Genomic DNA, 72,089 nt, shown 5'->3' on the forward strand with positions numbered 1-72,089 from the left:
TTCTTCCCAATTTTCAAAAGTCAACTTTTCGATGTAGGCAATTTGTAACACGTCTTATTGTGCCAATACAAAGGTAAAGTGTCTTGCTTTAAAGGGAAGGTTTGCATTTCGTATAAATGTTTGATACAGATGACGTGTTCCTCTGGTTAAACTTACTTTGCATTTTAAGTGTCAAGTTTAAATGCTTCTGGCGCTGTTAATGTAAAGGTATTACACTGTTGTATGCTGGTAATACAATCCTTTGTGGGTTTTATACATTTCTTTTCTCTTTTTAAAACTCAGGCATTTAGCAGCAGGGAAATTGTTTTGCTTTTTTCACAAAAGCCAGACTTCCATTTATTCAAGTTATGTGACGCAATTGATATAATCCTTTTGGTTTCCATATTTTTCATTCAAAACTCAAATTTCAGAGGCAGGTGCTATAGTAAATTCACATCGACCGTGCATATGATGTCTAGGCCAGTCCCTTACGGCGCTCCTGATTGGCTGTTGATAAGCCAATCACAGGGCTGGAAACTCTCAGTCAGTCTCTCGAGAGAGTTCATATAAGCAGGATGTATGTTCCACCTCTCCTGAGGGATCCTTTTTGAAAAAGTATCCCTCAGGAGAGGTGGAACATACATCCTGCCTATGTGGGCTCTCTCGAGAGACAGAGTTTCCAGCCCTGTGACTGGCTTATCAACAGCCAATCAGGAGCGTCGTAAGGGACGGTCCTAGACATCATATGCACGGTTGATGTGAATCTACAATAGTTGTCAGTCGATGGTAACAATAGGGTATACTATTTGAGGCCTATATTCTAAATTTAGAATTATAGGCCTAGTGCTGTTGTATGTAACATTATACTGCTCTTTAAGGTCTATAAACTAATTTTCAAAAGATGAAAACGCAGTAACCGATACGTTGCTTCTTACCAAAAGAAGAAATCGCATTATAAAGACGCCTCTCTCTCTCTCTCTCTCTCTCTCTCTCTCTCTCTCTCTCTCTCTCTCGATATATATGCAACTTTTCCCACGAGAATTCCGGAGACTAATGGTGAGTCCTTACAGGAGTGAAAGCAATTTGTATGTTGCTCCTTACCCGAGTTCGCAGAGTACAGTTCCCACGGTTGTTTTGTGATACTGCTCTGAAGTTAAGTCATTTCTTTACAGGTAGTTTTCACAATTTCTGCAAGTTATTTTTTGAGTATTTTCCAGTTTGTTAAATGTAGTATTTTGGATCAAAATACCCTAAAAATTTTGCATGTAATTTTCGATAGACATTGATAGAAGCATACTTTCTTCTAGTTAGTTAAACGGAGTAGAGAAAATATAAATTTAATTATTTTCATAAATAAAGTGATTATTATGAATGTTGGTGAAATCATTTCTGTAGGTCCTTTTAAATGAATATTGAAAAAAAGGACGACACCTTTCGGTTTTTCGAATGTGCATAAAATAGAAATTTAGTTATTTTCATAAATAAAGTGATTATGAATGTGGTGAAATCATTTCCGAACGTCCTTTTAGATTAAATATTGAAAGAAAGGACACCACTTTTCTGTTATTCGAATGTAGAGAAAATAGAAATTTAATTATTTTCATAATTACATTTGTATACTTTTAGTTTTTCCTGATAACCCGTTAATAGAAAGCATACTTTCTAGTTAGTTAACCGGAGTAGAGAAAGTGATTATGAATGTTAGTGAAATCATTTCTGAAGGTCCTTTTAGATCAAATATTGAAAGAAAGGACGACACCTTTCAGTTATTCGAATGTAGAGAAAATAGAAATTGAATTATTTTCATAAATAACGTGATTATTATGAATGTTGGTGTAATCATTTATGATGGTCCTTTTAGATGAATATTGAAAGAAGGACGACACCTTTCGGTTATGCGAATGTAGTGAAAATAGAAATTGAATGATTTTCATAGCTAAATTTTGTATCTTTTAGTTTTTCCTGATAATCGTTGTTATATTTCTGAACAATGAAACGAAACTTACTTTTCTGTTGGTACTATTGTTTACATTCCTTGAACCCGGTGCTGTCAGAATTGCCAACTTTGTCAGGTTTCAATCGAAGATGATCCACGAAAATGTACCACTTTATCTATAATTCAACAAGATAAAACTAATAAAAAGAAAATATTACTCTGTTCTACTTTTATTTATAAACAGAATCGTTTCATACATCTCAGTGACAACACATAAATACCTCCTCCGAGGCTGTGCCGATGCGGGAATCGAGGTAGGGGGTGGATGGGGGGGGGGGGGGGGGCGGTGTCGAACGTCCCGCCGACTCCCACCCCCACCCCCATCCCCCGCAAACAAATTTTCTGGAAGTCCATAGTTTCTATGACATCACTCTTCTTGATATGTGCGCCGTTTCTAGGATCACACTCTTTTGCATGAGTCCTGGAGCTACTTCAGCCTCTAGTTTTTCTAGATTCCTTTTCAGGGATCTTGGGATCGGTGACCTAGTGCTCCTATGATTATGGGTACGATTTCCACTGGCATATCCCATATCCTTCTTATCTCTATTTTCAGGGTGCTTGATATTCTTATTCCATTTTTTCCCTCTTTTCTTTTCTTTCAACCTCTGGTGTCCCATGCTATTGCGACATCATGAGTGATACTTTCTTCTTGACTTTGTCAATCAACGTCACGTCTGGTCTATTTGCACGTATCACCCTATTTGTTCTGATACCATAGTCCCAGGAGATTCTTTGCCTGATCGTTTTCTATCACTCCTTCAGGTTGGTGCTCGTACCACTTATTATTGCAAGGTAGCTGATGTTTCTTGCACAGGCTCCAGTGGGGGGCTTTTGTCACTGAATCATGCCTTGGCAGAGTGGGTTAGGTCGTCAATGGACTGGTTAAGCAACACTGGGGCTGGTCAGTCGTTGGATGGGTGACTGCTCTCCTCGGCGTTGATTCCTTGGGGGAAGTATCTTTACTATAATTTCCTCAGTCTACTTAGTTGTAAATGAGTACCTATTCCTGATGGGGTTGGGTCCAGCTATGGGTTAAATAGCAAAACTCAGATATGATGGAAAGAAATGAAGGATTAAACGACAACGACGTAAATGGAACCTCTGGCAACAGAAGAGCTTCGTCCGGCAGCCAGGTATTCAACCCAATTGGAGGGGACGACGGTCAGGTACTTGGAGGTCGTCATCCAGAAACTGACCACCACAACGACAGTAACCAACAGACTGAGATTGGAGCCACAGAACAAACCAGAGGAAGGAAGAAATGGACAAGAGAAGAAAAATATTATTATTATTATTATTATTCTGAGATATTATTTCAGGGGTATCTATTGATATATACCGATATGTTAATGTTCGTATATTATCTATTATTATTGTTATTCAAAAGATGATCCAATCCTACTCGTATGGAACAAGTCCACCAAAAGGATCATTTACTTGAAATTCAAAATTCCAAAGAAAATTATGGGTAGTGGTGTTGGTAAAAATTTCAGTTGGGGTAGTCAAATTTTCGGGTATATCCCGTATAGTCTATTACAAATAGAATTGATGTTACATTCTATTTCTTTTCTATTCTTTCTATTCTCCGGACGTTTCGTCTGAATACCTCAGACATCCTCTTGGGCGGAGGTGGGTGAAGGACTGAAGTGAGAAGGTGAGTCCAGCTGCTTATATTGCGGTGGCGCAGCGGGGGGCGTCGTGCCGCTGCCTTTTCATTGGCTCGTGGGTGGGGAGCTTCTTTTTCATTGGCTGCCTGGCTGCGGGCTCAAGCCAGCTCCCGATCGCATGCCTCAGCAGGCGCGCCGCCGATCTTCTCAGCTGTATATCATCACGCCGGGCTTCGTTTTGTTGTGTAAGGCCGCGTGACGTCACTGCTGGTATTATTCATCGTATTTAATGTCACTGCTGGTATTATTCATCGTATTAATATCGTCTTGGATTGGGGGCGTTTTCGGGCGGCGATATGGTGATGTTTGCCGTTATTGGAGTGTTTCTTCGGATGCAGGCCGGAGCAAAAGGGCCTCCTGTGTCGTGTTCATGGAGGGCTTTTGCTCCTGGATGAGTAACGCCTCCAGGAGGCGCAGACGGCGAGGGTCGGGTGCTCTCCCTATTATCCTGGTGTTACGGTGATACAGTCGCGGGAGATTGTCCTCGGTGGGCGGTGAGGGCGTGGTTCTTGATTAGCCCCTTCTTGTCATGACAGGAGATTCTCTTCGCAAGACGCATATGTATTGGTATACTACGTTCGTCTGCCTGAGGGGGTCTCCTGATGGCGGTGAGGGGTTATTTTTCATGATAAGGTCTTGTGTTTTACGGTTTTTGTAGTATATTATAAGGTCCACTATCTTGCCTTCTTCAATGGGGAGGATGTTTTCCTTAATGATCTTCTTCATTGCCTTCTCCTCCTCGCGGTATTGAGAATGCATGAAGGCCTTATAATATATCGTGATGTTCTCGGTGGGGCGGGGTCGTGGGTCTTGTTCCTCGTTCGAGTACCATCTTTAGAGGGCGGTACACACTTCTCGATTGATGACTTATTGGAATATCCGTTATTCACGAGCATCTGTGAAGCTCTATCAAGCTCGAGGTGTGTGTCCTGCCAGGTAGAACAATGGGAGAGGGCCCTTTTCACAAAGGCCCTGACAGTAGTGTTCTTAAACCTGTCTGGACACTCGCTATCCCCGTTGAGGCACATTCTTAAATTAGTTTTCTTCGTGTAGACAGAAGTGCGGAGACCGTCTTCTAATCTTGTCGTTATGAGGACGTCGAGGAAGGGGAGCCGATCGTTGGTGCTAAACTCGACTGTATAGTTTAGCACGCTGCATTGCTGGAATCGGCGACGTAGGGCTTTTACCTCATCCTCGGTGTCGACTTGCACGAAGATATCGTCTATGTAACGGGCGTATTTGCGGGGGTGCTGGTTCTGGGCGAAGACCCTCTCTTCTACGGTGCCCATATAGAAGTTGGCAAAAAGGACTCCAAGTCCTTCACCCACCTCCGCCCAAGAGGATGTCTGAGGTTTATTCAGACGAAACGTCCGGAAAGAATAGAAAAGAATTAGAATTTAACATCAATTCTTATCTATAATAAACTCTTACGGGATATACCCCGAAGATTTGACACCCCAACTGAAATTTTTACCAATAAAATCCAATCGTTCTACCTAATTGAGATAAGTCAACCTTCGGTGCGTTGCTCACCAGTTTAAGCAACAATGATCAAAGCAATAATTAGAAAAATAGAGAAGAACCTGTATAAAATTAATGCAGCTGAGGCAGCAATTACTTTTAATAAAACATATTATTATTATTATTATCATTATATTATTATTATCATTATTTTTATTATTATTATTATTATTATTATTATTATTATTATTATTATTATTATTATTATTATTATTCAATGTTTATTCAGAAGATGAACCATATTCATACGGAACAAGCCCAATAAACGTTTTCATTATTGAGAAACAGTTTACATAAAATATCATATTTTTTGGAGGGCAAAACCACATAGAAGCCTTCTCCTTCATGTATTAGAAAGACGATAAAATATTTACTCATCAGTGAATTCAAGATGAATTTTAATCAAGTTTTTAGATGAAAAAAAAAAGAATGTTTATTTTTTTCCTTTTTCATTCATTACATCTTTTACCAATTTAGAACGAAACCTCCGATGTAAAAGGTTCAGTTTTTTTAAAAATACTCAATTTTCCGTAAAATACTCAACTTTCAATTAGTACTGGAACTGAGTTTTCATTCTACCAGGCAATTTCAAATTAAATGTAAACAATGGAATTATAAAAAATTTTATTGCTCAACTTTTACAGGAAGATAATTGGCCCGCTCTCTCTCTCTCTCTCTCTCTCTCTCTCTCTCTCAATAAGAATTAGAATATTAGGAACTTCTTTATAGATGAGGCATTAAGTGGTGGCCATGATTCCATCAAAGTTGGAGTTGTGTAACATTTTAGCTCAGAGAAAAAAGTTTTGGCCACTAATGGCCGCTGGTAACTGATACTGCAGTTACTTTATATTATATATATATATAGATATATATATATATATATATATATTATAATATATATATATATATATATAATTATTAATTAAATCCACAGTAGAAAAGTAAGTGACACTGGGGACTTGGAATCTTTTTACTGAAGCTACGTCAACAAGAATTTAAATCTCAATCCTGGATTGTCCCTTGATCCTTTTTTGCTTCAAGAACACGCCCCCCCCCCCCCCCCCACCCCCCTCAGATTACCAAACTGTATCCACTTGCCTCTTTCAGTTTTTGTAGATAAAGGGTCTGTCAAACTTCTATTACATTCATTGTGAATAAACTACGAAAGTTCCTGTTCCAAGTCCCGAGTTTCACTTACCTTTCTACCGTGGATTTATGGATATGCTCAAGTATGTGTTCCTCCGTCCTACATTGGATATATATATATATATATATATATATATATATATATATATATATATATATATATATATATATATATATATATATATATGTATATATATATATATATATAATATATATATATATATAATATATATATATATATATATTATATATCAATGGGGATATTGGTCCATGTACACTGAGGCGTCACTGCTATTATTACGAGCGTGTTGTTAACTTTCCATCAGATTATGCAAATAACCTCTAGAGCTGTGTGTACAGATACCGGATTTAAATAGTTACGTAAGGTGAGGTATGATGGGATCTTTTTTATTTTAGTCGTCATTTTCGAGAGAGAGAGAGAGAGAGAGAGAGAGAGAGAGAGAGAGAGAGAGAGTTTTCATTGACAGCGTTATGTTGCTACCACAAAGCACTGCGTTTATTTGTTTATATATAAATGAGTATATATATATATATATATATATATATATATATATATATATATATATAGTATATATATAGATCTATATAAGCAAACCCATTTAGTTAGCAAATAACATAATCGTGATTCTGAGAAGCAACATACGCTTTTCATAGATAAGCCTTACCATGCCTTTCTCTCACTCTGTCTCAGTCTCTCTCTCTCTCTCTCTCTCTCTCTCTCTCTCTCTCTCTCTGTGTCAACCCCACGTCTTGAGTAAACGAGAGCAATCTTCCAGATTAAACTCGTCTTAACGTCGATAGGGCGCCTCCCAGATGAGTCCACAGATCCAAGGGCGTCGCAACACACACACACAAACACACACACACACAGAGCGTCGGCGACGCGCGCCTCCCGCCAGTGGTGAGGTAAGAATTTATGGCTTTTAAAGACCGCCCTGTATTTTTCAATCATTCCGATGGATTCCGGAGGCTTCCGAGACCCGAGTCTCGATGCCCAAGCGGGCGATTGCGCTCTCTTTGTTCTGATTGAATTTCTGTCTCTCTCTCTCTCTCTCTCTCTCTGACTGGGATGCAAAGTGTTACTTAATACCAATCAGTCGAGAAGGTCATCTTGGGATTTGGAGTCATTGTTTTTCATTATTCTGAATCGGTGTGATTTTTTTTCCCTCGTTTGGGTTTCTTGCTTGTACGTGGATTTTTTTTATATATAATTATTTTGATGATTGTAATCGTAATTCGACGTTTCATTTTGTGCAATGATGATAATTTTGAATATTTCTATGTTAATTTTTTTTTTAAAATAATTATTTTGAATGTTTTTTTTTTAATGGTTCGGGTGTCTGTTCATCTATGTTAATCTTGTTGTCCATCTTACCTTAAACGACTGGGTTTACGATCTTTTCAGCTCTACTGCTGCAGCTAAAAAAAAAAAAAAAAAAAAACTAGACATGACCAAGAGAAAAACATGATCTGAGAAGCCGGTTTGGTATGTTGTCTTTTTGGTGACCGATAAATGGCATCAGCTGGAAGGCCTGTCATACTAAATACACACTCACCTACCCACGCGCGACTAAGGAGGCCTATGAAGTATACCATAAATACCATACATATTCCTTTCTTCAGTCATCCAAAATGCTAAATATTCCCTTCTGAAGTCCCCACAAAAGTCCAGATAGTCCTCACTCTCTCGCGTCCAGATCCCCAAGTCGCCCCGAAAGCAGACGCCAAGCAATCCAGAGAAAACAATCAGTCGTTGAGCCAGCGACCTGAAAATCCGACAATGGATGACAATGTCACCGCGCGGAGATATTTATCGAAATTTGGTGCCACTGCGGAAAATAACGCCAGTGGGGGAGAAAGAAGATTTGGGGGCGGGGGGTGGGGGGGTGGGGGGGCGGGGGAGTGGGCAAGTATAAAAAGATGCTTTATATACGCAGTGGAATATGTCGTTACTCAAAGGAAAGATGGAAAACTTATCGAAGGAGAAAGTCGAAGTGAAATGTTTTGTTTTGTATGTTGGTGGTATATTTGCTCATTTCTGTCGTCTTTTGTTTACTTCATTCCTCAGTTCGAAATGGAGTCGATGCAAGTTCTTTATACATAAAAGAGTTTTCTTAATACTGCTCTCATTATCGTCAATTACGAAAAGCAATAAAAAGACAAATTGAGGCTAAGAGTATAAGAAGTACAAGAATATATTTTCCGTATAACAAACACGGGCAAAATTTTCCTCTCTCTCTCTCTCTCTCTCTCTCTCTCTCTCTCTCTCTCCTCTCTCTCTCTCTCTCTATTTTCATTAAAAGATAATTTTCTATTCAGTTTCGGGGTCATGTAAGTATCCTGTTTGTCTATGATTATGTGCTTGTGCATGTGTAATTCAGAGAGAGAGAGAGAGAGAGAGAGAGAGAGAAGGCTGAAAAGAGTTCATACCTCAACATTTGAGCTCTGTATATATATATATATATATATATATATATATATATATATATATATATATATATATAATATATATATAATAGAGAGAGAGAGAGAGAGAGAGAGAGAGATAGAGAAGAGAAGCAACATATTACATATACGAGTTCATGCCTCAACAGTTTGAGCTCTGTATATATATATAATATATATATATATATATATACTATATATATATATATATATATATATATATATATATAGAGAGAGAGAGAGAGAGAGAGCAGAGAGAGAGAGAGAGAGAGAGAGAGAGAGAGAGAGAGCGGACCAGACCAAAAAAACGTCCTTATAAAGGAGATTTCTTGTTATAATTCCTTTCGTCTTTCCCAGCGTAACGGATTACTGCACGATTCGATGAAACGATAATCTACCCACGAGAAAGGGATTGCTTTTTTTTATTTTTTTGTAAGGATCAAGCGATATCTTTTTGTTGCCATGTAAGGGGAGGGGAGAAGGGGAAAATTAATTGAAACGTAAAAAAGAAGAAGCAAAAAAAACATAATCTCAAGCATTTATTTCCTGCATAAGAACGTGACAAGACATATCTGTTTCACAGACTAATTAAAAGAAATACTTAAAACTACCATACTAAAATACAAGTCAAAAGTAACCTAATATTCGTAATTAAAACAGCTGCTTTAAAGCCCTTTTTCTGAGCAGACATCTGTTGTTGTCTTGGGAGAGGTGTAGGTTACAACCCAGAATAAATTATGGGTGATTTGCATACAGGAAGAAGCTACCGATTATGCAAGCCTAATTGTTGCTTACTTAACATTATAAACGAGTTTGTTTTTCATATTACCAGTTATTCATAATTGGACTTTCCTCTTTCCACAACTTCTTGTCATGTTAATGATGCCTCAATTCATAGCTAATAAGATACCAATAACATAGTCCCCACTAATCATGGAATTCATATGTTTTATTTATCATGATTCATATCAATCTTGTCATCTGCGCTCCTTACGAATTACAAAAACACCTTTCCTTGTGCAAACGACTTATCTATTCTCTCTCTCTCTCTCTCTCTCTCTCTCTCTCTCACGACATTCATTTCCGGGTTTTCTTATTAGAATTCATAAAAGAATATGTAATTTTGCTCGAGACAGAGAGAGAGAGAGAGAGAGAGAGAGAGAGAGAGAGAGAGAGAGAGAGAGAGAGAGAGAGAGAGTTCTTCTTTTTCTTTGATGTCTGAGAACTGCGCGTCTGGAAAACTGGGAAATAATTAAACCTTAAATTGCTGCCGGAAAAGAAGAAGGAAAAACTAAATATCGAATTCCATGTTTCGGAGGAGGGGTTTAGCGGGTGGGCCTGTTGGGGGGGGAAGTAGGACAGGTGGGGTGAGGAAGGGGGCCGGGTGGGGGATTCGAGCCCCCTACTCTATGGACATCTTAAAAGAAAGGATGTATAACTTTCAAGTTTTTTTTATAAATGTTTTTATTCACTTCCATATTTGCTTTTTTTAAAATTCAAATTTAAAGTTGCTTACGTTTAGATGTTTTACTTACATTTTTTTTTATCAGAAGCAGGGAGGATATAAATTTATTTTTGAAGGTACTTAACGTCTTCGGTTATGGTAAATGATGTAGGAAGTTTGCACATATATTCCGTATCAATGGGTCGTAACTTTTTTTCGCAAGACATGTCGGTGTTATCTTATGCTGTGCTGATGTTTTTACCATCTCTCTCTCTCTCTCTTTCTCTCTCTCTCTCTCTCTCTCTCTCATTATATAATTTCAGAATAAGCTTATGTTAAATAATTTCCGAATAAGCTTATATCATATAGCTTTAGAATATGCTTATATTCAATCATTTCAGTATAAGCTTGTGTTAAATAATGTCAGAGTAAGCTTAAATTATATCATTGCTGATTAAGCTTATATTCAATAATTCCAGAATAAGCTTAGCTTATATTCAATAATTTCAGAATAAGCTTAAACTATATCTTTTCTGATTAAGCTTATATTACACAATTTCAGAATTAGCTTATATTATAACGTTTCAGACTAAGCTTGTATTTTATAATTTCAGAATAAGCTTAGATTTCATCATTTCAGAATCGGCTTATATTAGATAATTTCTGAATTAGCTTATATTATATAGTTTCAGATTAAGCTTCTATTGTTTAATTTCAGAATAAGCTTATATTATATAGTTTCAGACTAAGCTTGCCTAGTATAATTTCAGAATAAGCTTATATTAGATAATTTCAGAATAAGCTTATATTACATTATTTCAGAATAAACTTATATTAAATAATGTGAGAATAAGCTTACATTAGATAATTTCAGAATAAGCTTATGTTTTACAGAATTTTAGAATAAACTTATATTAGATAATGTGAGATTAAGCTTACATTAGACAATTTCAGAATCAGCTTATATTACATTATTTCAGAATAAACTTATATTAAATAATGTGAGGCTTATATTAGATATTTCAGAATAAACTTATATTAAATAATGTGAGAAAAAGTTTATATTAGATAATTTCAGAATAAACTTATATTAAATATTGTGAGAAAAATCTTATATTAGATAATTTCAGAATAAGCTCGTATTACATAATTTCAGAAAAGCTTATAAAACCTTTCGAGGAACAGAGGGGAATGATTACTGAAAATGAGAATAACCTGCATAAGTCTCTCTCAACATTCCATATTTTCCAACCCCAACAATCCTTTACAATGAAAGGTTCAAAACTACGATAAGATATAGTAGATTAAGCAAAAAAGTCACAGAGTAAATAAAAATGTAAATGAAATAATTGTTGGTAAATTTCCTGCATGAAATGGGAGACTGTGAACATACTCAAATTTAGAATTATATTTACTAGCAATTTACGAATCCTTACTAAAAGCATACTCCTTTGCCGCTTCATATAAGTGACTCGCTAGTATTTTTAAACTATTATGTCATTGATGTTTACCCTATAGTATTCTATTCCAAATGATAAGTCATATATATACAGAAATTATGTATGAAAGTAAATTCGTACGGTAACTAAAGCATGGTACACACTATGCCATCATGTATCAGCTACGTGATGCAGTAGTGGTGTTGAAAAAAATTAATAGCGGCCAAACTGTACTGCAACACTATTCACTTGTTCTCGCAATTCAGCTTTCAACGGCAGGATGTCTGCCGATGATGTACTTTGCCAGGAGAATCTACTGTGGGGTGTAGTTGCTCTGTGTGCTGCAAAAGAGAAACCTTTGAGGAAAAAACGTAGAACCTTGTGGTGTAAGCAATGGCTTTCTCGGCGACTTCTGAAGGGAAGCTTCTATGAAATATTTTTGGAGCTACAACGCGAAAATCCAACAGACTGAAAATCAAACAAGAATGCCAATCCTTGCATTTTATAAATTGTTGGGAAAAAATTGAACCATATATTTGTAAGCAGGACACAAGCTTTCGAGACAGCATATCACCAGGAGCTCGTTCTTGTAGCTGGAGGATCGTATGCAAGCCTCCAATAATCAACCAGGATTTCAAAACAGAGCCTCGGTCTAATCATCCACGAAACCTGTGAAGCCATCTATAATGTCCTCAGGGAGGATTATTTGAAAGTAAGGTTCAAATATAGGTACAAAGTACACAAATATTTTTTTATTATAGGAAACGCAGCTCATCAAAACACCATAACTTCGGAGCTCCAGACTTCTGTGATGCTTTGATTGCAAACATTTCCCTGTAGAATTGTGTCTTCTGGGTGTGCAGCTTTTTAGCAATGTCTTCATTCCGCAATGTACAGTTTACAAAACTCGATAACTCTGATTTTATGGTTTCCAAGCTTGCACTCCTGATGTTTCTCATCTTGTAATGCTTGCATTTGATGTTCCAAACAGATGGATGTTCCTTAAGCAATTCAATAAAAAGTAGCGTTAGTCCTTGTACTCTCAAGAGGTTTGGCGGGTGGTGGTGAGCGGACATCCTCCCCCTCTGAACGTTGGTGCATCACTGAGCTGCGCGATGAAATGGCTCGGCCCCAACAACACGTTGGTGATGCTGCTTCGTGTTGAAAAAACCGTTTTTCAACGCATCCATCTAACACTGCGAGCATCATGATGCATAGTCTACGGGCATAGCCAGCCCCGTTTCACCGGGCAGAACCAACTCCATTTCAGGGAATCCCTTCTCACCCCCACTCCCTTCGGAGGGGTGGGGGGAAGGTAGGATGAAACCCCATTATAAACCATCTTAGGGGTCCCCACTATAAATCGGCTAATTTTCATGCCCATCGGACCAGCCGTGATTGAATGACAGACGGACGGACAGACATAACGCCCATTATAGTATAGCAAGAATAGAAAACAAATAAACACCATAATATTCAAAACAGAGGAAAGAACAAATTGGCATGTACAATAACAAAATTAGCCCTTATTCTATATACCCACAAGGTCCAAATTTGAAAGCCTTGGGTTTGAACAATTTTAAAACGGGCAGTGAAAGGAAGAAAGGGGGCTTTAGTCTGAATGATGAAAAACAAAGAATAAATATATAGAAAATACAAATTCCTGCTACCTTCCCCATCGCAATATAACTGTATTATCTCTTGTAGACCCTTACCTCTTCCTCCTCACACACACACACACACACACAGGGAGAGAGAGAGAGAGAGAGAGAGACTCTAAAACCGTTTACAAGAGAGATTGCTTCGTCTCTGATCATCCAATTCCTTCAATTGTCTCTCGAGAATAAAAGTTGTTTCAGTGTTCCACTGTTTCGTAACAACGGATCTATGTTCGCTTTTCTCTTTCCTTCTCCCCTCCCCCACACGCCCCCCACCCCACGAGTGAGTCGTTTACCTAATTCTGGATTGGTGTCTTCGATCGACCTCGTGACACTCGATTCGTGATTACTATTTGAAAGAAGAAGAAGAGCCAATCCCTTTGTTTACGTTTTGGTATCTTACCTTTCGTGGACTTTTTTTCCAATTTCTGTATTTTTTCCGTTGGTTTCTGTGAATTAAGCCGTATTCTCTATGATCATCATTAACTTTGTCTTTTCCTTTCTTATTTAAGCGTAGGCAATTTTGGGAACAAAAGAAAAACAATAAAAAAAATGATGAACCGGCACCTCTCTCGATCAGACAATATTACGTTTCTTGCATAAACTTGCCAACATATCACAACCAGCTACGTATTTCTCATAAATCTACCAGATATCACAACCACCTGAAATTTGACCTGGCAACACTTTCGTATATAGCATAAATCTATCGGGTTGTCACAGCCAAACGAATTAAACGAATATAATTGCAAAAGTATTAACAATTATACCGAGAAGTGCAGATTAGTACACTGCCGTAATGATCTCAACTATCCCGTATAATTGAATTGCATGTTGATCAAATATCCAGTTCACGAGGAACTTTCATATTTAGTTCGTCTAAGTAATGACCTGTATCAACGACGAAATCAGTCGATTACGTAACAGCAGGGTGTGTTTAATGATCTAATATACTTGATTAATAACCTCATTTAAGCTTTCGAAAGAAGAAAGCATTCGTGTAAACTGCGTATGTTAATTATTGTAGGGTACTGATCTCAATATACCATTACAGTTATTTCATTTACTAATATGTATATAGGTATACGTTACATGAATCTAAATTAATAAAAAGTGACTTTATACATATTTTTTTCGACATTAAGCAGGTATGTGTACGACGCTATACTGCAAGGAATGCTCAACTAAACTATAGCTTTCTTTATCAGGTAAACTCACAAAATGACCAAGAATAGAAATATACTTCTATTATTCCTCATGTAAACAATTAAAGATTATAATTTCACAAAACGAGCTCTCAGACACAACAGAATCTAATTAAATTTAATGAGCATTCATTAAAGCAACCTGCCGTGAAAAATAAACTTGAATTTTTCATTTAGAGCGAATCTTAGTTAGCCGTTAATGAGAGAAATGTTTATCCAAAAGGATGATATCATACAGGGAATCAGGTGCCCATTATAATGAGTTCTGTATGGTTTCTTAGAATGTCTGTAATATTAAATTGATGTTACCTCTTCTCTGACTAAACTGACATTGTATACAACTGAGCTGCTAATTAAAGAAGTGAAAATGATCATATTTTATGTTTATATAGGAACAAAATTTTTGTATTATTATTAAACGGGTTATTTTTTTCTTGTGTATAATGTTAAATGAATATTATTTGTTCTGACCAATTAAAGAGATGACAACGTAAAGCATATTCATCAGTCATAATTCATGTTTATATAAGAAGAAAATACTTGTTTCATTAAAAAAATTTAAAGAACGAAGATGGGGCATTCGTTTACTTGCGTAATTCAGTAACTCGCCACCAGAGCGCAGCACCGCTCGCGCATGTGCAGATCCTCCCCCAGCCCGGCCGTCCACCCGAGCCCAGACTCCGAGGAACCGCGCAAGTTGAAATGTTTTGTGTTTGTGCTTCGATTTTTCCGTTGTTTATCTCCGTAATGGCGCTCTGTGCTGGTTACAGTCACGTAGAAAGACGAAGGAATTCCTCGTGAAGAGAAAATGCACAGGTAAAAGAAGTGATTTGAGTTTATTTATTTGTGACATTGTGGGGGTCACTGAATGGCTTCATAGCAGTAGTTATGCCTTCCCCGTTAACATGGCTTATATTTTCAGCGTATTATTATGACAATATAACTGAAATGTCTATTATAATTTCACTTTTATGATCAGAATGTCATTCATCTTACATATATTATAGTTATTTTTCTAAAATCTTGCTCGTTACGATAAATGTTTATAAGCGTAGGCCTATAGGAAGCAGTCTTTGCCAAGAAGACTTCGTCTTTTAAACATATGCATGATTTGTATTATGTCAGTCATTTTTGAATTCTTTGCAGTAGGTAGACCTACAGGATAATATTATCTATACCATTATCCTTATTTTTCTCTTTAGTTTTAAACGTAGAAAGGCAGAGTCAGGGTATTCGAAAAGGCTAAGGAGTATGCAGGCTTACGCTCTATAGGTAGCTGGTTGTGTTACCGAGACTCGTATTTTAAACATGTTACTGTATTTTGTCCGTCATTAAAGGTTCTTTACAGTAGGTAGGCTTATAGGATACTGTCTAAACCATCAATTTAAGTTATAGCCATTTGGAGGTACCTACCATTCGAGTCGTTTAACTAAATACAGGTTACCAAAAGTGGTTTCTCAACGAAATTCCAAAACGTCACACTCGGTGAGAGTATTTCAGGACGACGTCAACAAACCTTATAAAACTTCTTTTATTCATTTCAAAGTAAAAATACTTATATTTTTTATATATTGTAAGAAATTCTCCTATAATTTTTTACGCTTTCATCAACCAATGTGTTTCACAAATTGGTAATCGCGTTTGCTTAGACATGAGCATAGGTCTAGCTTAGGCTATCAAAAGGTCGTAGCCTAAGCTAGACTTATGCTCTCAACCTATTCGTTTGGTAAGGTGCTATACGTTATAGCCTACCACTTGAACCTTATTCCAAGTGCAATTTTATTTATTTATTTACAGATATTTTATGGAAATTGTCTTTACGAATTGTAACAAGGAAACGAATTATGGCCTAGCATGAGCTAGAGTGCTAGATCTGCGACCGAGGCTAAGCAAACGCTAGGCCTATGCGTACAGTCTCGTCAGGGTCATTGTTTTTTCCTTCTTTGAAGAACGATTTGATACCAAATAAGTCAACATTATTATATTATTATGAAATTGTATATTTAAAATTCTCTCTAAGCATCGTTCCCAAGCCTCAGAATAAAAAGTAATTAGTTTTGCAAGACGCTTTCTAGTATTTGAGATATGTACTGATTTAGTTGCCAATTTCTTTACTTAAAGTACAATAAACCTCAAAGCAGTAATCTTTCGAAATGTATTTTATAGTAATGATTAATCTACCTGTAATAAAATTAAAAGTTCTTATAATATTTGTATATGATGGGAAAAAGCAATGCGTTACCTTAATGTTTCGTCACCACAGTGTCTGGTTGGTTCGATAAAGCTCATGAATGATGTAGGTTTATTCGTTTCTGGCCCGATGCGTTTATTTATATAAAACTTTTTGGTGTCTACGTTATCGCCATTAGGAAGGGAATTTATGAAAATTGAATCAATATTTCTTTAAACCTCAATGAAAAGATTCAGAGAAGGGATTTGAAGGTGCTATACATCAACCTAGGTATCATTAGGCCTAGTGCACGATTTCTTATTTATGCTGAACGTGAGGGAGGCTTATAATCTTCAACGCAGTCCAAAAAACCAATAAATTTATGCAATAATATAAATGAAAATTGAAATATCACAGACACTTGAAAATTTTGTTAAGAAAATTCGGAACGTGGTTTGAAGGAGCTAACTTTGGGTAGTACCTCTAGGTCTAGTGCACCATTTCTCATTCAGGCAGAACGCAAATGGAACGTATAATCTTCACCTTCGTCCACAAAACCAAGAAAATCATATAATTTTATGAATAATAATTGCAATAAATATATCATAATATGATTAGCAACTTTAATATCAAAGGCAATTATCCATGCAGGCGAACATTATGACCTAACAAAGTAAACAAGATGAAACCAGATGCATCCCAGGTGATCTAATTATTACCACCTGAGCATCATCTCATCTCACCAGCATCCTTGATTAGGGCACCTTACGCCCACAACCCCTGCATATTCATTGATCAATGAATATGAGGTCACGCTACTAAAGATTTTTCGGGAAATTAAGATGTGTGTGTGTGAGAGAGAGAGATAGGAGGGGTATAGAGATAGAGAGAGACTGCAACATTAATGAATATGTGGTCACCGCGTTTCATCACAAAAACCAAAAAAATCTTTTAAATATTTTTCTTCGTCACGGATATCATTTAGGTTCATACTAAGCCTATACCATTACATTATTTAAAAGTAAGATTACTTTATAATATTTCAGAATGAGCTTGCATGATAGGAGTTCAGAAGAAGCTTATAAAATCTGTTTAGAAATAAAATTATAAGTTTTTCTTTGCACTAAAGAGGGCCCTTTCATAAACGATAAAGGAGTAGGCCTTCTACCTGCGGTTAATTAATCCATCCTATCTCAGATACCTCCGGAGGTAAAGTCAACGTGAGTTACGTCCCCCAAATTGAAGGCTGAAACTCTCTCTCTCTCTCTCTCTCTCTCTCTCCCTCTCTCTCTCTCTCCCTTTCAGGTTAAACCAAAGGCCTTTTGTCTATTGTGGCTTCCGACATGGAAGAGCAATTAGAGTTGCGCGGCTTGTTCTCTCATACAATCCAGGCAGTTATATCCAGACATCTTGAATCACGGACTGGTCTGGAAGATGATAACCCTTTTTTTCCTTTACTTATTTGTTTCATGCACTATTTTAGCGCCTTGTAAGCACGTTTACTGTAATTTTAAGTCTAATTTGAATACGTTAACATAAAATAAAATCGCGTCAACAGCCCTTTTCAATTGCATTAAAATGTAAAGGAAAAAGAGTTATTTCCCGTGGTCTGACCCTTTTTATTTGCTTATTTGATGTTGTATGGATTATCTTAGTGCCTAGTAAGCTAATCTGCAGTAATTATGGCTTTAATTTGAACATGTGAATATGAAATAAGTCGTGCAAACCGTCGTTTTCAAGCGCACTTAAAAATAAAAGAATTATTTCCTGTTGGTCTGGAAGATGGTTACACACTTCCATTTATTTGCTAGTTTTATGGACATCTAAGTGTCTAGTAAGCAAATCTGCTGTGATTTTGGTTTTGAATTGAATACGTGAATATTAAAAAAAAAAAATTGCATTTACAACCATTTCATCAACATTTAAAAATAAGATAATTGTGTCTTGTCCAGTTACAGACCAGGGACAAGCTGACAGCATGAAATTTTAAATCCCTTCACTAAAGTATATGAAGTGAACATTTTTTCTTTTAAATCATTATAAAACTGATTTCATACATATCTTATATTTACCGAAAATATATTGTGGCAAGCGTTACACGCATCATAGTATCAATGTTAGACTCTAAACTTTTTAGAAAATTTTATCTTATACGCTTCACAAATCTCTGGTAGTTTTAATTTTATTTCATTATAGCCAAGTTTTAATGGCTTATCATAGAAATACTCTACACGTACTGGAAAAACACTGATATACTATGAAAACGTAGCTGAATCTACCAGTTTACAAAGTATTACTCCATATCCTCTTTTTCCTTACAGAAAAAGGCAAAAAATGCAAATTAACCCAACTCATAATGAATGCATATGTAAATGGATACGGGATTTTAAGTCAAAGGGAACACTTAGTGGATAATTGGCCGTCCTAATTGAGGTAAAAGCCAAATCCCATTATAAGCTTCCTCTCTCTCTCTCTCTCTCTCTCTCTCTCTCTCTCTCTCTCTCTCTCTCTTCTCTCTCTCTCTCTCTTTCCATAACTGTTTTGTCAACGTTAATTTTATAAAGCTTGCATGTTCGTAATGGGTAAGGCTTTTTTTAATGATGTTCATGGAATGTTTTTTTAATATCTTTTTGAGCTTTTTTTTATTCCTTAAAAGGGATTTGCCAAGAATTTTACTGTCTACTTCATAGTAAAAATGGTGTTTCTCTTACTCATCCATTGTTTATTTCTCTGCTTTGCAAGCATTATTCTCATATAGTTAAGCTCAAAGCTTTAGATTATATATATATATTATATATATATATATATAATATATATATATATATATATATAATATATATATATAAGACTATATTTTATATATATAGACTATGTATATATATATATATCTATATATATATATCTATATATATATATATATATATATATATATATATACTATATATTATAGTCTAAAGCTAAGAGCTTAACTATATGAGAATGATGCTTGCAAAGCAGAGAAATAAACAATGGATGAGTAAGAGAAACACCATTTTTGCTATGAAGTAGACTGTAAAATTCTTGGCAAATCCCTTTTAAGGAATTTGCCAAGTATATATATATATATATATATATATATATATATATATATATATATATATATGTGTGTGTGTGTGTGTGTGTGTATATATATATATATGAATAATTATCACATCACCGTGATTCATATAAATCATTCGAGCTACAAATGTCCTTTAATATCTAATTCGCTCTACCTCGGAATTGATATATTTTTATATATATCACATGAGGGACGAAATTATTATCAACTAAAATTCCCTTCCCCTTCGGTACATATATGGAAATATATCAATTCCGAGGTAGAGCGAATTAGAATATTAAAGGACATTTGTAGCTCGAATGATATATATATATATATATATATATATATATATATATATATATATATATATATATATATGTGTGTGTGTGTGTGTGTGTGTGTGTGTGTGTGTGTGTGTCTGTGAATGAATAGATAACTTATAAGATATAATTCATTTTGAGTATCACCTATTCTATTCTATTCAAGAAACCACTTAACTTCAAAACAGCCTCGCCCCCAAAAGATATCTGGACAGTCTATGGCTCCCTGTCTCTTGTCTTCTGTATTCAAGAGAGAAAATTCTTTTTGAAATCTCTCTACGAAAAAGGAGTCTCAGCCACCAAAGATTTATATGAGAGAAACGAAGCTGGAATCTCAAAATTTCTTTTGGGGTGTTTGGTGTTATCTATGTCAGGTCATTCCTTAGGTGACAGAGGACAGTTTCTGACCATCTGGGTTTATTGCCGTTTCTAGTGTGTGTGTGTGTGTGTATGAGTGTGTGGGCTGGTTGGTTATTTTAAAATATTGATCTTTTATTCTTCCATGGATGACAGTTTTCAAAGGCGTGAATTATATTTCTTTAAGTAACAAGTGTGTGTGTTTGTATATATGTGTGTGTGTGGACAAGTTGGTAATCTTCAAATCTTCAAAAATTCATTCCTCCATTGATGACTCAGTGTCCAAGGCAAAAAGTTAATTATGAAGATCCTAAATATACTTTTTAGATTCGTTAAAACTGAACCCCAAGCACTTAGATAAGATGACCTATTCTAGCTGTGTGTGTGTGTGTGTAGATGGATTGGTAATCTTAAAACATTTAAATTTTATTCCTCCATGGATGATACAGTGTTCAAAGCCATGAGGAATGTTTTATTGAGAGACAAACGACAGTTCCTTACCATAATTTTTCATTACTATTGTTAGTGTGTATGCAAGTAGACGGGTTGATCATTTTTCAAAGAAGTTTTAAAGATGATCTCTCCTAGTTGTGTGGAACAGAATCCAATGTAAGTCCAAGGCCTTCATACATTAGCCTTAAGATCAAACAGTGCTGCCATTAAATACCAAACAATATGATACAATGGGACGGTAAAGAGAGAGAGAGAGAGAGAGAGAGAGAGAGAGAGAGAGATAGTCTCAACTCGCCACGATGCAAGAGATCCAATTCTTGAAATCATCGACCCACCCTCATTAGTCATAATTCCCAAGGTGCTACCATTGCCATATTTTATCAGAATGGTGTTCATTATCACTCATCACGTAGCACTCCCCTCTTCTCTCTCTCTCTCTCTCTCCTTGATGAGTTCCCCTACTTTACTTATGAGGGGAATTATTCACTGAGTTTCTATGTATCTTAATTTCTCTCCTTATCTAATTTCTCAGTTGAAGTTAATGACGCCTTTTTGGTGCTAAAGTTTGAATTGTCACGGTTGATGGAGCTTCAGAGAAGCTTCTGTTAGGAAAAGCTGTCTTGAGCAGACGATGATCACTTTAGCTTTATTCAAAATGAGTGTTTGCTAGAAAAATAATTAATAAGTTTGAAATGATTTTCAGTGTGAAACAAATTCAAAAATGTTTAAGAGAAAAAGTTGTGTTTTTATGGTTTTAAATTACCACCATTTAAAGATCAAATCATTGCATCATTCATGTTTATTGTTTTTCAAACTTCTCATATATTCTGGTGGGAATTCATTATACCTTTTACATATAGTTGAGTGAGGTAGCCAGTAGCATTTCCAAAAACTTTGCGCATAGAGGCTAGTTCACTACTGATATATGACGTCCCATGATTAGAGGAAAATTATTATTCATGGAAATTTTACTAAAATCTATTTATAATTAGATGCATAAGCAAGTCTCGATAAAATGTGAAGTCGTTTGCATGGCTAGATATTTTTCTTCCTAAAGCTAAAATTTCATTAAGTGATTCGTTTCGTGACGAAAGGGAAAATCGATATTGCCATCTGGTATTCTCGCTCTATAGCCCCAAAAGCATTTCGGATTTTAAATTTACTCCTATAAACTTACACTCACATTTGTTCAGGCATAATACAGAAATGTTTCTTTTTTGGTTCTCTTGGCTGAAGTGCTCTTAAACAATTATCACTTATATAATTGACAAAGGATCAGTCAGTTTCACTTCGCTTCGCTTTATTTCTGTTTTCATTTGTTTTGAATTTTTTTCTCAAATATATTCTTTAATTAATATTTTTTGGGGGGTTGGGGATATTGACTCGAATTTCAACCAGTCGGATTTTTGTCTTTTCTCTTATGACTTTATAACTGCATAGTTGTCTTTTCATTTTGGAAATAGAGAGACAGACAGAGAGAAAGGTGGGTGAAGGGAGACATATATATATATATATATATATATATTATATATATATATATATATATATATATATGTGTGTGTGTGTATATGTATATATATATATATATATATATATATATATATATATATATATATATATTATATATAGAAGTATGAATGATTAGACAAACCTTCTTGCAATTATTTCTCTTTAAACATATTACCACCCACCTCATCAATAATAATAATAATAATAATAATAATAATAATAATAATAATAATAATAATAACAGCATTAGCAGTATCTATAAACATTATGAATTTCCTTCGAGCCCATGATAATCAGAGAGACAGTCCTTTGGGTTAATGGCGCGTGAAAAAGATGAGGACCATTAATATCGACGACGAAAAAACACCTTCCCTCCCCCATCCCCCGACCCCCTCTCCAGATGGAGGTGATCCCCTGTCGAACGCGGAATTCCAGGAATCCCCTGATTTTATCTCCTGCGGTCTAAGAAAAGGTTGATGCTTAAATTTTGTTTCACTTTCGAGTTCCTTCTCTCATATTTTTTCTTTTTCTCTTTCATTTGACGTCTTATTCATGTACTCTTAGATTGTACACATTACTGTGCCTGGGATAGTACTACTGTCTTGTTCCTTTCTCTTTCAGTTCCTCCTCTCATCATTTTTACTATCATTTTTTTCGCTTTGTTTCTCTAGATGATATTGTGAACCGTGAAACCATGCAAATACTATGCCTGGGATAGTAATTGCTTCTTTCCTGTCTTCTCTCTTTCAACTGAAAACCCTTATGGACTGAATGAATGGACTATATAAGCCCAAGAGGGCTCGAACGGGAACTCAAGCCTGGAGAGAGAGAGAGAGAGAGACAGAGAGAGAGAGAGAGAATTTATAGGAAAGGGTGATGAGTCAATGAACACGAAGGAATAGATCATATGTCTGTGTACAATACCTATATATGTGTAAGTGTTTACATAATAAAAATATGGAATGTTAGTCCATATATATAAAAGACTAAAACTAAAGAGGTCAACCAGATTGCTTGCAGGAATGTGATCAGACTAGAGACGCTAAAGATGACGTATACAATAAAAGTAGGCTAAGTTGACATGCCGTCACCTGTAGTCATTCAATTGTTTATAAACTTTAGTCCAAGCTTCCTGCTTGAGACAAACACCGTGACCTATAGCTCAAGCGGCCTACGTGATTAATAACTATGTCATCTGATTGTATGTTCGTATGTTCGAGCTACTGTCTGCTCCTTTATGACTTGTAACCGAGATGGTAGTAGGGCAGAAGAGAGTTAGCTATCGTCATTAGAAGACCTGTACCTCTTTACCTAAGCTTTATCATGTAGAGAGAATAGAATTAGCCATCATCATTGGCAGAAGCGATCAAGCTATCGTCATTAGAAGACTTGTACAATCATACCTGATCTTCACCATGTAAATTCAGAGAATATAAGTATTTTTGTACTTCGTGGTTTCTACTAGATCCTCACCTAATCACCGACTCATCATGAGTTTAACACATCGTCGTAATAACCAAGAAGATAATACCGACTTCGTAAGTGATCTACAAACCCCAAGACACTCCCATGAATATGGAAGTGCAATACCAACCGACTTAGCGTAAGATTATCGCAAGTCTAACATTACCTCATAGGGCGCCTTATTATACAAGGCAACAGCCCTAAAAGTGGTGGCAGCGGTATTTGGATGTCGTCTGAATTTACTTTGCCCTTGTGACAAATATAATTTCACTTGCAGGCTGATTAATGGAACCTGGTTACAGTATCCTGCAGTACGAGAGTTTCACATCGCAACTTCAAAAAATCGTTCGTTGCTGCGGACGACGGCAGTCGAGTAACAACCGCCTACAATGTGAAAGGAATAAGCACCATCATGGACTTCTTCGACCGACACCGTATCTCATCGTTAATCTCGTTTTAATGCGGAATGCTCCGGCGGCTGTCGGAAATCGACTACAAAAAGGGACATACTTCCGACAATTACGACCCGAAGGATATTCAACTCTACGTTGCTGGCGAAGGACTCGTGCTGGGGATGATTTTATTCATCGCGAACGTATTCGTGTGGCTTAGGATGCAGAGAACAAGTATGAGCGCAAAATAGAACGTTGGACCCCGCCCAGGCAAATTTTCCCCTTGTTTTAACCATTTGAAATTGGCCGTTTCATTTGGCTATAGGTGGTTGTCTGGAACTGTGTAATGGACGAAAAGTTGTTCGAACGCTGGTTAAATGTGAAGTAGTATAACCTCGGTCATGTATCCTATATATAAAGTATCATGTATCCTATATATAAATGATCATAAATAACAGAATCGAAATATATTTTTGCGTGTACGCAATAGGAATCTATTATATAAATGATCATAAATAACAAAATCTAAATATATCTTTGCGTGTATGCAATGGGAATCTATTTAAAGTGCACATATATTAATCATAATTATATGAATCCATATACATATGTATAAATAAATCAGGTAGCCTATAATCAATCGGTTACCTTTTATCTTACCAATATCTGCAGTTATATATGAGTTAGTATATGGATAAATGAATCAGATATATAACAGTTAGCATAAAAATCAACGAATCAATCAGCATAAACATTAATAATTTTATCAATTCATATATGAAATTTTTATCAGTTAAAATATGATTTTTATCATGTTAATCTTTGTTCTATGTAATTATCAGAGTACATTAGTATTTTCTGTAGCATATGTATCTTAATGAGATGAAGTGAAAAACTGTATCAGTATATATCACGTGATCACTATTATTTACGAATATTATATGCATATTATGTCTAATGTCTAATATTTTATTACTTGAATCTGTATTTGTGTACACCATGAATTTTTTTTACTTATAAGTACTTTCTATGTTCACATAGTGTCTGTAACACACTCCTATAAGTCAAATGCAAGTCAAGTTTGGGTAATATTCAGTAGTTGGTTTTGGTAGCTGACCGAGCTAATGTAAGTGTTTACATAATAAAAATATGGAATGTTAGTCCATATATATAAAAGACTAAAACTAAAGAGGTCAACCAGATTGCTTGCAGGAATGTGATCAGACTAGAGACGCTAAAGATGACGTATACAATAAAAGTAGGCTAAGTTGACATGCCTTCACCTGTAGTCATTCAATTGTTTATAAACTTTAGTCCAAGCTTCCTGCTTGAGACAAACACCGTGACCTATAGCTCAAGCGGCCTACGTGATTAATAACTATGTCATCTGATTGTATGTTCGTATGTTCGAGCTACTGTCTGCTCCTTTATGACTTGTAACCGAGATGGTAGTAGGGCAGAAGAGAGTTAGCTATCATCATTAGAAGACCTGTACCTCTTTACCTAAGCTTTATCATGTAGAGAGAATAGAATTAGCCATCATCATTGGCAGAAGCGATCAAGCTATCGTCATTAGAAGACTTGTACAATCATACCTGATCATCACCATGTAAATTCAGAGAATATAAGTATTTTTGTACTTCGTGGTTTCTACTAGATCCTCACCTAATCACCGACTCATCATGAGTTTAACACATCGTCGTAATAACCAAAAAGATAATACCGACTTCGCAAGTGATCTACAAACCCCAAGACACTCCCATGAATATGGAAGTACAATACCAACCGACTTAGCGTAAGATTATCGCAAGTCTAACATTACCTCATAGGGCGCCTTATTATACAAGGCAACAGCCCTAAAATATGTGCATAGAGATATGAAGCACATTATTAAAAAGGTCCTTTTGAAAAGCGTCGAATGAAAGTCGATATTATTCATAAGAACGAATGATTTCTATATGTTTTATTAATCTCTCCTTTGGTTATAAGAGTCTGTACCTTAAGTATATTTCCCCACCAAAACGACTCATTTGCTGCAAATGAATTCAAATGCATTCTTCCCTCATCGTTGCTTCTAATCTCTGCAAAAGAACGCGACTACAAATCGAGATAAGATGTAAAAAAAAAAACTAGATTCATATAAAGAAAACACAACTTGATCTGCAAATGAGCACAGTTAAGAGAAGGAGATAAGTAACGCAAAATAAATGATTTGGAATATAAGTCGAAAGTTATATAACCTTACCCAACAATCTTATCAGTCCATCTACGTACCTATTCTCGTTTCAAGAGAAAATTTGCTAGCCTGGAAATAAATCTAGATTTAGAATATAAGAAAACAAAAAGAGATGGCTTTACCCAATTATCGATCAGTCCATCTCCATCTACAGTAACGTATTCTTCATACTGAATAGGGAAATTTACCAACCTGACGTACCATCATCATTTGTCGTATTAACGGGGCAAATTAGTTCGGGGAAACTGATCGCTGTGAAATAGATTATTGGGAATATGCCAATATACGAGAGAAAAATATGGTTACCATTGTTTCATTAATTGCTTTTTAAACTGAGGGGGCTGCTTTATAATTGATATCGATTGAGAGAGAGCGAGAGATAGAGGCTGGTTATAATCAGGTTATAACCTAATTGCTTGGAATGGCGAGCAGCTAATCAAGTGTTATAGAATATATATATATATATATATATATATAATATATATATATATTATATATATATATATATATATATATAGTCCATAGTTGTTTTACTAGAAGGCAACAGGTTAAAACATGAGCTTGTGTAAAATAATTACTATTTACGATCATTCAAACCCCGTTGCTGAATAATCAATGCTGTTATGCAACGTAAAAACACCAAACAAACAATCATTCAAGCAATATCGTGAATAATCTACACATGGAAATTTTAGCATCATTTATATCTCAATAACGTAAATTAAGTATGGACATTTCATTTATAATGAAGAAGGAATATATAACATAAATGGTGATGTAAATGTGTTAGGTTATATCATATAAAAAGATCTCCCCTTGGGGATATGCCTTAGATCCTATATGGTGATCGCTTGATACACCACATAAACGAAAATCTTTAATTCAATTTCAACTCTTTAAGTATAATTTCCAAGATATACGCGATTTTTTAGTTTTTCGTCGATTCTCGTATGTAAGATTTCATATTATAATAAACATAAATGGAAAGGATAAAATCTTATTAATCCGATCATTTAGTCAGTTTCTGTGACGAATCTCTGAATTTTAAAGTCATAATGGAATAACGAGTTACTAAGAACTTTTTTCGTCAGCGTGGTGCACTGCAGGCATTACCCAAGTTTCTTTGCGGCGTCCCTTCGGCCCCTAGCTGCAACCCTTTTCATTCCTATTACTGTACCTCCTTTCATAGTTTCTTTCTTCCATCTCACTTTCCACCCTCTCCTAACAATTGTTTGATAATGTAGCTCCGAGGTTTTCCTCCTGTTACACCTTTCAAACCTTTTCACTCTCAACTTTCCTTTCAACGCTGAATGATCTCATAGGTCCCAGCGCTTGGCCTTTGTTCTAAATTTTTACATTTAATTCTATTCCATTATATTTTTCGATTCACAGTAATGCTTAGTAATTGATTTTTTTATACTTCATATCAATTTACAGACAAATTTCAGTTAAATCTGAAGGATTTTCCAGCCTGAGTTGAACGTACAGTAATACAAACAGGTTTTTATTTTTATTTATTTATTGATTAATTGATTGATTGATTTATTTATTTATTGCATTTTCTGTCACTTTTCAGCGACATGTCTAATCAAATTAGAAAGGTTTTCAACCTGAGTTGTACCAGAACTCTCATCTCGGACCCAATTTAAACTTATAAATTTCGTAAAAAAAAAAAAAAAAAAAAAAAAAAATTCGGTTCCCATCAATAAAACCCAAAGGTTAGAGACAATAACACCAATCGCTTAAACTTAGAGTAAAAATTGTCAGCTGATATTTCCGAGCAAATTATTTGGATAAACAATTAGCGTTTAATTGGAGTTTCTATGCCACTCACAAGCAGATCGTAAAAACATACCTACCCTTGTTATTTACACATGAAAAGCTTCCTGGTAATGGAGAGAGAGTTTCTCTCTCTCTCTCTCTCTCTCTCTCTCTCTCTCTCTCTCTCTCTCTCTCTCTACGTTGCTTGGTTTCCGGAACAAGGAACCATATCAATTATGTAATTAACGTTGAACGATGGATAATCACGGGAGTGTGATTTTCTTTTCAAAAAGTAGTTATAGGAAATTACGATGATTTTTGGTTATCCTTGCCAAGGGTATGTTTAAGTTACCGAAAGTAGCTGGGTCTCTCTCTCTCTCTCTCTCTCTCTCTCTCTCTCTCTCTCTCTCTGGGCTTTTGCCCCTCTCTCTCTACCTTTTTTGGACTGAAAGACATTTGTGGATTTTGTATTATATATATGTGTGTGTGTATGTGTGCGCGCGCGCGCGTGTGTGCAGAGAGAGAGAGAGAAGAGCGGGGGAGAGAGAGAGATATGTCAAAACATTTTAAACCATGACATAGTGTGGTATTCATACCCTTACAATAAGCTCTGAAGTTCATCATAATTCATGCCACATATGACAAAAAAATCTGCCCAATATTGACAGAATTCGAAAAGACTAAAGAATGTTATTTGCCAACGTCCATTTTATTAAAAAAATTTTTATATATATTCCAACTTACTTTCGCTGCCACACACACATTCAAGCATTAATTTTTTCTTTGCTATTTAGTCTATTCATTCAGTTAACCAAATTACCAGGCTATCAGGGGCTATTATCCTGAGACAAAGGGACTTGATAATATCCTGAATGTCAATGAGAAGGACTCTCGCGACAACAGGGCTTCTGTCCTTTGAATCTCGACTCGAGGTTGATCTTTTTTTTTTTTTTTTTTTAAATAAGGATATGATGCTTTGGACTTTGAGACTCATTTTGAGCCTAGAATAAGAATTCAGTTTGTATATATCGCCGTGGTTCTTGAATTGAAGGGGATTAATGGAGATTTATTAATCATATAATAATAATATTCATCATCATCATCATCAATTTTATTATTATTTTTATTATCAAGCAACAATTATAAATAGTAGCATTAGTAAGGATAATGTTAACCTTGTACAAAAATATATATTTTTAACACTGTTGTGGCTTTTAATTGTCAATGATTATATCAGTAATGATATTGACAGTATAACAATAATAATAAACTAAAATGTAGAAATAAAGGTATCATTATTATTATTATTAGTATTATTATTATCATTATTATTATAAAGCAACTACAACAACAACAACAACAACAACAATAATAATAATAATAATAATAATAATAATAATAATAATAATAATAATAATAATCATATAATCATCATAATGGGCGTAATGTCTGTCTGTCTGTCTGTGTCTGTCATTCAACCACGGCCAAACGGCTGGTCATATGGGCATGAAACTTGGCAGGGTTATGGTGGGGACCCCTAAGATGGTTTGTAATGGGGTTTCATCGAACCTACCCCACTCCTTTGTAGGGGGTGGGGGTGAGAAGGGATTCCCTGAAACGGGGCTATTTCTTGCCGTGAAACGAGGCTGGTTATTCCCGTAGACTTAGTTACTTTACGATTTTTCATACATATTTTCTGTACAACTTCCCCGGAGAAAGTCGCGAATATTTCAGCTCTGACACAATAGAAGATGAAAATTATCATCAATATCCGCAAGATTTTTTGAATAACTTAAATCCATCGGGACTTCCAGTGCACAAAATAACGTTGAAGAAGTACTGCCTGGTAATGTTGCTTCGGAATTTCGATCCTGCCAATGGACATTGCAACGGAAAGAGGTACACCGTTATGGAGCTAAACTCCCACGTCATAGAAGCAGTGATAGCAACGGGCCCTCACACTGGCAAACGTCTGTTCATCCCCTGGATTCCTCTGATGCCTTCGGACAACCAGTTTCCATTCCAGTTACGGCGCAGGCAGTTTCCCATCAAGCTGGCCTTCTCATTCACTGCAAACAAGTCGCAGGGCCAGACTTTGGATCGTGTTGGTGTGTTTCTGCCATCACCCATGTTCACGCATGGCCAACTGTATGTGGTGATGAGCAGAGCAACTGACTCTGCCAACTTGAAATTAAGTTGTGGACAAATTGATAATATTGTGTGCAAAGAGGTTCTGTAGTAGGTATGTATAAAAATCGCACTTATTTTAATATTGCTGAACAAATAGTACATATAAATTTTTCACTTCTGCACCCGTATTTTATCACCCATCGTAGATGGGTCAGTTTGCTAATAATAATAATAATAATAATAATAATAATAAAGAAGGAAACTGAAGGAATGATAACAGCGGCACAAGATCAGGCCCTAAGAACCAGATATGTTCAAAGAACGATAGAAGGAAATAACATCTCTCCCATATGTAGGAAGTGCAATACAAAAAATGAAACCATAAACCACATAGCAAGCAAATGCCCAGCACTTGCACAGAACCAGTACAAAAAGAGGCATGATTCAGTAGTAAAAGCCCTCAACTGGAGCCTGTGCAAGAAACATAGCTACCTTGCAGTAATAAGTGGTACGAGCACCAACCTGAGGGAGTGATAGAAAACGATCAAGCAAAGATCCTCTGGGACTTTGGTATCAGAACAGATAGGGTGATACGTGCAAATAGACCAGACGTGACGTTGATTGACAAAGTCAAGAAGAAAGTATCACTCATTGATGTCGCAATACCATGGGACACCAGAGTTGAAGAGAAAGAGAGGGAAAAAATGGATAAATATCAAGATCTGAAAATAGAAATAAGAAGGATATGGGATATGCCAGTGGAAATTGTACCCATAATCATAGGAGCACTAGTCACGATCCCAAGATCCCTGAAAAGGAATCTAGAAAAACTAGAAGCTGAAGTAGCTCCAGGACTCATGCAGAAGAGTGTGATCCTAGAAACGGCACACATAGAAAGGAATGTGATGGACTCCTAAGGAGGCAGGATGCAACCCGGAACCCCACACTATAAATACCACCCAGTCGAATTGGAGGACTGTGATAGAGCACAAAAAGAAAAAAAAAATTAATAATAATAAAAATTACAATAATAATAATGCATTTATTTCCACATTTTAGTTTACAAGGCACTAGTGGACTGAATCACTTAGCCTATTTAATTTAAATGCAAAATTTTGGAGATTAAGGCCTTTATCGTAATAATTTTACGAAAATGGAAATGTCAACATCTAAAACTAAATAGTGGCACTTGGCTATTGAATGCCCAGCACAAATCTGACCTTAAAACTGATCATGGGAACCATATTTCTAGATTACTGGACACGAATAAAGCCAAGATTGTTTGCCAAATGGAGACATATGGCCTGTGTCGAAGTCATCTTTTTCCCTTGACAATTTAGAGAGAGAGAGAGGAGATGTTGAGAGGTAATGGTGGTTTCTTTTTTGTAACTGTTACTAACTGACAAAGCTGAACGTATGGTTTATAAAAATATACATTCTATTAAAGAGCTAGATAGATAGATAAAGAGAGAGAGAGAGAGAGAGAGAGAGAGAGAGAGAAAGAAAGTATCTCAGAAAGTGATGGTAGTTTTTTTTATCTACCAGTTACTAATTAATAAAGCTGGAGTTTACAAGGTATATAAAAAAAATATTCTACCTGGAAAAAATCAGCACAGGGTGTCAGTACTTTTAGGTCCCTGGTAAAGCTCGCCGCTTCGTTAACTCTCGGCGATATGACAAAAATGCAAAGAGAGAGAGAGAGAGAGAGAGAAAGAGAGTTAAAAATTATTACTAATTAACGGCACAAGGGACTTTCTCCTTTCACCTACTTTTATCTCGTTTGTAATGAAGGCGAATCCTCAGTCTTTTGTAAAAAACAGAAGCTAAGTTAAAAAAAAAAAAAGTTTTTCGGTACTAAAACAAAAAGACGTTTTACATTTGATTATTCTCGCTTACTCGGTGAGTAAGCCTGCAAACTACTTTGCTGTTGTTGTTGTTGTTAGAAGGATAGGAAAGCCTAAAAATGTCTGAAAAAGGTGTTTCGCGTTGAGTTAAAGATACAGGAGTTTTAGGAATGGATATTTATAAATTATTTATTAGATAGAAAATGTGAGAAAATAAATAATTTGTATGTTAAACAGGACAGCAAAATTATTTCTGATAAAATATGGCGTATTTATTTTCATTTTCGTTGGTGAAACAACGCTCTATCTGGTATACAATAATGAACAGACTCCCTAAGGTGTTTGGTTAGATTTGAGATGGGCAGTGACAGTTTGAATATTTGTAATATAAACAAGGAGTAGAATGCACAAAACTTTGTTATATTAAATGGCAATTAATGCCGGACATACGTTTGGTTTTTTAGTCCAATATAAAGTTGTAAGACATAATTTTAAAGTCACTTATATATTTAATAGATGAAGCCTAATGAATAAAAAGTAACTGTGTTATTATCAATAGGAGAGAGACCAAATAATAAGCTTTTGTAAGCAAAAGCACTGGATGTTCAGAAGAATTGTTTTATTTACTATAATTACAAGAACAATTTGGAAAAAGTTATAAGTTTTAATATCGTTAAAGTTATAACTCTTTTAATAGCTTTGATATATGAACGAGTCAGGTGTGTGTAAAGTAATGTAGAGTAATCAGATTATGAAATGAAAATTAGAATGAGCAGGTTATGAAATCAAATCACAACAGATTACGATTACTTGTTGACGTACAGTATCTTACGGTACCTGAAGAAATTTTTCTATCACATAAAATTACATTTTCATCTTGGCAGGATCCAGTGACCATATTACATTTTGGGCTCTCTCTCTCTCTCTCTCTCTCTCTCTCTCTCTCTCTCTCTCATCAGATTAAGCTGATGGAACAAGAATGATCGGTATTCTTATATGATGTAGTCTACTGTAAGGGAGTGAAAATCATTTACACACACAATAGCGCCTCATCTACGGGGAAAAAGGTATAGCCGTTCTTTGATGAGAGAGAGAGAGAGAGAGAGGGATTGTAACACATCAAAGGGGAGTATTATGACGCTCAGTATTTTCCTTCTTTTTTCTATGTTACTCGAGACGAAAATATCATAAGTCGAAAGAAGTATCACGGAGAAGAAGCATTTCATACCACGGCCTCACAAAAGACCAATAAAGTACGAGAATAGTAACAGCCCTGATGAAAGGAGAGAAAGCTTCTTTGGGATCAATTTGACGCACTATAATCTACAATCATTCATTTCTATCGCAGCTGATGGATTTATCATTTACTTGGAACAGGTTATGGGCCAAGGAAGGACTCGTGGATGATGTATGTCATTTGTTTTTGTAATTTCAAGGATTCACGTCAACTGAAGACAGCCAGTCTGTCAGACTATGAATTTTAATGCAACGTAACTGATGCTTTTAATACACTCGAGTTACTGATTGCAATTTATTTTTAGGGCGTAGAGAGAGAGAGATTGTATTGAATATTTAGTTTTATATAAGAAAAACCTTTACCTACAACAGACGTCAGTTATTGGTTATAATCTATTTGAGAAAGAGAGAGAGAGAGATAGAGAGTGCGTGTCTCAAGCAGACATGTGGCATCAAAAATATCACATAAAAAAAATCGATATAACTTTCAGAACCTTCTCTAAAATGTTGAGCTTTCAATTCTAAGTATTTGCTAAGCTTGGCACCGCCCAAATGCTTCATAAAATAATTGAAAAAATATACTACTTCTTATTTTAAATAAAATATAATAATAATCGTTTTTAACATAGGAGTGTCTGCTATTCCCATCACGTTCTCCTAAGCTTCTATTAGAGATTAATATTGAAAGAATTGCCGAGATGTCAACTTTGGCTCTCTTGACTTAGCAGAGGAAAACATTCCTGATTAGACTTCATTATGAAAACGGACTGTTTGGACATCCGGGTAGCTGAGGCACCTCTCAGGGTTAAATTGGGTAAACATCCAACATTCGTTATGGACAGACTAATGAGCATTTAATGAATGCCTGGCTTTCATTAACTGATGACATCGCTAACGAAGACAAATTGGGTTTAGAGTTACATGGTTACATATTACGTCATGTTGATTTTTATTCATTTTTTTTTCTTGCTTGGTAAGAGAGATCTATTCTTTCCTCATTTCCTTTTACCTCCTCTCACTCCTTCCTCATGAACACAATAATATTCTTTGGAAGTTTGTATTCCGAGTCAGTGGTCCCTATGGGCTCGTTCCATGTGAATTGGGTTCATCTTTGGAATAGTAATGATAATAATTATACATATTGGAAGGAGACCCTCTTTCAAACAAGTATTATTGAAAGATATTGCTGCATCAGCTGCATTTAACTTGTAAATATTCCTTCTGCAGAGAGAATGCAGTTATTAGAAAAATAGAGAAGAGTATTTACAAGTTAAAGGCAGCTGAGACAGCAATATCTTTCAATGATAATAATTATCAAAATATTACAAAAATGGAACTCATTTTTCCACAAGATATATCGTTACAAATACAGGCATTTTTTGTGTTTTTATATTCCCTAAAGAAAGGCGATTTCATTTTTCATTGCACCACACTTGGCGCACTGTATGCATTACTTACGGTTTTTGCGGCGTCTCTTCGACACTTAACTGCAACATGTTTCATTCCTTTTACTGTGCCTCCTTTCGTAGTTGTAGTAACTAAAATAAAATAAATACTCGGCTCCTGGGTTTTGTATCTAAATTAAATAGGTTTGTCCAAATACTTTAACAGGAAAGTTCTTGGAAATAAGAATATTCATTGCTGAAGCAACAAGGATATCGTTGTCACACTGTCTTTATCTCTTTCTAAAAAAGGGTGGTTTGTTATAAATAATTCGACAGAAAAGTTTCATGACTGAGAATATAAATTCATAAAGATACAGTGATATTTTTGTCCCACTGTATCTGTTTGTAATCATAGACACCTCCATAAGAGACGCATTATTTTTTGACCCAGGATTTTCAAACGCCCGATAAATCTCTTGAGGACTCGACGTCATTCCATTGACAAAAGATTGGACTCGATTAGCTAGCCTTCGCCCCCCCAAAAAATATTGATTGGATACATCTACAATTTTTAATGCAGGGTTCGTCATTAGGGTTTTTCTTTAAGCCGGAGGGGAACAAAAATTTGGACTAGAGTGAGGACACATTTTAAAAAGCTCGAAACAGAAAAACATGGTTTTGATAAAATCCTAAAGGATTTTTTTTTCTCAAGGCCGCTAGACAGTTGTAAGTTTGTTTTCGCTCTCTCTTTGTGGTATTCTGGAGTGTTTTTTTCTTCATTACTTGCTTTTTTTGTGTGTGTTTTTTTTTTTGTTCAAAATATCCCAGTCTTCAGAGAGAGACAGACAGACAGAGAAATTACGAATAAATATCACAATCTGATACTGTGTGCTACAATTAGGCTAGATAGATCACTGAGCTGATTAACAGCTCTCCTGGAGCTGACCCGAAGGACTAGATATTTTTACATGGTTAGGAACCCATTGGTTACCTAGCAACGGGACCTACAGCTTATTGTGGGATCCGAACCACATTATATAGAGAAATTGATTTCTAATCACCAGAAGCAAATTCCTCTGATTCCATGTTGGCAGAGCGGGGAATCGTAAACCACTCGTCCAACACGGTACTAATCATCTATTCTGGTAACTTTCAGCTGTAGTAATCACAGGATATCACTTTTTAATAGAATATATTTCAAAATCCGATTATTGTGGAAAGCAAGAAGAATAATTATATAACGAGAAATTACTCAGCACTAACTTCCAATCAAACTCAAATGATCCCTTAGAAAAAATAAATTATAATTCCTTTGTACATTTTTCATCGTCCAGACATACGTACTCACTTTGGTCAGCCATTTTTGTAATGCTTTCTCCACTGTACATAATCTGAACTGTAATCACAGTGGTTTCCCTCCTGTCTCTGCTACACGAGTATATAAGTTTGTATGTGTGTATACTTAAGTACTTGGATGTTGTTCTCGTGTGTGGAAGTGTATAGGAGTGCTGTTGTGTTTTGAACTGAGTTCGGCTGTTTATTGATTTATGTCTATATATTTTTATGGACTTGAATATTTATTCAAAGTTAGTCTGTCGTGTGCAAGATTTTGTTATGTAATGTAAATAATAATAATGTATTCCTCTAGCTTTGTAAGTCTATTATAATATTTTGTCAATAAAGTAAAAATAATATGTTGGTATACAAGAGCATGTAATGTTTCTCATGGGTGTTCTAGCTGAATTTTGTCGCGTTAGACACAAAAAGGGTTAAAATATAATTTTAGTAAATAATTCCCTATTAGTATACTAAAGTTGGTGAATTCATTGGGAGACAAAAAAAGAGAAACTGAAGGTTAAAGTGGTAAAACTGAAAAGGAAAACTGAAACAAAGTACCTTCAGTTACAAATTTGTATCAGTATCCGACTGCAAAGGAATATGAAATAGCAGACGAACCTGCAAATCATTACACCATCCAGGCTCTAAAGTTGAGTGGATGGACTGAAACGTTCTTCAAAATAGGGAACGCAAGCGAAAGTAAACAGCAAGTCCAGATGGGGTGCATAAATAGCCTGAAAAGAGTATGAATATTCATATTTAATCATACTTTTCATGTGCCCCGTTTGTCGCCCTGCATTCTGTTCGTCACATTCATCAAAGGTAGACTCGTTTTCCCGCAGTGTTTGTGTATCATCACAATGCAATTCAGTGAGAGAGAGGAACAGGCCGCTGCTGCTGTTGTTGCACAGATGTGTTGCAGAGTGTTTTTCATCTCAATAACATGAGGCCAAAGTGCACCAGTGACCTAAGAGCGATTACAGTCTTGGATAATACCCTTTACTCTGCACAGTTAAATGGAGTTCATTTTTTTCCGCTGATAGGGCAATGAACAAGGGATATTTTCTAGACAGTAAAACCATTCTTTTTTACTTATTTATGAAAACAAAATAAAATTGGACTTTATTTGTGATCATAATACTTAGATCATCACCAAAATATTGACCAAAGGCCAACGTTTGTAAGTGTGCATTAAAATCCTTCCAAAATGTGGCTTATTCGAGACAGTAAAATCCTTTTCGATGTCTTTAAAAAAGAAGAAAAATGTATTCATTTGTGATCATAATACATAAATCAGCAGCAAACTTTTGACTAATTCTTAACAATTGTAGTCATACATTAAAATCCTTCAAAACCTTTCTAGATCATAAAGAAAATCATTATTTATACAGAAAATCACCTACAAAATAAAGAACACTTTGCAATAAACATTAAGTCTATTTAAATCAACATTGTATGTTGCCAAATACCGATTCATTAACTACTCACACGAATATTTATTTATCACGAGATGTTTTACTATTTGAAAATCCCATATTTAGACATGGAAGCAAGCAATGCACTTAGGAGAGAAATTCAGATACGGCCGTTATTTAAATTTCAGAAAATCTGCGTAACAAGGCTTCGATATTAAGTAGCTTAAATATAAAACACTACCTTGTTTATTAATATTTTATTGAAATGGGTGCTTAGTAGGGTATTTAAAAGAGAGTATCGTCATAAAACAAATCAGTGGAAATGTAAATTCACGAACAGTGAGTTATAAAGTCCATACAGTGCATGGGATTGTCAGTTAATCACCCTGAATGAGATCTATTTCAAACAACGACTGAAACCAAAGGCATATTTCTGGCTCCAGATCTACGTCATTAGATGGACTAGCAAACATATGTATACAGAAATTATGTATGATAAATTCGTAAAGTAACTAAGTCTACGGGCATAGCCAGCCTCGTTTCATCGGCAAACCCAGCTCCGTTTCAAGGAATCCCTTCTCACTCACCCCCTTCGGAGGGGCGGGGGGAGGTAGGATGAAACCCCATTATAAACCATCTTAGTGGTCCCCACTATAACCCAGGCAAGTTTCATGCACATCGGACCAGCTGTTTGGCCGTGATTGAATAACAGACGAACGGACAGACATTATACCCATTATACTAAGATAAGCACCACAAAAATAGTGGATTATATTTGGAGACATTTTCATATTATATTTTCCAGAATATTTCCCGGATCGATGCGGACGTCCAGATTTGACGAACGTTACAGAATTGTCTTACCTACAGTAAACTACAGTGAGGTAGTGCCATCAGTACACCTCACTTGGTGCACTGTAGACATTAATTAGGGTCCTTTTGCAGAGTCCCTTCAGCCCCTGGCTGCTATTACCTTCATTCTGTTTACTGTGCCTCCGCTCGTATTATCTTTCTTCCCTCCCACTTTCCTTAACCATCCCCTAACTCTCAATTTCCCTCTCAGCGCTGAATTACCTCATAAGGCCCAGCGCTTGGCCTTTGAATTAATTTTCATATTCCTGTTTCAGTTCCAACCTTTAGTTAATAGTTTCAAAGTCATACAGCGGTCTGTATTCTTACAAATCATAAAAATAAAACTTAAAAGACATTTAAATATGAAGATGATGTGGGATTCGTGAGGTACTAAACATTTCCAGTTGAAAAATTATCAAGTGAAATTCTGGAATGACTGGAGAACTGGAAATTTCCAGAGAAAAATTCCCCACGTCAAGTTCTAGAATTTCTGGAGCATTTACAATTTCCAGGGGGAAATCATTCTCCCGTAAAATAATGGAATTTCTGGGTTGTTTAAAATTTCCGGGAATAAAATTCCTGAGTGAAATTCTGGAATATCCAAAGGATTTAGACCTCCCATGCCAATATACCCTTAACCTACATTCTCAGAATCAAGTAGCCTTACAAATACTTTGATCAGGATTATCATAGATCATATTTAACTCACCAGACAACTTATGCTCTATTAAATTCCCATTCTTTATAAAGGAAATAAAAATAAAAGCCTTGAGAGTTCTTACATCCGAAAAAGAGAGGCTGTGAAATCAAGATCTGCCTACTGGTTTTATTCTGCACACTTCCAAATAATGAACGATTCTTTGCCTTAAAAAATATTGGCATCTGGTAGTTGTATTTCTTTATATAGTTTCCTTTACTAAATGCGAAACTAACGTTACTTCTTTACGTAATTCCTTTAACTTCTCCCGTACAAAAATACTGTATAAATAAATGTTATATATTGTGAAACAATTATATTATTGAACAAGCATTCTGCATATTCCCTTTATTTCCGTATTTTGAAATGGCTGTATCATCAAACAGGCTGTTCGTCTAATCTGCAATTTTCTCAACTTTTCCATCGGTTTAAGCAGAAAGGCCTCGAACACTGTTCTCCAATTGACCGACCTTGATATAGAAATCCATTTCCCCATAAAAAAAAAACAATCCTTAAAAGTTTCTCTTTAGATTAAACGGATGTGATCTAAATAAAAACCTAAAAAAATCCCTCTGCATGGCTTTAAATAGAGATTGAGGCAGTGAATAATCAACTCGTTAAACGTAATTGAGTCTGTTGGGGGGACGCAAACAAAGCCATTGGATTTTATTAATAGACTTTTTTTTATTGATAGGCGTTTTGGTCTGGGATTGAAATATCATTTCGACGAATGGTCAATATTTTCATGAGAGTTCCTTCTGCTTAAAGTGATTGGAAGTTGTATTGTGTGAACGTAAAATTGACACTTGGCATATTCAGTATAAAATGAACATAATCAATTTCAGTGTTGGAGTTGTATTACCTTCAGGAAGTTGTATTATTTTATCTTATTAATCTTAGTATATTCTATTTGTATTTCCATAATTAATTTCAGAGTTGGAGTTGTATTACGTTCAGGAAATTGTATTTTCTTTAAATATTAATCAATTTTAGTGCTATAGGTTATGTTACAAAGATACTTGTCCCTCCCTCAAATGTAAAGAATAAGTTACGTAGAAGCTGCATTTATATGTATATATATATATTTTATATATATATATATATATATTAATATATATATATATATATATATATATGTGTGTGTGTGTGTGTGTGTTGTGCTTGTGTATGTATATATATATATATCATATATATATATAATATATATATATATATATATATATATATATATATATACTTTAGATCACGCTTTTCTTTGTAAATGAAAGGTTAGTGTCTTTGTACATATTCATTTTCGATTGTTTATCCTAAGAATTCTTTAATTGATTATTTAGTGAAAATCTCACTTCTAATCCAAATAGTTATATACAATAGGAAATTGTTTCAATAGAAAAGTTATCTACAACTTTAATTATGGTACGTTAAAGGACATATTTGTGTTCTACTATTTCCTGCATTTTGACGAAACTTCAGGGGTGCAAAAAAAAATTCTTTGTATTTGTGGCAGATCAGTTAGTACCTCTTTGAATGAAGTTACCACGTAATATTTTATAGCATACTTTTTTTAAAGAAAATATAATTTCTCTGCAATTGCAGTCATGCATACGATCGTTGCCATAAACAAAAGGGTTAGATTTTCGATTGATTTTATTAATTAATTTTATCAGATAAAGCTATCCCCTTAACAATTATCTAAATATCAATTTGAGCTTTACACCTTCCTGACATGTTGTGACATACAGAAAGAATCACATCGCTTAAAAAAAAATCCACAATTTCAAAATGCACTTTAATTCTGTTCACATAACCGGATGGGTATTACAGTAACTAAGCACCTTTGAACCAACTAGTCCATCCTGCGTTTGCAACTGCAAGAACCTCCCCACCCCCGGCTCCAATCAATGCAAAGCTTTTCACTCGGATTTGAATTGAAATCCCGACTGTAACTATTTTTCGCTCTCTTCAGAAACCCCTCTTTGTGTGGACTCATGATATACTTCAGTGTCACTTTCGTCGAATTACAGACTCATTTGAAAGCTGTTGTCGTGTTTTGGTTCGTAAGAAATGTTCACTCCTGCGTCCTTGATTCTTAGATCTAATATGAAGAAGAAGATGTTAGAATTGTTTATTTTAAGCCTTTTTAACAATAAACATTATGTTAGGATCGTCACAAATTTCCATTCCTGTGTCCTGCATTCTTAGAAGATCTAATCTAAAGAAGAAGATGTTAAAATACTTTATTTTTAGCGTTTTTAACAATTAAGATTATGATAGGATTGGCAGAAATGTTTATTCTCGTGTCCTAGATCTTCTATAATTCTAATATGAAGAAGAAGTTAGCCTTGCTTTTATTTGGGCCTTTTTTTATCAATTAACATTATGTTAGCTTATTCAAAATTGTTTATTCACGTGTCCTAGATCCTTAAATGTTCTAATATGAAGAAGTTAGCCTTGCTTTTATTTAGGCATTTTTTTATCAATTAGCATTATGTTAGGTTATTAAAAAACTTAAAAAAAATTTTATTCACATCGTCTATTCTTAAAATTTAATACGAGGGAGAAAATCCCCAGCATTGTTTATGTTCAACCTAATTTATCTATTGTCATATTTGTATCTATTATTATTCACACGTTAAAGCGTCTACGTCTTGTAGTGTAGTCTATCTAATTCTTTATTCCACAAAGCAAATTCATTAAAAACAAAAAACAGAAACGAAAGAAAATACCCAGAACGTATCCTTCATGAAACAGGTACCTGAAGAACTTGTGATAATTTCAGTAACAAAGGCTTAGAATATTTTACCCTCTTTCATATTTTCTCCGCCACGAGAAAGGTGAAATAGGTGAAGTATCTTGGGGTACCCGGCTACCGGCCCTTTTTATTTATTCACCAGTGTTGATTGCAGAGCGCGTGCTTGCGGGCGGGCAGAGGAATGGAAACAGGTGCTCTTTATTACGATCTCCGGTATAATTATGATAATGTTGGAAGCCACGTTTTTGGTTCTATATAGTAACCTACTTACGTTTTTTGTCTATTTCATTGATGTTCTTCCTCTTCTAAATAATCGATGTTTCATTTATGAGAAATTCGTCAATAAAAATTGTACTTGTTATTACAACTTAAGTCAACATAACTATTATCATTTCTCTCTCTCTCTCTCTCTCTCTCTCTCTCTCTCTCTCTCTCTCTCTCTCTCTCTAGAACTTCTGTTGTTCCTATTCAAATCAAAGTTTATTTTCGAATTATTTTAAACTGCTCTCTCTTCTCTCTCATCTCTCTCTCTCTCGCTCTCTCTCTCTCTCTCTCTATATGGACGTCGCCTAAAGAGGATCTGTTTGTTTAATCCAGATTCTACTATCTTCATGTCTCTCTCTCTCTCTCTCTCCGGACCTACCTTACTTCATCTACTCATCAGTGACTCATACATAATTTGTGAGTGAAAAATGTTTATTACATAAAGTAAAAAAAAATCTGAGCAAAAAATTCATGATAAATGTTTAAAAACCTGGCCTTTTTTAATTGTTCTATTTATTCATATGTTTTGACAGAATTAATGAGAGAACGTTTTATTATATATTATGAAAAGGGGAAAGTAGAGACTTATGATTTTTCTGTAGGTGTTATGTACTTTAATATATATATATATAATCTATATATATAAATATATATATAATATAAATATATATATATATATTTGTGTGTGTGTGTGCGTGTGTGTATGTATATATATATATATATATATATATATATATATATATATATATATATGTCTATATATATATATATGAGGTAAAAATTTCTTATTTATGCTGAGTGTGACAGGAGGCTTATAATTTTTAACGCCTTCCAAAAAACCAATAAAATTATACAATAATATAAATAAAAATTGGAATATCATAAACACTTGAAATTTTGCTAAAAAATTCCAAACGTGGTTTGAAGGAGCTACCTCTAGGCCTATGCACCATTTCTCATTTAGGCAGAACGCAAATGGGACGTATAATCTTCACTTTCGTCCACAAAACCAAGAAAATCATATAAATTTTATGAATAATAATTTGCAATAATTATATCATATCAAAGGCCAATTATCCATGCAGGCGAACATTATGACCTAACAAAGGTAAACAGATGAAACCAGATGCATCCCAAGTGATCTAATTATTACCACCTGAGCATCATCTCATCTCACCAGCATCCTTGATTAGGGCACCTTCCGCCCACAACCCCCCCCCCCCCCCCTACCCCCCCCCCCTAACCGCTTCACGAATTCCCTTTGATGATCAGCATTTCCCACAAATCTCGTGAATGCTTGCTCTAGCAACATTTATTGTTAGGCGTCTAAGGAAGGTCTTGTTTGCTGTTTTGATGCTTTGCAACGATGCTTTTTTTTTGTCTTTTGTTTTAGAATAAAAATTGGACGAACTTTCGACCAATTTTTAGAAGCGTTTGATAATGAGTGCTTGAATTAGCTGGTTTTGAGTGGCTATACTTGTGGCTTGGTGATGGAAAATGAAATTTGATTGAAGTAAAATTCAGTATATGAGTACATTTATTCTTATTATTTTTAATAACCATGTTTCATCATGAAATTGCTATTTCCTTGTTATTCTGGTTCTCTAGAAGGCTACAAGAGAGAGAGAAACCTTGTTAATTTTTTGGCTGGTTGGGGAGTCAGAGGTAACTATATTTAATTCGTCAGGTGAAGACTGCTTTTGGGTAGCAACTTGTAATCACTTAGTTTTTCAAGTAAAGATTCACTCCTAAGTAATCATATAATTTTTCGAGTAAAGAGTTATTTTAAGTAATTAGTTTTTTTTAATCATAAATTAAAAATTTTAAATTTTTAATATATATATATATATATATATATATATATATATATATATATATATATATATATATATATATATATATAATATATATGTGTGTGTGTGTGTGTGTGTGTATTATACATACATACGTACATACATACATTCATACATAAATAAACCAACACATATACTTATAAATAAAGGTGATGCCAAGGAGGAAAATTGAAAGGGTTGGGGAGAAAGCCAAGAACTTTCGGTCTAACACGACCCTTTACTTAAGCCTAAGTATTGTATATGCATAATATAATTTCCTCCGTGGCATCCCCTTTATTTATACATAGCATCACGTTTTATATACTTCGTGATCAAGTTATACATATACTTATACATATAAATATACACCTACACGAACTCCTCTATGTTTGGACATGCTTAGCTTACAGAGAGAAAGAGCCTAGTTATTTCTAGTAAAATATTCAATGACGACAGATGAAATACTCCCGATGCTCCACTTCGTTAACACGAACGTGTTAACTTTCCGATAGATTATGCAAATGGACTCTAGAGCTGTGTATACAAATACCGATTTTTAAATATATATACTAGATATATATATATATATATATATATATATATATATATATATATAATATATATATATCTATTATACATATATATATATATAGATATATATGATATATATATATATATATCTATATATATATAAATATATATATATATATATCTATATATATACATTCTTCAGTCACATTTTCTATTCCCAAACACACTTTTATAAGTACACCTCTCTCTCTCTCTCTCTCTCTCTCTCTCTCTCTCTCTCTCTCTCTCTCTCTCTCTCTCTCTCAGGAATTCGTGATTACTGCTCGCTCAGAACGGATGATAAATGAATAAACAGCAGATGCCTCTCCTCTCTCTCTCTCTCTCTCTCTCTCTCTCTCTCTCTCTCTCGTGTCAGTTTCATGGGATTACACTGACACACTCTGGAGAAGAAAGCGTCTGGGCGGTTTGTCTTAATTACTCGAAATGTCTTCCTTGCCTGTGCTTGCTTTAAGGTTCACATGCATGGAATGCGTCTTTGGAATAACCGCTGAAGTATTTTAGTATGGAAAATATTCTACTGAGCTTCCTCTGCTGCATAACGAAGTTTATTGAAGTAAATTTTCATGAGTGTATATATATATATATATATATATATATATATATAATATATATATATATATATATATATATAATATCTGTGTGTATCTGTGTGTGTGTATTATAACTGATCTCTTCTTTCTGTATTTCCCATTATCTTCGGTAACTTCTTTGAAATGAACATCATATTCTTTGGAAGTTTGAATGTCAAGTCGATGGCCCCTGTAGGCTTGTTCTATAAGAGAATTGGTTTATATTCTAAATAATAATGATTAATAATAATAATAATGGCGGTCCTACCACTTCAGATAGAACGTAAAAAGTATATTCATCTATAAAATCTATGCCAGGTATCTTGAATACAAGATCTTTCAAACACAAGGTTCTTATTTCAAGCGTTGAAAAGCTTTCCTCTAATAATAAGCTTCCTTGATGTCAAATCCAGATACTGCAAATATAACGGGACTTGGCATTTCATAAATGTCTCAAAAAAAGTCCCAGAATTTTCGTCAAATATTCCCCACAATAAAATCTCAGACGTTTCTTACACAAAACAGAAATGATGAAAGGAACAGGCACTGATCACTGAGGGAAGGTGATCAGCTGAGTTTACAGAATCAAATAGGGATGTTTTTCAGCTTCACGACTCTGAAGTCTGAGAAGGTCCTGAGTGGTTCAGTTTGCTGAATACAGGAAATCGACACCGAGTTTGCATTAGTGATTGAGGTTATTAGGGCTCGAAGATTTAAACCTGAGTAAATCTCGGGAATTAAGGTATCTGAGAGAGAGAGAGAAAAAAAATGCATACTAGAGATAGAGGGAGGAGAACTAGAGTGATGGAGATAATAATTAATATGAGAGAGAGAGAGATTGGAGAGAGATCAATGAACATGAGGTCACCCTCATATTCATTGATCAATGAATATGAGGTCACGCTACTAAAGATTTTTCGGGAAACTAAGATATGTGTGTGTTTGAGAGAGAGAGATACGAGGGGTATAGAGAGAGAGAGAGACCGCAACATTAATATGTGGTCACGCGTTTCATTACAAAAACCAAAACTTTATTAAATGTTTTTCTTCGTCACGGATGAATCATTTAGGTTCATACTAAGCCTATACTATTATATAATTTCAAGTAGGATTACTTTAAAGATTTCAGAATGAGCTTGCATAATAGGAGTTCAGAAAAAGCTTATAAAATCTGTTTAAAAAAAAAAAAGAAAAAAAAATTAATAAGTTTTTCTTTACACTCAAAATTAAAGAGGCCCTTTCATAAAACGATAAAGGAGTAGGCCTTCTACCTGCGGTTAATTATCCATCCTATCTCAAGATACCTCCGGAGGTGTAAAGTTGGCGTGAGTTACATCCCCCAAATTGAAGGCTGAAACTCTCTCTCTCTCTCTCCCTCTCTCCCTTTCAGGTTAAACCAAAGGCCTTTTGTCTATCGCGGCTTCGACATGGAAGAGCAATTAGAGTTGAGCGGCTTGTTCTCTCATACAATCCAGGCAGTTATATCCAGACATCTTGAATCACGGACTTGTCTGGAAGATGATAACCCTTTTTTTCATTTGCTTATTTGTTTCATGCATCAATTTTCATATAGTTAAGCTCAAAGCTTTCGATTATATATAATATATATATATATATATATTATATATATATATGTATGTATGCTATATGTATGTATGTATGTGTGTGTGTGTGTGTCTGTCTGTGAATGAATAGATAACTTATAGATATAATTCATTCTGAGTATCACCTCTTCTATTCTATTCAAGAAACCACTTGACTTCAAAACAGCCTCGCCCCCAAAAGATATCTGGACAGTCTATGGCTCCCTGTCTCTTGTCTTCTATATTCAAGAGAGAAAACTCTTCTTGAAATCTCTCTGCGAAATAGGAGTCTCGGCCACCAAAGATTTATATGACAGAAACGAAGCTGGAATCTCAAAATTTCTTTTGGGGTGGTTGGTGTTATATAAGTCAGGTCATTCCTTAGGTGACAGAGGACAGTTTCTGACCATCTGGGTTTATTGCCGTTTCTAGTGTGGGTGGGCTGGTTGGTTATTTTTAAATATTGATCATTTATTCTTCCATGGATGACAGTTTTCAAAGGCGTGAATTATATTTCTTAAGTGACAAGGCTTTTTTAGTGTGTGTGTGTGTGTGTGTGTGTGTGTGTGTGTGTGTGTGTGTGGCGAAAGGTTGGTAACGTTAGAATCTTCAAAATTCATTCCTCCATAGATGACACAGTGTACAAGACAAAGTGTTGGTTATAAAAATCATAAATATACTTTTTAGATTTGTCAAAACTGAACCCATCCACTTAGATAAGATGACCTCTTCTAGCTGTGTGTGTATGTTTGTGTAGATGGATTGGTAATCTTAAAACATTCAAAATTTATTCCTCCATGGATGATATAGTGTTCAAAGCAATGAACACTGTTTTCTTGAGAGACTAACGACAGTTTCTTACCACCATTTTTCATTACTATTGTTAGTGTGTATGCAAGTAGACGGGTTGGTCATTTTTCAAAGAAGTTTTAAAGATGATCTCTCCTAGTTGTGTGGAACAGAATCCAATGTAAGTCCAAGGCCTTCATACATTAGCCTTAAGATCAAACAGTACAGCCATTAAATATCAAACAATATGATACAATGGAACGGTAAAAAGAGAGAGAGAGAGAGAGAGAGAGAGAGAGAGAGAGAGAGAGAGAGAGAGAGAGATAGTCTCAACTCGTCACGATTCAAGAGATCCACTTCTTGAAATCATCTACCCACCCTCATTAGTCATAATTCCCAAGGTGCTACCATTGCCATATTTTATCAGATGGTGTTCATTATCACTCATCACGTAGCATTCCCCTCTTCTCTCTCTCTCTCTCTCTCTCTCTTCTCTCTCTCTCTCTCTCTCTCTCTCTCTCTCTCTCTCCCCTTTCATCAGATACCTTGATGAGTTTCCCCTTCTTTACTTATGAGGGGAATTATTCACTGAGTATCTATGTAGCTCAATTTCTCTCCTTATCTAATTTCTCAGTTGAAGTTAATGACGCCTTTTTGGTGCTAAAGTTTGAATTGTCACGGTTGATGGAGCTTCAGAGAAGCTGACTTGAGCAGACGATGATCAGTTTAGCTTTATTCAAGTTAGTGTTTGCAAGATTTTTCTCTTTTCTCTTATGACTTTAAAACTGCATCGTTGTCTTTTCATTTTGGAAATAGAGAGATTGACAGACAGAAAGGTGGGTGAAGGGATATATATATATATATATATATATATATATATATATATATATATATATATATATATATATATATATGATTAGACAAACCTTCTTGCAATTATTTCTCTTTAATCATATTACCACCCACCTCATCATCGATAACAATAATAATAATAATAACAGCCCCATGATAATCAGAGAGACAGTCCTTTGGGTTAATGGCGCGTGAAAAAGATGAGGACCATTAATATCGACGACGAAAAAACACCTTCCCCCACCCACATCCTCCCCCCCGGCCCCCTCTCCAGATGGAGGTGATCCCCTGTCGAACGCGGAATTCCAGGAATCCCCTGACTTTATCTCCTGCGGTCTAAGAAAAGGTTGATGCTTAAATTTTCCTTCTCTCATATTTTTTATTTTTCTCTTTCATTTGACGTCTTATTCATGTACTCTTAGATTGTACATATTACTGTGCCTGGGATAGTACTACTGTCTTGTTCCTTTCTCTTTCAGTTCCTCCTCTCATCATTTTTACTATAATTTTTTCCACTCTGTTTTCCCAGATGATATTGTGGACCGTGAAACCATGCAAATTACTATGCCTGGGATAGTAATTGCTTCTTTACTGCCCTCTCTCTTTCAGCTGAAAACCCTTAAGGATAGAATGAATGGACTATATAAGCCCAAGAGGTCTCGAACACGGGAACTCAAGCCTGGAGAGAGAGAGAGAGAGAGAGAGACAGACAGACAGACAGACAGACAGAGAGAGAGAGAGAGAGAGAGAGAGAGAGAGAGAGAGAGAGAATTTATAGGAAAGGGTGATGAGTCAATGAATACGAAGGAATAGATCATATGTCTGTGTACAATACCTATATACGTGCATAGAGATATGAAGCACATTATTAAAAACGTCCTTTTGAAAAGCGTCGAATGAGAGTCGATATTATTCATAAGAACGAATGATGATTCCCAGGTCTCATGACAGTGAATGTATTATACACAGCAGACCTTGATTTCTATATTTTATTATTAAACTCTCCTTTGGTTATAAGAGTCTGTACCTTACGTATATTTCCCCACCAAAACGACTCATTTGCTGCAAATGAATTCAAATGCATTCTTCCTTCATCGTTGCTTCTAATCTCTGCAAAAGAACGCGATTACAAATCGAGATATGATATAAAAAACTAGATTCAAAAAATAAGGAAAACACACCTTGATCTGCAAATGAATGCAGTTAAGAAGATAAGTAACGCAAAATAAATGATTTGGAATATAAGTCGAAAGTTATATAACATTACCCAACAATCTTACCAGTCCATCTATGTACCTATTCTCGTTTCAAGAGAAAATTTGCTAGCCTGGAAATAAATCTAGATTTAGAATATAAGAAAACAAAAAGAGATGGCTTTACCCAATTATCCATCAGTCCATCTCCATCTACATAACTATTCTCATCTGAATATGGAAATTTACCTCCCTGACGTACCATCATCATTTGTCGTATTCACGGGGCAAATTAGTTCGGGGAAACTGATCGCTGTGAAATAGATTATTGGGAATATGCCAATATACGAGAGAAAAATATGGTTACCATTGTTTCATTAATTGCTTTTTAAACTGAGGGGGCTGCTTTATAATTGATTTCGATTGAGAAAGAGAGAGAGAGAGAGAGGCTGGATATAATCAGGTTATAACCTAATTGCTTGGAATGGCGAGCAGCTAATCAAGTGTTATAGAATGTATAGATATATTTTTTCCATAGTTGTTTTACTAGAAGGCAACAGGTTAAAACAGATGAGCTTGTGTAAAATAATTATTATTTACAATCATTCACACCCCGTTGCTGAATAACCAATGGTGTTATGCAACGTAAAAACACCAAACAAACAAACAAACAAACAAACAAACAATCATTCAAGCAATATCGTGAATAATCTACACATGGAAATTTTAGCATCATTTATATCTAAATAACGTAAATTAAGTATGGACATTTCATTTATAATGAAGATGGAATAAAGAACATAAATGGTGATGTAAATGTGTTAGGTTATATCATATAAAAAGCTCTCCCCTTGGGGATATGCCTTAGAGCCTATGGTGATCGCTTGATACACCACATAAACGAAAATCTTTAATTCAATTTCAACTCTTTAAGTATAATTTCCAAGATATACGCGATTTTTTAGTTTTACGTCAATATTCGCATGTAAGATTTCATATTATAATAATAATAAATGGAAGGGATAAAATCTTATTAATCCGATCATTTAGTCAGTTTCTGTGACGAATCTCTGAATTTTAAAGTCATAATGGAATAACGAGTTACTAAGAACTTTTTTCGTCAGCGTGGTGCACTGCAGGCATTACCCAAGTTTCTTTGCGGCGTCCCTTCGGCCCCTAGCTGCAACCCTTTTCATTCCTATTACTGTACCTCCATTCATAGTTTCTTTCTTCCATCTCACTTTCCACCCTCTCCTAACAATTGTTTGATAATGTAGCTCCGAGGTTTTCCTCCTGTTACACCTTTCAAATCCCAGCGCTTGGCCTTTGTTCTAAATGTTTACATTTCATTCCATTCCATTATATTTTTCGATTCACAGTAATGCTTAGTAATTGATTTTTTTACACTACATATCAATTTACAGACAAATTTCAGTTAAATCTGAAGGATTTTCCAACCTGAGTTGAACGTACAATAATACAAACAGGTTTTTATTTTTATTTATTTATTTATTTATTGATTGATTGATTGATTTATTTATTTATTGCATTTTCTGTCACTTTTCAGCGACATGTCTAATCAAATTAGAAAGGTTTTCAACCTGAGTTGTACCAGAACTCTCATCTCGGACCCAATTTAAACTTATAAATTTCGTAAAAAAAACAAAAAAAAAAAAAAAAAAAAAGAAAAAAAAAATTCGGTTTCCCATCAATAAAACCCAAAGGTTAGAGACAATAACACCAATCGCTTAAACTTAGAGTAAAAATTGTCAGCTGATATTTCCGAGCAAATTATTTGGATAAACAATTAGCGTTTAATTGGCGTTTCTATGCCATTCACAAGCAGATCATAAAAAACATACCCCTACCCTTTGTTATTTACACATGAAAAGCTTCCTGGTAATGGAGAGTGTTTTTTTCTCTCTCTCTCTACGTTACTTGGTTCTCGGAACAAGGAACCATATCAATTATGCAATTAACGTTGGACGATGGATAATCTCGGGAGTGTGATTTTTTTTCAAAAACGTAGTTACAGAAATGTACGATTAATTTTTGGTTGCCTTGCGAAGGGTATGTTAAGTTACCGAAAGTAGCTTGGTCTCTCTCTCTCTCTCTCTCTCTCTCTCTCTCTCTCTCTCTCTCTCTCTCTGTGCTTTTGCCCCTCTCTCTCTCTACCTTTTTTGGACTGACAGACATTTGGTGTATTTTGTCACTTAAATATATATATATATATATATATATATATATATATATATATATAATATATATATATAATAATAATAATAATAATAATAATAATAGGAGCCCATACAAACACCAAAATGTAGAGAGAAAAGTACTATATTTCAGGGACTGCTGTCTCTCTCTCAGGTATATGAATGAGAAAGTTTACAGAAAAAGGTGGTATTTATACCAAGAGATCCGTCCGCAAGTAAGCCAATTTAGGTCACCCCCGCTGATAATCTTCCTTTAATCTTCTTAAGCGTTGGTTTAATGAAAACTTCGTCGACGACATCTGAGATCCACGCCCCTTTTGAGATGTTCATTACCTGCTTCTCTTATTAAGGCCGATTCCATCATTTGACTCTTGTACCGGCAGTTGTTGCTATAAATTACACGTGACAAATTCCAGTTTATTCTATGGTTATGTTCATTTATATGGTTGAAAATAGCCGAGTCGTGCTTGTCCATTACCTAAAACTGAACCTTTTGCTGTTGTATTAATCTCTGGGGAAGTGATTTACCTTGTAAATCCCGATGTAAGATTGGTCACAGTCCTGGCATGGGATCTCATAGACCCCAGAGTCTTTGGGAGATGTCTTTTGTTGGACGTTAATCAGGGATTTGGCTAAGGTATTTGGGTAGGTAAATGCAAAAGGGTTGGATTTCCCAAGGTGTGGGTTACTCTCTTAATCGTCTCCAGGTGAGGAATTTTTATTTTATTGTTGGGTGTCTCTGGTCTTGTCTTTAGGGGGTCGGTAGAAAATTACGTTTGCTTTTGAATTGCTTTCTCAAAATTATATGGTCAGAATACTTTAAAGATGAAAGTTGCTTGCGAATTAGTTCAAATTCTTTGTAGGAAAGGAAATCTGGGGAACAAATTCGTAAGGCTCTTAAGAATAGGTTGCTAGCTACACCTATCTTGATAGTAATGTCGTGATAGCTAAAGTAGTGAATATATGAAAAGTGAGAACGTTTGGTTTTCTGTATATGGTAAATTTGTATATATATATATATATATCTATATATATATATATATATATATATATATATATATATGTGTGTGTGTGTGTGTGTGTGTGTGTGTGTGTGCGTGTGTGTGTGTGTGTGCCGAGAGAGAGAGATAGAAGAGCGGGGAGAGAGATGCAACACAACAGATATGTCAAAACATTTTAAACCATGACATAGTGTGGTATTCACACCTTTACAATAAGCTCCGAAGTTCATCATAATTCATGTCATATATGACAAAAAATTCTGCCTAATATTGACAGAATTCGAAAAGACTAAAGAATGTTATTTGCCAACGTTAATTTTATTAAAACATTTTTTAAATATATTCCAACTTACTTTCGCTGCCACACACACAATCAAGCATTAATTTTCTTTTTGCTATTTAGTCCATTCATTCAGTTAACCAAATTACCAGGCTATCAGGGGCTATTATCCTGAGACAAAGGGACATGATAATATCCTGAATGTCAATGAGAAGGACTCTCTCGATAACAGGGCTTCTGTCCTTTGAATCTGGGCTTGAGGTTGTTTTTTTTTTAAATGAGGATATGATGCTGTGGACTTTTGAGACTCATCTGTGCCTAGGATGAGAATTCAGTTTATATATATCGCCGTGGTTCCTGCATTGAGGGGGATTAATGGAGATTTATTAATCATATAATAATAATATCCATTATCATCATCATCATCAATTTATTATTATTTTTATTATTAAGCAACAATTATAAATAATAACAATAGTAATGATAATGTTAACCTTGTACAAAAATATATATTTTTAGCACTGTTGTGGCTTTTAATTGTCTATGATTATATCAGTAGTGATATTGGCAGTAAAACAATAATAATAAACCAAAACGTAGAAATAAAGGTATCATTATATTATTATCATTATTATCATTATTATTATAAAGCGGCAATAATAATAATAATAATATAATAATAATAATAATAATAATAATAATAATAATAATAATAATAATAATAATAATAATAATGCATTTATTTACACATTTTAGTTTACAAGGCACTAGTGGACTGAATCACTTAGCCTATTTAATTTAAATGTAAAATTTTGGAGATTAAGGCCTTTATCGTAAGAATATTTCGAAAATGGAAAGGTCAACATCTAAAACTAAATAGTGGCACTTAGCTATTGAACTGCTCTTGGGAACAATACTTCTAGGTTACTGGACACGAATAAAGCCAAGATTGTTTGCCAAATGGAGACATATGGCCTGTATCGAAGTCTCTTTTTTTTTTTTTTTTTCCTTGACAATTTAGAGAGAAAGAGAGAGGGGGGGGGGATGTTGAGAGGTAATGGTGGTTTTTTTAATTTTTTTAACGTTACCAACTGACGAAGCTGAACATATGTTTTATAAAAATATATATTCTGGCTAAAGAGCTAGATAGAGAGATAAAGAGAGTGAGAGAAAGTATCTCAGGAAGTGATGGTGGTTTTTTTTATCCTACAGTTAATTAATAAAGCTGGAGTTTACAAGGTATATAAAAAAAATTTCTTCCTGGAAAAAGGTAGCACAGGGTGTCAGTGACTTTTAGGTCCCTGGTAAAGATCCCCGCTTCGTTAACTTTCGACGATATGACATAAATGCAAAGAGAGAGAGAGAAAGAGAGTTAAAAATATTTACTAATTAACGGCACAAGGGACTTTCTCCTTTCACCTACCTTCATCTCGTTTGTAATGAAGGCGAATCCTCAGTCTTTTGTAGAAAACAGAAGCTGAATTAAAAGAAAAAAAAGTTTCTAGGTACTAAAAACGACGTTTTACATTTGATTTTTCTCGCTTACTCGGAGAGTAAGCCTGCAAACTACTTTGCTGTTGTTGTTGTAGGAAGGATAGGAAAGCCTAAAAAGTTCTGAAAAAGGTGTTTCGCGTTGAGTTAAAGATATAGGAGTTTTAGGATAGGATATTTATGATTTATTTATTGGAATGAAAATGTAAAAAAATAAATAATTTGTATGTTGAACTGGACAGAAAAATTATTTCTGATAAAATATAGCGTATTTATTTTCATTTTCGTTGGTGAAACAACGCTCTATCTGAGCGTAGATTTTCGCGAGCGTCCAGAGTAAGCTGGAGGTCGGATCATACTTTGTTTCAGTTTATATCTGGTTCTGGTATACAATAATGAACAGACTCCTTATGGTGTTTGGGCAGATTTGAGATGAGCAGTGACAGTTTAAATATTTGTAATATAAACAAGGAGTAGAATGCATAAAACTTTGTTATCTTAAAAGGCAATTTAGTGTCGGACGTACGTTCAGCTTTTTAGTCCAAAATAAAGTTGTAAGACATTCTTTTAACGTCATTTATATATTTAATAGATGAAGCCTAATTATTCAAAAGTAACTGTGTTTAATATCAATTGGAGAGGACAAAACAATAAGCTTTTGTAAGCAAAAGCATGGGATGTTCAGAAGAATTATTTTTTTTTTATAATTACAAGTACTTTTTGGAAAAAGTTATACGTTTTAATAACTTTGATATATGAACCAGTCAAGTTTGTGTAAAGTAAGATAGAGTAATAAGATTATGAAGTGAAAATTAGAATTAGCAGGTTATGAAATCAAATCACAACTGATGAGAATTACTTGCTGACCTCCAGTATCTTATGACACCTGAAGAAATTATGCTATCGCATAAAATTACATTTTCACCTTGGCAGGATCCAGTGACCATATTACATTTTGGGCTCTCTCTCTCTCTCTCTCTCTCTCTCTCTCTCTCTCTCTCTCTGTCATCAGATTAAGTTGATGGAACAAGAATGATCGGTATTCTTTTATGATGTAGTCTACTGTAAGGGAGTGAAAATCATTTACACACACAATAGCGCCTCATCTACGGGGAAAAAGGTATAGCCGTTCTTTGATGAGAGAGAGAGAGAGAGAGAGGATTGTAACACATCAAAAGGGAGGATTATGACGCTGAGCATTTTCCTTCTTTTTTCTATGTTACTCGAGACGAAAATATCATAAGTCGAAAGAAGTATCAGGGAGAAGAAGCAATTCATATCACAGCCTCACAAAAGACCAATAAAGTACGAGAATAGTAACAGCCCTGATGAAAGGAGAGAAAGCTTCTATGGGATCAATTTGACGCACTATAATCTACAATCATTCATTTCTATCGCAGCTGAAGGATTCATCATTCACTTGGAACAGGTTATGGGCCAAGGAAGGACTCGTGGATGATGTATGTCATTTGTTTTTGTAATTTCAAGGATTCACGTCAACTGAAGACAGCCAGTCTGTCAGACTATGAATTTTAATGCAACGAAACTGATGCTGTTAATACACTTGAGTTACTGATTGCAATTTATTTTTAGGGCGGAGAGAGAGAGAGAGTGTATTGAATATTTAGTTTTATATAAAAAAAAAAACCTTTACCTACAACATACGTCAGTTATTGTTATAATCTATGAGAGAGAGAGAGAGAGAGAGAGAGAGAGAGAGAGAGAGGGGTCAAGCAGACATATGGCATCAAAAATATCACATAAATAAATCGATATAACTTTCAGAACCTGTCTAAAATGCTCAGCTTTTAATTCTAAGTATTTGCTAAGCTTGGCACCACCCAAATGCTTAATGAAATAATTTTTAAAATATACTACTTTTTATTTTAAATAAAATATAATAATAATCGTTTTTATCATAGGAGTGTCTGCTATTCCCATCACGTTCTCCTAAGCTTCTGGCAGAGATTAATATTGAGAGAATTGCCGAGATGTCAACTTTGGCTCTCTTGACTTAGCAGAGGAAAACATTCCTGATTAGACTTCATTATGAAAACGGACTGTTTGGACATCCGGGTAACTGAGGCACCTCTCAGGGTTAAATAGGGTCAACATCCAACATTCGTTATGGACAGACTAATGAGCATTTAATGAATGCCTGGCTTTCATTAACTGATGACATCGCTAACGAAGACAAATTGGGTTTAGAGTTACATGGTTACATATTACGCCATGTTGAGTTTTATTAATTTTTTTTTTCTTTTGTTTGGTAAGAGCGATCTATTCTTTCCTCCTTTCCTTTTACCTCCTCTCACTCCTTCCTCATGAACACAATGATATTCTTTGGAAGTTTGGATTCCAAGTCAGTGGTCCCTGTGGGCTCGTTCCATATGAATCATCTTTGGAATAGTAATGATAGTAATTATATATATTGGAAGGAGACCCTTTTTCAAAAAAGTATTATGAAACATATTGCTGCATCAGCTGTGTTTAAATTGTAAATATTCCTCTCTATTTTTCTAACTGTTGAGAGAATGCAGTTATTAGAAAAATAGAGAAGAGTATTTACAAGTTAAAGGCAGCTGAGGCAGCACTATCTTTCAATGATGATAATTTTCAAAATATTATAAAACTGGAACACTTTTTTTTCTACAAGATATATCGTTACAATTACAGGCATTTTTTGTGTGTTTATATTCCCTAAAGAAAGGCGATTTCATTGCACCACACTTGGCGCACTGTAGGCATTACATACGGTTTTTTGCGGCGTCTCTTCGACACTTAACTGCAACAGGTTTCATTCCTTTTACTGTACCTCCTTTCGTAGTTGTAGTAGCAAAAATAATTATATGAAAATGGTTCACTTTAATAATTTTTCCTCGATCTTGTTTCTGTACTCAACTCCTGCGCTTTGTATCTAAATGAAATAGGTTTGTCCTAATACTTTAACAGGAAAGCTCTTGGAAATAAGAATATTCATTGCTGAAGCAACAAGAATATCGTTGTCACACTGTCTTTATCTCTGTCTAAAAAAACGGTGGTTTGTAATAAATAATTCGACAGAAAAGTTTCATGACTGAGAATATAAATTCATAAAGATACAGTGATATTTTCGTCCCACTGTATCTCTTTGTAATCATAGACACCTCCATAAGAGACGCATTATTTTTTGACCCAGACATTTTCAAACGCCCGATAAATCTCTTGAGGACTCGACGTCATTCCATTGACAAAAGATTGGACTCGATTAGCTAGCCTTCGCCCCCCAAAAAATATTGATTGTATACATCTACAATTTTTAAGGCAGGCTTCGTCATTAGGATTTTTCTTTACGCCGGAGGGGAACAAAAAATTGGACTAGTGAGGTCACATTTTAAAAAGCTCGAAACAGAAAAACATGGTTTTGTTAAAATCCTAAAGGTTTTTTTTTTTTCAAGGCCGCTAGACAGTTGTAAGTTTGTTTTCGCTCTCTCTTTGTGGTATTCTGGAGTGTTTTTTTCTTCATTAATTGTTTTTGTTTTGTTTTTGTGTTCAAAATATCCCAGTCTTCAGAGAGAGACAGACAGACAGAGAAATTACGAATAAATATCACAATCTGATACTGTGTGCTACAATTAGGCTAGATAGATCACTGAGCTGATTAACAGCTCTCCCGGAGCTGACCCGAAGGATTAGATATTTTTACGTGGCTAGGAAACCCATTGGTTAACTAGCAACGGGACCTACAGCTTATTGGAGGATCTGAACCACTATATGGAGAAACAACTTCCTCTGATTTCACGTTGGCAGAGTGGGGAATCGAATTTGGCACTATCAAATCGGTAGGCGAGCACGTAAACCACTCGTCCAACACGGAACTAATTGTCTATTCTGGTAACTTTCAGCTGTAGTGATCACTGGATATCACTACGCATAACATCTTTTTAATAGAATATATTTCAAAATACGATTATCCTAAAAAACAAAAATAATAATTACATAACGAGAAATTACTCAGCAGTAACTTCCAATCAAACTCAAATGATCCCTTAGAAAAAATATATTATAATTCCTTTGTACATTTTTCATCGTCCAGACATATCCTACTCACTTTGGTCAGCCATTTTTTTAATGCTTTCTCCACTGTACATAATCTGAACTGTAATCACAGTGGTTTCCCCTCCTGTCTCTAGCTACACAACGAGTATATAAGTTTGTATGTGTGTACATAAGACCTTGGATGTTGCTTCTCGTGTGGAAGTGTATAGGAGTGGCTATTGCGTTTGAACTGAGTTCGGCTGTTATTGATTTATGTCTATATATTTTTATGGACTGGTGGGTGGGGGGGTGGGGGGGGGGGGGGGGGGGGGCATTCTGTTCGTCTCATTCATCAAAGGTAGACTCGTTTTCCCGCAGTGTTTGTGTATCATCACAATGCAATTCAGTGAGAGAGAGGAACAGCTGCTGCTGGTGTTTGTTGCACAGATGTGTTGCAGAGTGTTTTTCATCTCAATAACATGAGGCCAAGTGCACCCATGACCTAAGAGCGATTACAGTCTTGTAGGAAAGAAGTAAGAACAGCCCTCCTGTAAAAAGAAATAAAATATAAATTAAATCAGGAATTTAAATTTTATTTAAATGTACTAAGATAATCAATTACAATGACTTATCTTAGTAAAATTAATTAATATTTATATACTTGAAAAAAAATAGCCCAACTTTTCCCCCCAAATTGGTTACCGCCTTTATGTAGTGATTATAAGTTATTATAATTTGACAGACCATCCTCCAACTTTTTTCCTAATATCGATGCAAAATCATAGTTAACAAATAAAAATTCGCACAGATTTTTTTTGGATTTAAATTTTCTAAATTTTTTACTTTATTTTTAACAAATAAAATCATTATTTTTTACTAATTTATGAAAAACAAAATAAAATTGGACTTTATTGAGATCATAATACTTAGATCATCACCAAAATATTAAAATCCTTCCAAAATGTGACTTATTCGAGACAGTAAAATCCTTTTCGATTTCTTTATAAAAAAGAAAATTTATTCATTTGTGATCATAATAACTTAGATCAACATCAAACTTTTGACTAATTCTTAACCATTGTAGTCATACATTAGAATCCTTCAAAACCTTTCTGGATCATAAAGAAAAATCATTATTTATCCTAAAATTACCTACAAAATAAAGAACAATTTGCAATAAACATTAAGTCTATTTAAATCAACATTATATATTGCCAAATACCGATTTATTAACTACTCACACGTTGATAAACGAATATATATTCATCACGAGATGTTTTGCTATTTGAAAATCCCATATTTAAACATGGAAGCAAGCAATGCACTTAGGAGAGAAATTCAGATACGGCCATTATTTAAATTTCAGAAAATCTGCGTTACAATACTACGATATTAAGTTGCTTAAATATAAAACACGACCTAGTTTATTAATATTTTCTTAAATAGAGAGTATCGTCATAAAACAAATCAGTGGAAATGTAAATTCACGAACAGTGTGTTATCAAGTCCATACAGTGCATGGGATTGTCAGTTAATCACCCTGAATGAGATCTATTTCAAACAACGACTGAAACCAAAGGTATATTTCTGGCTCCAGATCTACGGCATTAGATGGACTAGCAAACATATGTATACAGAAATTATGTATGATAAATTCGTAAAGTAACTAAGTCTAAGGGCATAACCAGCCTCGTTTCACGGAATTCCTCGTCACTCCTTCCCCCTTAGAAGGGGCAGGGGAAGGTAGGATGAAACCCCATTATAAAACATCTTAGTGGTCCCCACTGTAACCCTGGCAAGTTTCATGCCCATCGGACCAGATGTTTGGCCGTGATTAAATAACAGACGGACGGACAGACATTATGCCCATTATAGTAAGATAAGCACCACAATAATAGTGCATTATATTTGAAGACATTTTCATAATATATTTTCCAGAATATTTCCTGGATCGACGCTGACGTCCAGATTTGACGAACGTTACAGAATTGTCTTACCTACAGTAAACCGCTACAGGGAGGTAGTACCACCAGTAAACCTCTCTCGGTGCACTGTAAGTCATTACTTAAGGTCCTTTTGCAGAGTCCCTTCATCCCATGGCTGCTATTACCTTCATTCTGTTTACTGTGCCTCCGTTCGTATTATCTTCCTTCCCTCCCACTTTCCTTAACCATCCCCTAATTCTCAATTTCCCTCTCAGCGTTGAATTACCTCATAAGGCCCAGCGGTTGGCCTTTGAATTAATTTTCATATTCCGGTTACAATTCCAACCTTTAGTTAATAGGTTCAAAGTCATACAGCGGTCTGTATTCTTACAGATCATCAAAATAAAACTTGAAAGACATTTAAATATGAAGATGCTGTGGGATTCGTGAGGTACTAAACAATTCCAGTTGAAAAATTATCAAGTGAAATTCTGGAATGTCTGGAGAACTGGAAATTTCCAGAGAAAAATTCCCCACGTCAAGTTCTAGAATTTCTGGAGCATTTACAATTTCCAGGAGGAAATCATTCTTCCATAAAATTCTGGAATTTCTGGGTTGTTTAAAATTTCCGGGAATAAAATTCCTAAGTGAGATTCTGGAATATCCGAAGGATTTAGACCTCCCATGCCAATATACCCTCAACTTAAATTCTCAGAGTCATGTAGCCTTACAAATACTTTGATCAGGATTATCATAGATTATATTTAACTCACCAGACAACTTATGCTCTATTAAATTCACATTCTTTATAAAGGAAATAAAAATATAAGCCTTGAGAGTTCTTACATCCAAAAAAGAGAGGCTGTGAATTCAAGATCTGCCTACTGGTTTTATTCTGCACCCCTTTGAAATACTGAACGATTCTTTGCCTTAAAAAATATTGGCATCTGGTAGTTGCATATAGTTTCCTTTACTAAATGCGAAACTAACGTTACTTCTTTACGTAATTCCTCTAACTTCTCCCGTATAAAAATACTGTTTAGATACTTGTTTTATATATTGCGAAATCTTTCTATTACTGAACAAGCATTCTGCATATTCGCTTTTTTCCGTATTTTGAAATGGCTGTATCAACAAACAGGCTGTTCGTCTAGTCTGCAATTTTCAGAAATCAACTTTTCCATCGGTTTAAGCAGAAAGGCCTCGAATAAAGTTCTCCAATTGACCGACCTTGATATAGAAATCCATTTCCCTATAAAAAAAAAAGTTCTCATTAAATTAAAGGGTGTGATCTGAATACAAAAAAAAAAAAAAAAAAACTCTGCATGGCTTTGAATAAAGATCAAGGCAGTGAATAATCAACTCGTTAAACGTAATTGAGTCTGTTTGGGGGACGCAAACAAAGCCATTGAATTTTATTAATAGACTTTTTTTATATTGATAGGCGTTTTGGTCTGGGATTGAAATATCATTTCGACGGATGGTCAATATTTTCATGAGAGTTCCTTCTGCTTAAAGTTATTGGAAGTTGTATTGTGTGAACGTAAAATTGACATTGGCATATTCAGTATTAAATGAAACATAATCAATTTCAGTGTTGGAGTTGTATTACCTGCAGGAAGTATATCATTTTGTCTTATTAATCTCAGTATATTCTATTTGTGTTTCCTTAATTGATTTCAGAGTTGGAGTTGTATTACATTCAGGAAATTGTATTGTTTTCTAATTTTAATCAATTTCAGTGCTATAGGTTATGTTACACAGATACTTGTCCCTCAAATGTAAAGAATAAGTTACGTAGAAGCTGCATTTATATATATATATATATATATATATATATATATATATATATATATATATTTCTTCTGTATATAAATACTTTCATAGATCACGCTTTTCTTTGTAAATGAAAGGTTAGTGTCTTTGTACATATTCATTTTCGATTGTGTATCCTAAGAATTCTTTAAATTGATATTTATGTTTATATTCTATAACTAAATTTAAAGTTCATCCCTTCATTAGTGAAATCTCACTTCTAATCCAAATAGTTATATACAATAAAGAAATTGTTTCAATAGAAAAGTTATATGCAACTTTTATTTATGGTACGATAAAGAACTTATTTGTGTTCTAACCTATTTCCTGCATTTGAACGAAACTTCAGGGGTGCAAAGAAGAATTCTCGTATTTGTGGCAGATAAGTTAGTACCTCTTTGAATGAAGTTACCAGGTATAATTCTATAGCATCTTTTTTTTAAATAAAATATAATTTCTCTGCAATTGCAGTCATGCATACGATCGTTGCCATAAACAAAAGGGTTAGATTTTCGATTGATTTTATTAATTAATTTTATCAGATAATGCTATCCCCTTAACAATTATCTAAATATCAATCTGAGCTTTACACCTTCCTGACATGTTGTGACATACAGAAAGAATCACATCGCTTCAAAAAAAATCCACAATTTCAAAATGGACTTTGATTCTGTTCACATAACCGGAAGGGTATTACAGTAACTAAGCACCTTTGAACCAACTAGTCCATCCTGCGTTTGCAACTGCAAGACCGCCCCCCCTACCCAACTCCAATAAATGCAAAAGTTTTCACTCGGATTTGAATTGAAATCCCGACTGTAACTATATTTCCCTCTCTTCAGCAACCCTCGCTTTGTGTGGATTCATGATATACTTCCGTATATCACTTTCGTTGAATTACAGACTCATTTGAAAGCTGTTGTCGTGTTCGGGTTCGTCAGAAATTTTCACTCCTACGTCCTAGATTCTTAGAAGATCTAATATGAAGAAGAAGATGATGTTAGTATTTTTTATTTTTAGCTGTTTTAACAATGAACATTATGTTACGATCGTCACAAATTTCCATTCCTGTGTCTTGCATTCTTAGAAGATCTAATATAAAGATGTTAAAATATTTTATTTTTAGCCTTTTTAACAATGAACGTTATGATCAGATCGCCAGAAATTTTTATTCTCGTGTCCTAGATTCTTCAAAGTTCTAATATAAAGAAGAATAAGTTAGCCTTGCTTTTATTTAGACCTTTTTATATCAATTAACATTATGTTAGCTTATTCAAAAATTTTTAGTCACGTGTCCTAGATCCTTAAATGCTCTAATATGAAGAAGTTAGCCTTGCTTTTATTTAGCCCTTTTTTATCAATTAACATTGTTAGGTTATTAAAAAAAATTTATTCACATGTCCTAGATTCTTAAAATTTAATACGAAGGAGAGAACCGCATCATTGTTTATGTTCAACCTAATTATCTATTGTCATTATATTTTTATCTATTATTATTCACACGTTATAGCGTGTACGTCTTGTAGCTTGAAACTGAAGACTACCTTCTCCTCGTCTATCTAATTTTTATTCCACAATACAAATTCATTAAAAACAAAAACAGAAACGAAAGAAAATACCCAGAACGTATCCTCCATGAAACAGGTACCTGAATAACGTGATAATTTCAGTAACAAAGTCTTAGAATATTTTACTCTCTTTCATATTTTCTCCGCCACGAGAAAGGTGAAATAGGTGAAGTATCTTGGGGTACCCGGCTACCGGCTCCTTTTTATTTATTCACCGAGTGTTGATTGCAGAGCGCGTGCTTGCGGGCGGGCAGAGGAATGGAAACAGGTGCTCTTTACGATCTCCGGAATAATTATGATAATGTTGGAAGCCACGTTTTGGGTTCTATATAGTAACCTACTTACGTTTTTTGTCTATTTGTTAACCATTTTATTGATGTTCTTCCTTTTCTAAATAATCGATGTTTCATTTATGAGAAAATCGTCCAATAAAAATACACTTGTTATTACAACTTAAGTGACCATAACTGTCATCAGCTCTATCTCTCTCTCTCTCTCTCTCTTCTCCTCTCTCTCTCTCTCTCTCTCTCTCTCTAGAACTTCTGTTATTCATTCAAACCAAAGTTTCGAACATTTTAAACTGCTACTCTCTCTCTCTCTATCTCTCTCTCTCTCTATCACAAACCTTTTTTCGGCTTTTGCTCTCTCTCTCTCTCTCTCTCTCTCTCTCTCTCTCTCTTTTATATGAGTCGCCTAAAGATATTTTTATCAAGATTCTACTATCTTCATTTGTATCTCTCTCTCTCTCTCTCTCTCTCTCTCTCTCTCCGGTGCTACCTTACTTCATCTACTCATTAGTAACTCATACATAATTATTGAGTGAAAAATGTTTATTACATAAAGTAAAAAAAAATCTGAGCAAAATATTCACATAAGTGTTTAAAAGTTGCCTTTTTAAGTTGTTCATATTAATTCATATGTTTTGACAGAATTAATGAGGGAACGTGTATATTATATATTATGAAAAGGGAAAGTAGAGGACATGTTTTTTGTTTTTGTCGTTGTTGCCCTTAGATATCTCGATATATATATATAGTAATATATATATATGATATATATAATATATATTTTATATATATATATATATATATATATATTATATATATATATAGATATATATATAGATATATATATATATATATATATATATAATATTATATATATATATATATATATATATATTGTTATATATATATATATATATACATATATATATATTATATTATTGAGTTTGTGTGCGTGTGTGTATGTATATATATATATAGACGTAAAAAATTTCTATTTATGCTGAGCGTGACGGAGGCTTATAATTTTCAACGCCTTCCAAAAAACCAATAAAATTATACAATAATATAAATGAAAATTGGAATATCATAAACACTTGAAAATTTGCCAAAAAATTCCAAACGTGGTTTGGAAGGAGCTACCTCTAGGCCAGTGCACCATTTCTCATTTAGGCAGAACGCAATGGGACGTTATAATCTTCACTTTCGTCCACAAAACACCAAGAAAATCATATAATTTATGAATAATAATTGCAATAATTATTTACATAATTGTGGACTATTATTACTTCAGATATTCCAGTCACGTTATGAGGATTTATATATATATATATATATATATATATATATATATATATATATATATATATATATATATATATATATATATGAATATAACTCATCACCGTGATTCATATAAATCATTCGAGCTACAAATGTCCTTTAATATCTAATTCGCTCACCTTGGAACAAATGATATATTTTTATATATGTAACCGCCCATGAGGGGACGTAATATTTCAACTAAAAATTCCCTTCGTACATATATGAAAATAATCAATTCCGAGGTAGAGCGAATTAGATATTAAAAGACATTTGTAGCTCGAATGATATATATATATATATATATATATATACATATATATATATATATATATATATATATATATATATATATATATATATATATATATTATTAATATGTGTGTCTGTCTGTCTGTCTGTGAATGAATAGATAACTTATAAGATATAATTCATTTTCAGTATCACCTATTCTATTCTATTCAAGAAACCACTTAACTTCAAAACAGCCTCGCCCCCAAAAGATATCTGGACAGTCTATGGCTCCCTGCCTCTTGTCTTCTGTATTCAAGGGAGAAAACTCTTTGAAATCTCTGTACGAAATAGGAGTCTCAGCCACCAAAGATTTATATGACAGAAACGAAGCTAGAATCTCAAAATTTCTTTTGGAGTGGTTGGTGTTATCTATGTCAGGTCATTCCTTAGGTGACAAGGGACACTTTCTGGCCATCTGGGTGTATTGCCGTTTCTAGTGTATGTGTGTGTGAGTGTGTAGGCAGGTTGGTTATTTTAAAATATGGATAATTTATTCTTCCATGGATGACAGTTTTCAAAAGCGTGAATTATATTTCTTTAAGTAACAAGTGTGTGTGTTTGTATATATGTGTGTGTGTGGACAAGTTGGTAATCTTCAAATCTTCAAAAATTCATTCCTCCATTGATGACTCAGTGTCCAAGGCAAAGAGTTAATTATAAAGATCCTAAATATACTTTTTAGATTCGTTAAAACTGAACCCCAAGGACTTAGATAAGATGACCTATTCTAGCTGTGTGTGTGTGTGTGTGTGTGTGTGTGTGTGTGTGTGTTTGTGTAGATGGATTGGTAATCTTAAAACATTTAAATTTTATTCCTCCATGGATGATACAGTGTTCAAAGCCATGAGGAATGTTTTCTTGAGAGACAAACGACAGTTCCTTACCATAATTTTTCATTACTATTGTTAGTGTGTATGCAAGTAGACGGGTTGATCATTTTTCAAAGAAGTTTTAAAGATGATCTCTCCTAGTTGTGTGGAACAGAATCCAATGTAAGTCCAAGGCCTTCATACATTAGCCTTAAGATCAAACAGTGCTGCCATTAAATACCAAACAATATGATATAATGGAACGGTAAAGAGAGAGAGAGAGAGAGAGAGAGAGAGAGAGAGAGAGATAGTCTCAACTCGCCACGATTCAAGAGATCCACTTCTTGAAATCATCGACCCACCCTCATTAGTCATAATTCCCAAGGTGCTACAACTGCCATATTTTATCAGAATGGTGTTCATTATCACTCATCACGTATAGCATTCCCCTCTTCTCTCTCTCCTCTCTCTCTCTCTCTCTCTCTTTATTTTTCTTCCATTTTTCTCTCTCTCCTCTCTCTCTCTCTCTCCCTTTTTATCAGATACCTTAATGAGTTTCCCCTACTTTGACTATGCGGGGAAAATTCTATTCACTGAGTTTCTATGTATCTTAATTTCTCTTCTTATCTAATTTCTCAGTTGAAGTTAATGACGCCTTTTTGGTGCTGAAGTTTGAATTGTCACGATTGATGGAGCTTCAGAGAAGCTTCTCTTAGGATAAGCTGTCTTGAGCAGACGATGATCACTTTAGCTTTATTCAAAATGAGTGTTTGCTAGAAAAATAATTAATAAGTTTGAAATGATTTTCAGTGTGAAACAAATTCAAAAATGTTTAAGAGAAAAAATTGTGTTTTTAAGGTTTTAAATTACCACCATCTAAAGAAGATCAAATCATTGCATCATACATGTTTATTGTTTTTCAAACTTCTCATATCTTCTGGTGGGAATTCATCATACCTTTTACATATAGATGAGTGCGGTAGCCTTTAGCATTTCCAAAAACGTTGCACATAGAGGCTAGTTCACTACTGATAAATGACATCCTATAATTAATTAAAAATTATTTTTAATGGAAATTTTAGTATAATCTATTTATAATTAGATGCATAAGCCTGTCTCGGTAAAATCTGAAGTCGCTTCTAGATATTTTTCTTACTAAAGCTAAAATTTCCTTTATTGATTAGTTTCGTGACAAAAGGAAAAATCGATATTGCCATCTGGTATTCTCACTATGTATCCCCAAAAGCATTTCGGATTTTATATTTACTCCTATAAACTTACACTCACATTTGTTCAGGCATAATACAGAAATGTTTCTTTTTTGGTTCCCTTGACTGAAGAGCTCTTAAACAATTATCACTTATATAATTGACAAAGGACCTGTCAGCTTCACTTCGCTTCGCTTTCTTTCTGTGTTCAGTTGTTTTGAATTTTTTCTCAAATATATTCTTTAATTAATATTTTTTGGGGGGTTGGGGATATTGACTCGAATTTCAACCAGTCATATTTTTCCCTTTTCTCTTATGACTTTATAACTGCATAGTTGTCTTTTCATTTTGGAAATAGAGAGATAGACAGACAGAAAGGTGGGTGAAGGGAGACTATATATATATATATGTAATAAATAACATTATATAAACAGATAATTATATATATCTGTAAATAGAATCCATGACCTGTGGGGTCATTGGCGTATTAGGAGGGTCCTACGTGACCAAGGCAAATCTAGATCACGCTATGCAATGCCTGCAGTAGCCTGGTTTAAGTTTGTTTGGAAATGTCATCGTTTTGCATTACTGTTAACTTTTCATATCAACTTCCATGGGAAGCGGTTGACCTGTTAACCTGCGCCGGAAACTTGTAACTTCCGAGCCGGCGGACTACGTATGTTTTTATGTGAATCGCTGAGATAGCTAATGTTTCGCTATCAACGTGATGCTCTAAGAAGTTAGTTCATTTCTAGCGATAAAACGGAACGGTCTCACGACCGAACTGTCTCTCTTGTTATGGAGTTCAGAATAAAGTTGTTCTACTGTTATTCAACTTCTCCGTTAGAATCATCTCCTTTACTTTAAGAAGAACCACTCTACTAAGATATCACATAGGAGAAAGAAGGATCCAGAATGCTTACGAATGACAGTCGTAAGAAAAGACAAACAGTCTTTCGCAAAAGCGAAATGACTAAGATATATAATATATATATATATATATATATATATATATATATTATATATATATATACTATATATATATTATATATATATATATACATATATGATATATATATATATATATATATATATATATATATATATATATATATATATATATATATATGTGATTAGACACACCTTCTTGCAATTATTTCTCTTTAAACATATTACCAAACCCCCCTCATCATCGATAATAATAATAATAATAATAATAATAATAATAATAATAATAATAATAACAGCATCAGCAGTATCTATAAACATTATGAATAACTTTCGAGCCCTGATAATCAGAAAGACAGTCCTTTGAGTTAATGGCGCGTGAAAAAGATGAGGACCATTAATATCGACGACGAAAAAACACCTTTCCCCCCCCATTTCCACCAACGAACCCCCGACCCCTCTCCAGATGGAGGTGATCCCCTGTCGAACGCGGAATTCCAGGAATCCCCTGATTTTATCTCCTGCGGTCTAAGAAAAGGTTGATGCTTAAATTTTGTTTCACTTTCGAGTTCCTTCTCTCATATTTTTTATTTTTCTCTTTCATTTGACGTCTTATTCACGTACTCTTAGATTGTACATATTACTGTGCCTGGGATAGTACTACTGTCTTGTTCTTCTCTTTTTCAGTTCCTCCTCTCATCATTTTTACTATTATATTTTCCGCTCTTGTTTTCCTAGACCATATTGTGGACCGTGAAACCATGCAAATTACTGTGCCTTAGACTGTAATTGCTTCTTTCCTGCCTTCTCTCTTTCAGCTGAAAACCCTTATGGACAGAATGAACGGACTATATAAGCCCAAGAGGGCTCGAACGGGAACTCAACCCTGGAGAGAGAGAGAGAGAGAGAGAGAGAGAGAGAGAGGAGAGAATTTATAGGAAAGGGTGATGAGTCAATGAATACGAAGGAATAGATCATATGTCTGTGTACAATACCTATATACGTGCATAGAGATATGAAGCACATTATTAAAAACGTCATTTTGAAACGCGACGAATGAGAGTCGATATTATTCATAAGAACGAATGATGATTCCCAGGTCTTATGACAGTGAATGTATTATACTTAACAGACCTTGATTTCTATATTTTTTATTTATCTCTCCTTTGGTTATAAGAGTCTGTACCTTACGTATATTTCATCACCAAAACGACTCATTTGCTGCAAATGAATTCAAATGCATTCTTCCCTCATCGTTGCTTCTAATCTCTGCAAATGAACGCGATTACAAATCGAGATAAGATATAAAAAAAAACTAGATTCAGAATAAAAGGAAAACACACCTTGATCTGCAAATGAACACAGTTAAGAAGAGGAGATAGGTAATGCAAAATAAATGATTTGCAATATAAGTCTAAAGTTATATAACCCTACCCAACAATCTTATCAGTCCATCTACGTACCTATTCTCGTTTCAAGAGAAAATTTGCTAGCCTGGAAATAAATCTAGATTTAGAATATAAGAAAACAAAAAGAGATGGCTTTACCCAATTATCCATCAGTCCATCTCCATCTACATAACTATTCTCATCTGAATATGGAAATTTACCTCCCTGACGTACCATCATCATTTGTCGTATTCACGGGGCAAATTAGTTCGGGGAAACTGATCGCTGTGAAATAGATTATTGGGAATATGCCAATATACGAGAAAAAATATGGTTACCATTGTTTCATTAATTGCTTTTTAAACTGAGGGGGCTGCTTTATAATTGATTTCGATTGAGAGAGAGAGAGAGAGGATGGATATAATCAGGTTATAACCTAATTGCTTGGAATGGCGAGCAGCTAATCAAGTGTTTTAGAATGTATATATATATTTTTTCCATAGTTGTTTTACTAGAAGGCAACGGGTTAAAACATATGAGCTTGTATGTAAAATCATTATTATTTACAATCATTCACACCCCGTTGCTGAATAACCAATGATGTTATGCAACGTAAAAACACCAAACAAACAAACAATCATTCAAGCAATATCGTGACTAATCTACACTTGGAAATTTTAACATCATTTATATCTAAATAATGTAAATTAAGTATGGACATTTCATTTATAATGAAGAAGGAATATAGAACATAAATGGTGATGTAAATGTGTTAGGTTATATCATATAAAAAGCTCTCCCCTTGGGGATATGCCTTAGATCCTATGGTGATCGCTCGATACACCACATAAACGAGAATCTTTAATTCAATTTCAACTCTTTAAGTATAATATCCAAGATATACGCGATTTTTTAGTTTTACGTCGATTTTCGCATGTAAGATTTCATATTATCATAATAATAAATGGAAGGGATAAAATCTTATTAATCTGATCATTTAGTCAGTTTCTGTGACGAATCTCTGAATTTTAAAGTCATAATGGAATAACGAGTTACTAAGAACTTTTTTCGTCAGCGTGGTGCACTGCAGGCATTACCCAAGGTTCTTTGCGGCGTCCCTTCGGCCCCTAGCTGCAACCCTTTTCATTCTTATTACTGTACCTCCGTTCATAGTTTCTTTCTTCCATCTCACTTTCCACCCTCTCCTAACAATTGTTTGATAATGTAGCTCCGAGGTTTTCCTCCTGTTTTACCTTTCAAACCTTTTCACTCTCAACTTTCCTTTCAACGCTGAATGATCTCATAGGTCCCAGCGCTTGGCCTTTGTTCTAAATTTTTACATTTAATTCCATTCCATTATATTTTTCGATTCACAGTAATGCTCAGTAATTGATTTTTTTACACTTCATATCAATTTACGGACAAATTTCAGTTAAATCTGAAGGATTATCCTGCCTGTTGAACGTACAGCAATATAAACAGGTTTTAATTTTTATTTATTTATTGATTTATTTATTTATTTATTGCATTTTTCTGTCACTTTTCAGCGACATGTCTAATCAAATTAGAAAGGTTTTCAACCTGAGTTGTACCAGAACTCTCATCTCGGACCCAATTTAAACTTATAAATTTCGTAAAAAAAAAAAAAATAAATAAATAAATAAATAAAAAAAAACGGTTCTCATCAATAAAACCCAAAGGTTAGAGACAATAACACCAATCGCTTAAACTTAGAGTAAAAATTATCAGCTGATATTTCCGAGCAAATTATTTGGATAAACAATTTGCGATTAATTGGAGTTTCTATGCCACTCACAAGCAGATCGTAAAAACATACCTACCTTGTTATTTACACATGAAAAGCTTCCTGGTAATGGAGAATGTTTCTCTCTCTCTCTCTCTCTACGTTACTTGGTTCCCGGAACAAGGAACCAT

This window comes from Macrobrachium nipponense, chromosome 42, assembly GCF_015104395.2.
Source record: "Macrobrachium nipponense isolate FS-2020 chromosome 42, ASM1510439v2, whole genome shotgun sequence".
Classification (NCBI taxonomy): Eukaryota; Metazoa; Arthropoda; class Malacostraca; order Decapoda; family Palaemonidae; genus Macrobrachium; species Macrobrachium nipponense.